We start from the raw sequence: 72,089 nt of genomic DNA on the forward strand, positions 1-72,089 counted from the left end.
TACCACTCCCTTGCTCCAAAATCCACTAAAATCATCTCCTACCCCCGAAAGGACTCCTGGTACCTCCCACTTCACAGAGAACTGAAACAGAAATGTCGCGCTTTGGAGCGCAAATGGAAAAAAATCTAAATCCCCTTCAGATAGACAGACCTGGAGGGTCAATATTAAACTTTACAATTCAACACTAAAAAAATCCAGGAAGAACTTCTTTGGAGATAAGATCTCCAGATCCAACAACCAGATCAGTGCTTTGTTTAACATTTGGTGCTCTTTAACTACAAAAAAGGACCCCACCTTGCTCCCCTCGTCTCTGTCAGCCGATGCCCCAGCAAAATTCTTCAATGAAAAGGTTACCACCCTAAGATGCTCCTTCCCACCTACAGTCTCCTACAACTCCCTGGCTTCTACTGACCTCAACCCTACCCTACCTGTCTCCAATCCCATTCCAGCCAGCAGATCCTGGACTGTCTTTGAGCTTGTTTCCGAATCACAAGTCTCCAAACTCTGCCTCAAACTAAAAACTTGCAAATGCACCTTGGATCCTTTCCCCTCCTACCTATTTGAGAAAATCTCTACACAGGCCATCGCTTCCCTCACCAAACTTATAAACTCTGCCCTAACATTGGGCCTTTTCTCCTCCGAAATGGGACACATTGCTCTGACCCCTCTACTGAAAAAGACCGACCTTGACCCCTCCATACCATCCAATTACCGTCCAATAGCAAATATCTCTCCCCTAACCAAGATGTTAGAATTTATCATATCCACTCAACTCTCATCCTATCTAGAAAGATTCTCTATTCTCCTACCCCACCAATTCGGCTTCAGACCCAACTTCAGCACCAAATCCCTATTGGCCTCACTAATCTCTAAGGTGCAACAACTCTATTCTCGCAACAAATTTGCTGTTCTTCTACAATTCGACCTCTCCGCAGCTTTCGACATCGTCCATCATGATATCCTAATTTTCCAACTCTCCGAAATAGGCATAAGCTCCACAGTCCTAGATTTGTTCTCGAAATTTCTACGCTCCCGCTCCTACACCATTAACATAAACGGTACCTCATCCTCCCCCTAGAAGCCGATATGTGGAGTCCCGCAAGGCTCACCCCTCTCTCCTATCCTTTTCAACATCTACATGTCCTCACTGAAACTCCTCCATCTATCCCCCCTAGAAACTCTCACCTATGCCGACGACATCCTTATCCTCCTCGAGACCGACTCGAACCTCACTAACCTCGCTGAGAACATATCCGTATGTATAATGAACCTCCAATCCTGGGCCCAATCTGTACAAATGAAACTGAATGAGTCCAAAATAAAATTACTTTGGCTCGGCCCAATATTAGATCATTTACCCACCTCCATCCCATTGTCTTCTGGCCCCACTCTTCAGCTTGAGTTTTCAATCAAAGTCCTGGGCATCATCATAGACTTCTTTTTCCTTCAATGACCACCTCAACTCCTTTGTAAAAAAAATGCTTCTTTAGCCTTCATATGCTGAGGAAAGTGAGATCCTGCTTTCATCAAACTTACTTTGCCATCCTTGTTCAATCCACCATCCTCTCTAGACTGGATTATTGCAACTCCATCTATATAAGCCTAACTAAGAAAAACCTCCATAGACTTCAGCTAATTCAGAATGCCGCGGCTAAGCTTATTTTCACAAAAGGCAAGTTCGACCATGTCTCTTCATTCCTGTCCAAGCTTCACTGGCTTCCAGTACCCTCCAGGGTCCTCTTTAAATGTGCCTGCTTAGCCTTCAAGATCCTACACGGCATCCTCCCTCCCGTTATTCCATTCTTTTGGAATTCCTCAAACCCTAATTCCACCAGATCCTCCCAAAAATTAAAACTATCATTCCCTTCTACAAAAGGCATATCCTGCGTAGGAAAACTAGGAACATCCCTCCCCTTTAGAACCACAGAACTGTGGAACAACCTCACATCCCCGCTCAGAAATTCAAGCTCCCTCCAACTTTTCCGCAAACACCTGAAAACTTGGCTCTTTTCAAAAATCTAACACCTCCCGCTCTCTGGTACCCTGGCCCCTCTCTACCCTCTTAGTTCCTTTCCTATAACCCTTCATTGGAGTTCCTTTCTATCCTAACTCTGTAAACCGTGCGGAGCTCTACGCTTGCTGAGATGGCGCGGTATACAAACCTAAGGTTTAGTTTAGTTTAGTCTCCTGCCATTGTGGCCAAACACCCGTGCCTCATACTGGAGGCAGAGCTCCACTAGGGACTCAGTCTCCCCTAGGGAGTAGTTAGGCTCCCTTCGCTCCACCATCACACCCGCACGCACTCACAGAAGCTCTCACACATACACTCACACACCCTCTCCCACACTCACCCTGGTGGCCACACACTCTTCCTGGCACACCCTTCCTCACTACACGATCTCTCACTCCCACAATCGCTCATACTGTCTCTCTTGTCTGTCACTCTTGCACTCTCTCTCACTTGCTCTCACAGACACACTCACAGAAATACTCTCCAATCACTCGATCCCACTCAGTAATCAATATAAATTAGCCTATCCTCCACCAAACTCCAAACACTCTCCTGGCTCCTCACTCAACGCCTACTACACCCACAAGGGTCGCACTTCCACGTGGTGATTTATATATGGGCATGCAGGACGTTGTTGGGGACAGTGTGACATCAGTGGGACATGTGCCAGGACAACTAATAGATAAGGAGTGCTATACGACTAGCAAGTCGTCCAGCGGATCGTGGCGTCAATAGTTATATGTCTTGTTTGGACGGGCCTCATTTCGGAAGGAAAATTTGGACGCATCAGTATAGCATATGTGGACGTGTTTATGCTGGACGTCTTTCGTGCCGATAATCGATTGACTTGGACATCTTTCCATTATCGACACATTTCCCTGGACGTCTTACGCCGCCGACGCATAGAGCATTTATATGACCTATCGATTATGCCCTTCTATTTGTTTCCTAGAGTTCAGAAAATCGCAAAACTGCAGTGTTCTACGAGTGCACTTTAAGATAATTAATTTTTTTAGCTACAAGAGGGGTGTTCCCATAATACTTGCTAGCAATTAATGTCTGTCCATTTTTCAGCACTACAGTCCTTTATGTTACCTTGAGTCATTATCTGTTGTATTATGTCATTATCTGTTGTATTGTGTCATACGTCAAATTCAATGTTTTTGGAAATACGAGTGGATTTCCATTTATGAGTACTCAATATAATTAACAATATAAAAGATAGATTAATTTCCTTTACTTACCATAATAGTTCTGTACTTCTAAGAGTCCTCTTTTCTCTGCCTTTTCTTGAAACTTGTAAAAAGAAATGTTACTTCCTCTTTTTTTCTAACACAATGCGACTTTATTTAAAAAACATTTCTAACTTGGCTTGAGAACTTCTCAAGTTGCTGGAAAAAATGTTCAGTTTTATCGATTGAAAGAATATTAGTGAAAGGTTTTTTTTCCGAATGTACCACACACCGAAGCAAAAGTAACTAACTTCTGATTTTTTTCATCTCCTCTGTCACAGATGTTTCAACAGAGATATGCACTATACTGTTAACCTATTATAGGCTATGCACTATTTGTGGATAGAAAAATTGTCTAGTTTTAAGCAATATGTATTATTTTATTTGTTTTCTTAGTGAAATATATTATGAACCAAACAAAATTATACCCATAATTTTGCCAGAACTCCATGGGAAGGACATTTCTCCCATGAATCTCATCTCCTTTTAATTTTTAGGTTTTATCATCTTTACTTTAGCATGTTTCAATATAACTTATGTGTTAATATGATACATATATTAGACCTTAGCCTATTTGAATTAAAGCAGATAAGTTTTTGTTTTGTTTTCTTTTGTATTTCATCTTTTTAATGCTATACCTATCCTGTTAGTAATATTACTCAGGTATTGTTGGAAACAAGTTAAATGATATATACAGTACAAATATGTCTGCCTTATTAATTTGCACGATTATGGACTAATGCTATTTGAAATATCATCGCTGAGAATCTCCATCCGTATGAAACCCTAATGATGGATGAACCCCAGTGGAAGGACCTTGTTACCAGAGAAGGAATCCCTAAAGACTTACCAGCGAAGACTTCTTGACTGTTGCAACTAAGGACAGGATGACCTTCATGACCTTAAACTTCTACAGCTTTAATTGTGGACTCATTAATTTGCACTTTAACTCTTTTATGGACTCATGCAGTTTTAGTGTGTATATATATATTTTTTTTTTTCATGTGTTGGTAATTATTTGCAAAATTCATGTGTTTTACTTGATTGGGACTTTTATGCATTTTCCTCCTGTTTTTGATTCCCATAATCGCTCCCTAGCTATTTTTCATTTCAATTGGATTCTTTCCATCCTCTTTCTTGCTGCTAAGTTGAGGAAAAGTGCAGTGAAGAAGAAGTAACGAGCCCAGCTGAAGGATGATGATGTAAGAAGATTTGATGTGGTTACCTGGACTTTCACTCTGGCCTTAATCATAACTGTCTGGACCCAGCCGAGTCTGCACTGATCCCAGCTATTTTGGAAGGGCATGGAAATAATCTAACTGGTTAATTTATCCCTTTATCCCTTTTGGATATAGTATGCTCATGACAAGATGAAGCCATAAAAGAAAGGTATATTAAAATATTAGCAACCCATATTTACTGTGAACTTGCTCCACATCCTGAATATCAGATCAAATTATGAACCCCCGCAGATGCTTAGTTACCCGAACTATCTCAAATGTTGAAATCGGGACTCCCTACACCTATAATATGCCCCATCAGATCAGGATATGAGAGGTTATTAAGAGTCATTATAAGTATAGCCCCCTTATTTGCTTGAACAAACTGTAAATTAATAATCTATCACCATTATTCTTTTATAATAATAATTGCATATATGATGGCCTCATAGAATTGCTGAGTTATACTGTGACACATCTATGCCTCTATAGGTTGTTAGTGGGGATGGGTTGGTTTATATGTCCTCTTAATCCCATATCAAGCCTACTTATTGAGTATCAGGGCCTTATGCTTGAGCTCTGTGACCAAGTATCAACATGACCTTCAACCACATCCTGACCTTGAGATTTTGAAGATTTCTCAATCTTCGAAGAGGGGAATGAAGAAGGGAAGAGAAGTTCTGTGTAGGAAAAGCCCAGGTGAAGACCCCTGAGAATTCCCCAATATAGCAGAAATAGGCCAACAGCTAAACCTAAAATGGTTGCTGAAAGAGTAAAATGGCTGAAAACATACTCTTACTAAAAACTGTCAGCTCTGAAAAGACACTTCTGCTTTCCTGAGAGGAGCAAGGTCAAACAGAAGGCATAGCTGGAGAGAAAAACAATTCTAGTGAAAAAGGGATCTTACCCCTAAGTTAGCAAGGCCAATTGATAGAAGTTTCACAAGAATAAGGATGCTGATGAAAGGCCTCACCAAGATGCTGAGGGATGACTTTGCAAGAATAAGAGATGAGAGCTAACCACAGAGCTAAAAAGCCGTTAGGCCCAGGTGTTCAAGAAGAGGATCTTGGTATATTAACAGGACATTTACTGGGAAATAGAGTAGGTATTACTCTAGACCAATGCCTAACAATGAAGGAACAAGTGGATTCCCTATTCAGAAAGGGTTTTCTTACCCTATGGAAACTCAGAACCATTAAATCATACTTCGATACATCGACATTCAGAATCCTTGTGCAATCCCTCATATTGAGTCAACTTGACTACTGTAACATCGCCTATCTAGCAATCTCATCAAAGGATATGAGACGTCTCCAAATAATGCAAAATGCTGCGGTCAGACTTATTTTCGGGCTGAAGAAATTCGACCACGTGACACCCTACTATCGGCAGCTACACTGGTTGCCAAAGGAAGCACGAATAAGGTTTAAATTTGCCTGCCTCTGCTTCAAAGTACTATACAGCCTTACCCCCAAGTACATAACGGACTTTTTCTCATTTTCTAATAACAAACACAAGAGAAACACACACTCAAAATTCATTTCCCCTCCTGTTAGAGGCTGCAAAATGAAAAAACACCACAAACACCTTCTCTCTCACCAAGCAGCCCTATGGGGCAAAGACCTTGACCAACTGCTCTCACCCACTACCTATGGGGAATTTAGGAAACGCCTAAAAACATACCTGTTCCAGAAATACCTAAACAACTGACCGCTCCCCCCTCTCCCCCTCCCCTTAATCCACCTGAATTTACTGCACTGTTATAAATATAATATGTTATCTTCATCCTGTCGTATATATATGTTATCTTCATCTTGTCGTAATTTTCGCTGCCAGTTATTCCAAACAGGTCCTATCGGAAATCATCTACTAAAATGTACACCTTATATTCTACTCAGCAAATAGTAATTCTCTACTAATGCCTCTTAAGGTCTCTGCTCTCTGTATTTCCTCTGAATATCTGCATATTGTTTTTCGCTGCATGTCCAGCACTCCTGATTGTAAACCGCCTAGAAGTCGCAAGATTGTGGCGGTATAGAAGAATAAAGTTATTATTATTATTATATAAAAATAGAAAAGGCATGACACACAGTATCACTCAAAAATGTTGACCAATCAATAGATTAATAAATGAGATAAGGAATATGATTAACCAATGAAAATGTAAAATGTAACATGCACCAATGTGGGCCAGAGCTGTCAGAATCATATAAAAGAAAGCTCCTTGGACCATAGTTTCAGAACTCATTGGAAGTTCTCCATCAGTCTGGCCAGCCTGGTGTATGCTCTATTACTCTGTATGCTGTGTGATTTGTTCCTGTAAGCTATTGCTGTTTGATTATTAAATTAATATTATTTGAACCAGCATAAAGAGAGTCAAGTGGTCTATCAGTGGAGGTCGCAACAGCCGGCTTTTCACCACCTCTGCCCTTACTTTCCTCCCACATCCGCCTCTATCTCCTCCTTCACAGCTACTGTCCCCTGTTACTCGCTGTGGAATCTGTTCCCTACAGTTCTATTGTGTGCTCTGGTGTCAGTATCCTCTGTGTATCAAAACCTTGTGAGATATTTAACTGCACATGCCAATCCTGAAATTTCAATGCATGCATGGTTGCTGGGAAGAAAGCAATGGGAAGTGGAGGGTAGGCTCTCACTGTTCTTCCTTCTACTAGCACCGAAACTGTTTCTATAATAGATTTTGATAATTTGGGAATTCTTTTGGTATAGATTTCACTGCACTGACTGAAAAATTCAGCGAGAAAGGATATGGAGCTGAACTCTTATCGAGTACCCTAAATCAGTACATTGCAAGTCACTCTACATAGTAACAAAGTAGATGACGGCAGATAAAGACCCGAATGGTCCATCCAGTCTGCCCAATCTGATTCAATTTAAATTATTATTATTTTTTTTTTTTCTTCTTAGCTATTTCTGGGCGAGAATCCAAAGCTTTACCCGGTACTGTGCTTGGGTTCCAACTGCCGAAATCTCTGTTAAGACTTACTCCAGCCCATCTACACCCTCCCAGCCATTGAAGCCCTCCCCTGCCCATCCTCCTCCAAACGGCCATGCACAAACACAGACCGTACAAGTCTGCCCAGTAACTGGCCTAGTTCAATCTTTAATATTATTTTCTGATTCTAAATCTTCTGTGTTCATCCCACGCTTCTTTGAACTCAGTCACAGTTTTACTCTCCACCACCTCTCTCGGGAGCGCATTCCAGGCATCCACCACCCTCTCCGTAAAGTAGAATTTCCTAACATTGCCCCTGAATCTACCACCCCTCAACCTCAAATTATGTCCTCTGGTTTTACCATTTTCCTTTCTCTGGAAAAGATTTTGTTCTACGTTAATACCCTTTAAGTATTTGAACGTCTGAATCATATCTCCCCTGTCTCTCCTTTCCTCTAGGGTATACATATTCAGGGCTTCCAGTCTCTCCTCATACGTCTTCTGGTGCAAGCCTCCTATCATTTTCATCGCCCTCCTCTGGACCGCCTCAAGTCTTCTTACGTCTTTCGCCAGATACGGTCTCCAAAACTGAACACAATACTCCAGGTGGGGCCTCACCAATGACCTGTACAGGGGCATCAACACCTTCTTCCTTCTACTGACTACGCCTCTCTTTATACAGCCCAGAATCCTTCTGGCAGCAGCCACTGCCTTGTCACACTGTTTTTTCGCCTTTAGATCTTCGGACACTATCACCCCAAGGTCCCTCTCCCCGTCCGTGCATATCAGCTTCTCTCCTCCCAGCATATACGGTTCCTTCCTATTATTAATCCCCAAATGCATTACTCTGCATTTCTTTGCATTGAATTTTAGTTGCCAGGCATTAGACCATTCCTCTAACATTTGCAGATCCTTTTTCATATTTTCCACCCCTCTTCGGTGTCTACTCTGTTACAAATCTTGGTATCATCTGCAAAAAGGCACACTTTTCCTTCTAACCCTTCAGCAATGTCACTTACATACATATTGAACAGGATTGGCCCCAGCACCGAACCCTGAGGGACTCCACTAGTCACCTTTCCTTCCTTCGAGCGACTTCCATTAACCACCACCCTCTGGCGTCTGTCCGACAGCCAGTTTCTGACCCAGTTCACCACTTTGGGTCCTAACTTCAGCCCTTCAAGTTTGTTCAACAGCCTCTTATGAGGAACTGTATCAAAGGCTTTGCTGAAATCCAAGTAAATTACATCTAGCATATGTCCTCGATCCAGCTCTCTGGTCACCCAATCAAAAAATTCAATCAGGTTCGTTTGGCACGATTTACCTTTTGTAAAGCCATGTTGCCTCGGATCCTGTAACCCATTAGATTCAAGGAAATACACTATCCTTTCTTTCAGCAACACTTCCATTATTTTTCCAACAACTGAAGTGAGGCTCACCGGCCCGTAGTTTCCTGCTTCATCCCTGTGACCACTTTTATGAATAGGGACCACATCCGCTCTCCTCCAATCCCCAGGAATCACTCCCGTCTCCAGAGATTTGTTGAACAAGTCTTTAATAGGACTCGCCAGAACCTCTCTGAGCTCCCTTAGTATCCTGGGATGGATCCCGTCTGGTCCCATCGCTTTGTCCACCTTCAGTTTTTCAAGTTGCTCATAAACACCCTCCTCCGTGAACGGCGCAGAATCTACTCCATTTTCTCGTGTAACTTTGCCAGACAATCTCGGTCCTTCTCCAGGATTTTCTTCTGTGAACACAGAACAGAAGTATTTGTTTAGCACATTTGCTTTCTCCTCATCACTCTCCACATATTTGTTCCCAGCATCTTTCAGACTAGCAATTCCATTTTTTATCTTCCTCCTTTCACTAATATATCTGAAAAAAATTTTTATCTCCCTTTTTTACATTTTTAGCCATTTGTTCTTCCGCCTGTGCCTTCGCCAAACGTATCTCTCTCTTGGCTTCTTTCAGTTTCACCCTGTAGTCCTTTCTGCTCTCCTCTTCTTGGGTTTTTTTATATTTCATGAACGCCAACTCTTTCGCCTTTATTTTCTCAGCCACTAGGTTGGAGAACCATATCGGCTTCCTTTTTCTCTTGTTTTTATTGATTTTCTTCACATAAAGGTCCGTAGCCATTTTTATCGCTCCTTTCAGCTTAGACCACTGTCTTTCCACTTCTCTTATGTCCTCCCATCCTAAAAGCTCTTTCTTCAGGTACTTTCCCATTGCATTAAAGTCCGTACGTTTGAAATCTAGGACTTTAAGTATCGTGTGGCCGTTCTCCACTTTAGCCGTTATATCAAACCAAACCGTTTGATGATCGCTACTACCCAGGTGAGCACCCACTCGAACATTAGAGATACTCTCTCCATTTGTGAGGACCAGATCCAATATCGCTTTTTCCCTTGTGGGTTCCGTCACCATTTGTCTGAGCAGAGCCTCTTGAAAGGCATCCACAATCTCCCTACTTCTTTCCGATTCCGCAGACGGAACATTCCAGTCCGCATCTGGCAGGTTGAAATCTCCCAACAGCAGAACCTCCTCTTTCCTTCCAAACTTTTGGATATCCACAATCAGATCCTTATCAATTTGCTGAGATTGAGTCGGAGGTCTGTAGACTACACCCACGTAGACAGAAGTTCCATCTTCTCTTTTCAGAGCAATCCATATCGCTTCTTCCTCTCCCCAGGTCCCTTGCATTTCGGTCGCTTGGATATTGATCTTTACATAGAGAGCTACTCCTCCACCTTTATGACCATCTCTGTCCTTCCTAAAAAGATTATATCCCAGTATGTTTGCATCCCATCCATGTGATTCACTGAACCATGTCTCTGTGATAGCGACAATATCTAGATCTGCCTCTAATATCAGGGCTTGCAGATCATGAATCAGGACTTGCAGATCATGAATCAGGGCTTGCAGATCTGTCTCCCAAAATTATGCCATGGTTATACTCACCTATTAACCAGCTTAGGTAACCTGAATATCAGACCACTGAATATCACCCTCCTTTACTAAGCCACAGTAGAAATTTTACTGCAGCCTGCATCGCTAAATGCTCCAAAGCTGCTCATAGAATTCCTGTGAACATCGCACTGGCTTCGTAACACTTAGCATCTGGGCCGCAGTAGAAACCTTAGTTTTCATGTATTTTTTTTCTTGATTTCCTTCTGTTGAATTTCACCACATTTATCTTTTTGGATATATTTAACTCCAACTGTGTACTGTTTCTATAATAGATTTTGATAATTTGGGAATTCTTTTGGTATAGGTTTCACTGCACTGACTTAAAAATTCAGCGATTAAAGATATGGAGCTGAACTCTTAACGAGTACCCTAAACCACAGTTCTTCAACCGCCTGTCCGCAGAAAATTCCTGCCGGTCCGCACAGGACCGGCGAGATCAACTTCTTCAATTTCCTGTCAGTCCGCGCAGGACCGGCAAGATCGAGGAGCTATCCTTCGCGCAGGGCCGGAGAGATTATAGGGAGCCTCACACTGTGCTTTCTCCCCTCCCAGCGGCTCTCCTTACAAATGCAGCAATTGAAGAAGGAAGCCTTGGAGCTTTTGCTGAGTCGGGCCGCCTCTGATGATGCAACTTCCGCTTTCCTCAGAGGCGGTGCGACCCAACAAAGGACCCGAGGCTGCCTTACTGAATCGCAGCGCTGGCAAGTAAGGAGAGTTGCTGGGAGGGGAGAAAGCTGTTGGGCATGGTGAAAAAAAAAAGGGACAACTGCTACTGGACCTGGATAGGGAGAAGGAGAGATGCTGCTGGGAGGGGGGAGGGAAAGGAGTCTGGTAAGCTGCTGGGCAAGGGAAAAAAAGGGACAGCTGCTACTGGAGAGGGAGAAGGAGAGATGCTACTGGGAGGGGAGGAAGGGAAGAGAGTTACTGCTGGACAGGAGGAGGAGGGAAGGGAGAATGAAAAAAGGAAGGAAACAGCTGGCAGAGAGATTAGAGGAGGGGAAGGGGAGACACAGGCATGAGAAAGTAGAGAGACTGATGATAGGAAGGGGTCAGCAGAAAAATAAGCAGAGAGGGACAACGATGATAGATCTGGTGTAGGAGAGATAAAAATGAAGAGAGCAGTGAAGCTGGAATGAATCATGTAAAAAGGAGATAGGGGGTACAAGTTGGATGGAAAAGGGAGAGGGGCATAGAAAGAAGACAGACACCATATGGAAGGGGGAGAGGACAGACAGTGGATGGAAGGGGCAGATGCTGGATTGAAGAGTCAGAGAGGGCAGACGCTGGAAGGAAGAGAGTGAAAAGAAGATTGAAAGCAGAAACCAGAGATGACAAAAGGTAGAAAAAAATAATTTTATTTCTATTTTGTGATTAGAATATATCAGATTTGAAATATATATCCTGCTAGAGCTGGTGTTAGACATAACTGGGGACTGCAAAACCCAGGCAGTGCTTCTTTAGCTTCCAGCTGGCTTAGGGCGCTCTCTGACCAGGGGGCAGTTGCCCTAGTTGCACTCCCCTAAAACTATTCCTGTCATGTGTGACTGCAGTATTCTGTTAGCATGATATTTCTGTGTAGCATTCTGTAATAATTTGGCTTGTTCAGTTTTCTTGATAGTAGAGGGGATATAATAGTCTCTACTATTCAAGAAATTCACCCAAATGTCCTAATCCCTTCCTTTCCCCCTTTCTCCCCCTCTTAGAACCCACTCATCAAAATTGCTTTAGACCTTACGCCTTAATTGTAATTTGTATTTCTCTTCCTGGAAATGTCCAGTTATCGTTCTGATGTAATCCGCTTAGAACTGAAAGGTACAGGCGGTTGATCCTTGCTCTGAATTATTTGTATTTATAAAATGATAATTGTACAGAATATTGTTTCTTTTTATACTTTAATAAAATACATTCATTATAAAATCATAACTGAGGCTTGTGTGGATGGGTTCAGATGATTTGTGGGGACTGAGCTCGCAGAGATGGGGCGGAAACGGGGTTTTTAAATTTTAGTCCTAGTAGTTTGCCGGTCCACAAAATAATTATTTTTTTTCTGCCGGTCCATGGGTGTAAAAAGGTTGAAGAACACTGCCCTAAACCATTGCTGATCGTAAGTACTCCGATATCTTCAGAGTTTGATAAAGTCACTCTGTCTCCCAAAATTATACCATGGTTATATTCAGCTATTAACCAGCTTAAGTAACCTGAATATCAGACCACTGAATATCACCCTCCTTTACTAAGCCACAGTAGAGATTTTACTGCAGCCTGCATCGCTAAATTCTCCAAAGCTGTTCATAGAATTCCTGTGAGCATCGCACTGGCTTCGTAGCACTTAGCACCTGGGCCGCAGTAGAAACCTAAGTTTTCATGTATTTTTTTTCTTGATTTCCTTCTGTTGAATTTCACACATTTATCTTTTTGGATATATTTAACTCCAACTGTGTACTGTTTCTATAACAGATTTTGATAATTTTGGAATTCTTTTGGTATAGGTTTCACTGCACTGACTGAAAAATCCAGCGAGAAAGGATATGGAGCTGAAATATTAACGAATACCCTAAACCAGTACATTGAAAGCATATGGGAAAAGCCACTGGCATCAATAGTGTGAAATTTTGCTGTTTTGTGGGTTTCGACCTGGTGCTTGTGATATTGTAGAAACAGGATACTGGGCTAGGTGGGAGAGGGGAGATATGATAAAGATGTTTAAGTCACAAAAAATGCTATCAGCCAGAGGTGGGCTGGCTTGGAGAGATAACAATTAATACAAAAGTGGAGAAAAAGCCTCAAATATCAAATATACGGACAGTAGTCCAAAAGAATTTCAAGTTGCCATACTGCTTGTCATTGGCATAAAAAACTCCACCCAATTACATATCATATCTCAAAACAGGCAACCACCTACCACCGTGCACAGATGGAAAAGAAAAATATAACTTAGCTGAAGAGGCAGAATGGTCGCACTATTCACCAGCATTGAAGTTGTTCAAAAAGAATACAAGCGTTTCTGCCTCCAAGAGCCTTGTTTTACCATTAACTGGCTGCCTCAGGTGCACAAACGGCAAAGACAGCACCGCTATTTAAACGGAAGTGAAGCAGGAGGCTTCCAGGGAGCCATTGCAACACAGGAATCAATCACAGGGCGACTATCGTTACATCACCAGTTTGCCAAAATTGTTCAGAACATCATACGAAACTGAGAAAGACAGACAGAGTCCAAGGCGAGAGAGACAAAGAAAAAAAACAGACAGACAGACAGACATCTACTCTAGCACCCGTTAATGTAACTAGTGTATATATATATATATTTCATAGATAACTTCATTTCCAAAAGGTTAAGAATAGAAAAAAGAGATACAGACCTCACCATGGCTTCTAGTTCAGAGTAAATGGACGTCTCCAGCTGCACAATAGTGACCTCATTGTGAGATCATCAAGGTGCACCTGGAAGGTAGACTGCCACTAATAAAATAGGAATATATGGTGGGGGAAGCTACCATATTTGGGATTCAAACCCATGATCTTTGGAAGATAAGAACAGGGCTTTTACCCATTGAGCCACAGCAGCTTCCATTCAGGTACATCTTCCTGACATGTAATATGATACCTGAGGAGATCATACCTTAGGAGATCCCTAAGGTATCATATCACCTGTCACACTAGAGGCTGAACCCCAAGTTGTAGTAAGAAGGCACACTGAAGGAAGGAGTACAAGGATGGAGGCAGTTTATATAACAACTTCTCTTAATTATGCCATGGTTATATTGTGTTTCTGTTAGTCATTTTTATTTTTTTTAATTTATTTATAAATTTTCAAATATATTCACAAGAATACCTGTTACATGAAATACAGGGCAAGCAAAAGAAATTTTACAATAGAAACAATAGGAAATAAAAAATTTTTCCTCACATACATTTTCACCCCCTTCTTAGACCACAATAAAAAAAGGGGGGAGGCCATACAAGATTATTGAAGATAATTAAAGAAACATTCTCATTATAAGAAAAGGCGTGGAGTGGCATAATCAAAAAAAAGTCTAAGTCCCCTTTTGGCCTAAGGCCTTAAACGTTGAAAGTAGAAGCAGGGAAAATTGTCCATTATCAAAAAAAAAGTCCAAAAGGAGGTTTGTTGTTTTTTTTTTTATAATGGCCTGCCTCTACGTTCAGCTGTTTAAACTCCCAGACCACCACTACGTCTAAACTTATACCATATAATCAACCTAAAAAAAGCCTAAGCACCAAACGTCCAAAACAAGGGCTTTTAGGCGAAGGAGGAGCCAGTCCTTCGCCTAAAAGCTGGATTCTGTAACTGGTGTCTGTCAAAAACAACACCGGTTACAGAATCCACCCCAACTACCCCCCCCCCCCCCACGACATCAGGGCAAGAGGGAGCCCAAGCCCTCTTGCTCCGCAGCACCCCCGAACTCCCCGACGACATCGGGGCAGGAGGGAGCCCAAGCCCTCCTGCCCAGGTGGACCCCCTACCCCCCACCCCCTCTAAAATATGGGCAGGAGGGATCCCTCCTGCCCTCGAATTGACCCCCCCCCACAACTGCCCCCTCCCCCGAACCCCCGATCGCCCTGCCAACCCCTACGACCCCCCCACCCCCATACCTTGTAAACGTTGGATGGATGGACAGGTGCCAAGCCCGCCCGTCCAGCAGGCCAGCTCCTGTGGGCAGGGCCTTAAGCACATCCTCTCTCCTTTTCTTTTCAAACAGTACAAAGTAATCATGAGGAAACTGGATCCATCCCAAATTTCTATCCTTTGAAGACAGAATTTTTCTCTCTTAATTTCTAACCTTTGAAAAAAGACATTTCCCATTCTCCAAGCTTCTAGCCTTTAGGACAGACCTTTCTCCTCTGTCCAGAATGCCCCATAAAACTTTTTACTCCATCTTTGACTTTCCAAATTTGAAGATACTAAGAATGAGATTTCTCAACTGCTTTCTCGGCACAGGAACGAGATTCACACCTTGAGGGATCGCTTGAGGAAATATCAGAAGCGGGAGAGGACCACTGTGGCAAAGCTGAAGGACACAGAAGACGAGCTATACCGGACAAAGAACATTTTACATTGTGCTAAGTGAAATTAACTCTCTCTAGAGTAAATCCTAGGCCCAGGTGAGGCCTAGCTGCAGGAAGCTGTGCCAAACTTGCGAAGGCACAGGGACTTTTTATATCCTGATATTGCTGACCAGGATTTTTGCTTTTGGGGTCACCTGCCCTTTTTCCCTTTGTTCAGTGTTAATATATATAGTTTTTAAAAAGTTAATATTTTATACTTTTATTAAAATAAGTTGCTGTCCCACCCCAGGAGCAGCCCGACCAGCCTCAGGAGGGGGCAGGCAGACAGAGAGACTCCCTCTCTATCCTCTTTGATGAGGTGCAGTCATTGAGAAGGTGCATGGAGAGGCTGGAGCATGCCCTCTATAGTCTGGTAGCTGAACGAGGGCATGGTTCCAGCAGCCATGAGTCCTCTCAATGACTGCACCTCCTTCTCCTTCTCCTGAAGTAGCTCAAGCTACTCTTGGGGTCACCTGCCCTTTTCCCCAGTTCAGGCAGGAGAAAGTCCTAAATAAATTTGAAGACACTAAGAATGAGATTTCTCAACTGCTTTCTGGGCACTGAAACGAGATTCAGACCTTGAGGGATTGCTTGAAGAAATATCAGGAGTGGGAGAGGACCACTGCAGCAAAGCTGAAGGACACAGAAGAACAAAGAACATTTTACACTGTGCTAAGTGAAATTAACTCTCTCTAGAGTAAATCCTAGGCCCAGGTGAGGCCTAGCTGCAGGAAGCTGTGCCAAACTTGCGAAGGCACAGGGACTTTGTATATCCTGATATTGCTGATCAGAATTTTTGCTTTTGGGGTCAACTGCCCTTTTTCCCTTTGTTCAGTGTTAATATATATAGTTCTTAAAAAGTTTATATTTTTATGTTTAGTTTTTAAAAAGTTAATATTTTTATACTTTTATTAAAATAAGTTGCTGTCCCATCCCAGGCAACATGGCTTTACTAAAGGTAAATCTTGTCAAACTAACTTGATTTAATTTTTTTGATTGGGTGACCAGACAGCTGGATCGAGGACATATGCTAGAAGTAATTTACTTAGATTTCAGCAAAGCCTTTGATACGGTTCCTCATAGGAGGCTCTTGAACAAACTTGAAGGGCTGAAGTTAGGTCCCAAAGTGGTGAACTGGGTTAGAAATTGGCTGTTGGACAGACACCAGAGGGTGGTGGTTAATGGAAGTCGCTCAGAGGAAGGAAAGGTGAGTAGTGAAGTACCTCAGGGTTCGGTGCTGGGGCCGATCCTGTTCAATATGTTTGTGATGATACCAAGATTTGTAACAGAGTAGACACCGAAGAGGGAGCGAAAAATATGAAAAATGATCTGCAAAAGTTAGAGGAATGGTCTGTCTGGCAACTAAAATTCAATGCGAAGAAATGCAGAGTAATGCATTTGGGGATTAATAATCGGAAGGAACCATATATGCTGGAAGGTGAGAGGCTGATATGCATGGACGTGGAGAGGGACCTTGGGGTGTTAGTGTCCGAAGACACTAATAAACAGTGTGACAAAGCGGTGGCTGCTGCCGGAAGGATGCTGGGCTGTATAAAGAAAGGCATAGCCAGTAAAAGGAAGAAGACATTGATGCCCCTGTACAGGTCGTTGGTGAGGCCCCATTTAGAGTATTGTGTTCAGTTTTGGAGACCATATCTGGCGAAGGACGTAAGAAGACTTGAAGTGGTCCAGAGGAGGGTGACGAAAATGATAGGAGGTTTGTGCCAGAAGACCTATGAGGAAAGACTGGATGCCCTGAATATGTATACCCTAGAGGAAAGGAGGGACAGGGGAGATTCAGACATTCAAATACTTGAAGGGTATTAACGTAGAACAAAATCTTTTCCAGAGACAGGAAAATGGTAAAACCAGAGGACATAATTTGAGGTTGAGGAGTGGTAAATTCAAGAACAATGTTAGGAAATTCTACTTTATGGAGAGGGTGGTGGATGCCTGGAATGCACTCCCGAGAGAGGTGGTGGAGAGGAAAATGGTGACGGAGTTCAAAGAAACATAGGATGAACACAGAACATCTGGAATCAGAAAATAATAGTAAATATTGAACTAAGGCCAGTACTGGGCAGACTTGCACGGTATGTGTCTGTATATAGCCTTTTGATTGAGGATGGGCTGGGAAGATTTCAGTGGCTGAGCGGGTGTAGATAGGCTAGAGTGAGATTTGATGGAGACTTCAACAGTTGGAACCCAAGCACAGAACTGGGTAGAGCTTTGGATTCTTGCCCAGAAATAGCTAAGAAGAAAAAATTTAAATTGAATCAGTTTGGGCAGACTGGATGGACCATTCAGGTCTTTATCTGCCGTCATCTACTATCTACTATAATAAAACACTAAGCGCGCATGCGCACTCCTACCTGCGTGTTCCATATGTCCGTGGCAGGCAGGAGTGCACATGCGTGCTTTCGGTTCTATGAGCTTGAGAGGAAAAACGGCACCACACTCGCAGACCGCAAGGATGTTCTCACCGAAGTAATTTTTAAGTTCAGCGGTAAGTTAGAAGTTATTTTTAAGTTCAAAGCTGCTGCCGCGGCTCTTCTCACCTGCGTCGGAGAAGGCTTTCGACACAGGCGGGGATTGTGAGAGGAACTGCAGCGGCAGCTTTAAACTTAAAAATATCTCCGGCACATAACTAAATGGTCTGCAACAGAACGTCGGGCTCCTCACACCCACTAGCCCGCAAAACAGCTTCCCACGCACCCGAGCACCCTCTAAGCGTGGGCCTCCCTGCTCTTCAGCTCCTCCAGGCAGCGGCAGACCTATCCACAGCCAGGGAGCACTGTAAGGCCCTCTGCTGCTCTTCTGTCTGCCCTCCTCTTCTAAACAGCCAGATGCAGTACAGGAGGAGCAGAAAAGAAGTACTGCTGCACAGGGGGGAGGTAACAGGCAGGGAGGCCTACTGCTGGACAGGGGGAGCAGGGAAGAGGTACTGTTAGACAGGGGGGGAGGTAACAGGCAGGGAGGCCTACTGCTGGACAGGGGGAGCAGGCAAAGGGTGGTGGTGGACAGCTGAGGAAAGAGAGAGACAGAAAGAAAGAAAGCAGCCAAGGAGAGAAAAAGAAAAAAAGAAATACAGAGACACACATCTATTTTAGCACCCGATAATCTAACGGGCTTAAAGGCTAGTGTTACTATATATTACAGAAGCCTTTGACAGCTGCACTGCGCAGGTCCAAAAAAGCAACAGGGCAGCTAATCTGCAAGATCCAATGTGGTAAAAAAATGAAGCAGATCCGTTGGAAAAGTCCATTAAATAAATATTTATTAAGGAACTACACATTCACATGGAAGCTTGTTCCCACAGGTAGTACCTGAGCAGGAAATTTTACAACTGTCAGGGCCGCTGATTATGTACAATGTAGATCAGTGGAAATCTCACCAAAAAGCAATATAAATTTATCCCAGGTAGGTGGGCAATCCCAGAATTCTAGCCCAATGCTGTAGCCTCCACACTTGTCTTCTGCAGTTTCAATGCCATGTTTAACTGCCCAAGCCTCTCAGTTCTAAATTTTCTGCTCAAGGGCCTTCAAGGCCTTCAAGGGGGAGACAAGCCTTTAAGGGGGGAGGCAGGCCTTCAAAGGGGGGGACAGGAAGGCCTTTAAGGGGTGGGATGCAGACCTTTAAGGGGGAGACAAGCCTTCAAGGGGGAAACAGGCCTTCAGGGATGGTGGCACAGGTCTTTAGGGGTGGGGTGCAGGCCTTCAAGGGGGGTACAGACCTTCAAGGGGTGACAGACCTATAGGGGAGGGGGCCCTGGTATAGAAGTACACGGAGGGAGGGAAGGGGGGGTTCAAAGAGATGTGCATATGCCGGGTATGAAAAGTGGCCCATGAATTCCCTAAGTAGAAATTTCTTCAGAGCAAATCCCCAGTTGGAGCATGCTGACTCGGAGGAAGACTGTTCCATAGTTTACTGGATTTAGTAACAGTGCTTAACTCCTGAGCTGACAGAGATGCAGCCCACTACATTGCTGTAGCATAAGTGTTCTCAGGTGGCTATGTCACCAACAGCAATAGCAGGTGAAACACCAACTGCTTAGGCCAAAGTCGTAATCAACTTATTGTACAGAATAAGCATCCCACATGACTACTTGTTCTTACATGAACTGTAGTTGAGAGTAGTGCTGCCCGATTCACGATTCAAATCGGTTCACCGATTCACTTCGGGTTAATCGATTTGAATCGGTTCAAAACAAAAAAAAACTGGCTTCCCGATTCACCTGACCCTCCCCCCTCGCCCCCTAAAGCAGGAGCCAGCTGCCGCACCTGCTTTAGAGGACAAGTAGGGAGGTCAGTTGGGAAGTGCTGCTGTTGGCTTTCCCCCCCCCCCCCGGCTTCCGGCTTCCACTCCCCTGGCCTTCCGCTTCCCCCCTGGCCTCCCCGCACTGTTTACCTTCCAGGAACAGCCTGCAAACCAGATTGCGGTGCTAGCGATCTTAGTACCGCTTCGGAGCTGTTTCCTCCGTTGCGGACCCACCCCTCCTCTGACGTCAGGGGGGAGAGTGAGCAGTCCTTCGGGGTGGGACAGGCAGGCAGGCCTTCAAAGGGGGGGGCCAGGTCTTCAAAGGGGGGGACAGGCCTTTAGGGGGGACAGGCAGGCCTTCAGGGGTGGGATAGGCCTTCAAGGGGGGACAAGCCTTCAAGGGGGGGAGGCAGGCCTTCAAAGGGGGGGCAGGTCTTCAAGGGGGGGACAGGCAGGCCTTCAGGGGTGGGATAGGCCTTCAAGGGGGAGACAAGCCTTTAAGGGGAGAGGCAGGCCTTCAAAGGGGGGGACAGGAAGGCCTTTAAGGGGTGGGATGCAGACCTTTAAGGAGACAAGCCTTCAAGGGGGAAACAGGCCTTCAGGGATGGTGGCACAGGCCTTTAGGGGTGGGGTGCAGGCCTTCAGGGGGGTACAGACCTTCAAGGGGTGACAGACCTTCAGGGGAGGGGGGCCCTGGTATAGAAGTACACGGAGGGAGGGAAGAGGGGGGTTCAAAGAGATGTGCATATGCCGGACTTTGGGGAGGAAGAAATGGGTCTGAAAATAGAGGAGAGGGAGAGAAATGATGGACAATGGGATTTAGGGAGGGAAGGAACAGAAAGGGAGAGAAGTTGGACCCAAGGAATGGTGTGGAGGGGGGGATAGAGATACTGGATAGGAGGGTAGTTGGGAAAAGAAAGGAAGAGATGGTGGACCCTGAGTTGGTGGGGAAGGAAGAAGAGATGCTGGATAAAAGGGTAGTTAGGAAAAGGTGGATCTGTGGAGGGAGGCGAAAAAAAGGAAAGATGCCAGACCGGGAAGAGAATTGGAAGGGGAGGACAGAGATGGAAGATGGATGGTTAGCAGGGACAAAGAAGGAGACCCTGGCAAGCAAGTTATCAGAAGACAACCAGAGCCTGAGACCAACAAAATTTGAATAATGACCAGACAACAAAAGGTAGAAAAACTAATTTTATTTTCCATTTTGTAATTACAATATGTCAGATTTGAAACGTGTATTCTGCCAGAGCTGGTGTTAGATCGCAAACATGAGCTAGGATTTAACAGAGAGAGGAAAAGTCTTTTTTGTTTGTTTATTTTGTTTACACCACAGCGCCAGTGTGGTTAGGAGAAGGCAAAGGTGGTGAAGAGGCTGTAATATAAACCCACCAGGATGTTTGAAAAAAAAAAAAACAACAACACCCAATTGGGCAGGAAAATCGAATAGAATCGAAAAACCAATTCAATAGGCTGAATCGAATCAAATCAAAATTTTTTTTCCTGAATCGGGTAGCACTAGTTGAGAGCCCAAGCTCTTGGGATCAGCCACGTCAACAGGCTCCTTCCACATATGCCAAGCCCATGCAAGGCATTCTCTGGAGCCCATATAGAAAAAAATATTTTTTAAATTTGAAAGAAAGAAAGCTTAAAATGCACCATCCAACAGCAAAAGCTTGAATAAGGGAATGGAGGAAGGATAGGAATTCAGACTACTCCGAGTTGTCCCCTCAGCTCAATTTTAAAATTGTCTTCTTCCCTGCTGTGGTTTTTTCCTCTCTGAGCTGTAACTCAGTCAAAATCCTGCCTCAGATGGTATAAGCCAGAGGTGAGCAACGAGGGCCGCAATCCAGTCGGGTTTCAGGATTTCCCCAATGAATATGCATGAGATCTATTTGCATGCACTGTCTGCCATTGTATGCAAATGGATCTCGTGCATATTCATTGGGGAACTCCTAAAAACCCAACTGGATTGCGGTCCTCATTGCCCACCCCTGGTCTAAGCTCTTTGTGAATATTTTTTTCAGCACTTACCACAGTTGGGTGATATAATCCAATAGAGCCCCAGCACAGATGCTATCCAGCATTGCCACTAACGATACAACCAGGTACCCCTGTAAACATGTCAAAAGTGACTTTGTGGCTCTGGGAGAGAAGGTGAAGCAGTCAGGTATGCAGGTGGTTTTCTCGTCCATCCTCCCTGTCGAGGGTAAAGGCCAGGGCAGAGAAGCTCGCAACCTGGAGATGAATGAGTGGCTACATGGATGGTGTCATCAACAGTGTTTTGGCTTCCTGGACCATGGGATGATTTTTCAAGGGTTGCTGAGCAGGGATGGTGTGCATCTATCAAAGAAGGGAAGAAATGTCTTTGCCGGCAGGCTGGCTAATCTACTGAAGAGGGCTTTAAACTAGAAGCAATGGGTCTAGGTGATCAAAGCTCCCGGGTGAGTATAAGCCCTGACATAAGTAAATCACAGAATACCTCTACACCAGCGGTCTCAAACTCACAGCCCTCATTGTCTACTCCACAAGTGTCCAGCGGTCACATCCAGTGGTCGCTGTAACCTCACACAAGCGCTTTCCTGCGTCTGTAAGTGATTGTTAGGTGAAGTCCAATCACATGTAGACACAGGAAAGCGCTTGCATAAGATTATAGCAGCGTTCCAGAATGTGCAGCTTGGAGCAATGGTTGGAGGCAGTGCCGCTTGTGCGTGTGTCTGGTGCTGGAGGAAGTGAGAGCTGTTGATACTTTTTCACTTTCTGCATGTTGCACTGCTTTCAGCTGTGTATAGCTGAAATGATCAGAAGCAATTAAGGAAAGATTTATAAATCTTTCCTTAATTGCTTCTGATAATACACATTTTGGATTTGTAAGTACCTGGAGGGCCACAGAAAAAATAGTTAGGGGTCCTTTTACTAAGGCACGCTAGCCAATTTAGCACGCGCTAAACGCTAAAGCGTCCATAGAATCTAACGGATGCGTTAGCATTTAGCATGCGCTAAATTGGCTAGCACGCCTTAGTTAAAGGACATCTAACTATTTTTTCTGCGGCCCTCCAAGTACCTACAAATCCAAAATGTGGCCCTGCAAAGGGTTTGAGTTTGAGACCACTGCTCTACACAGATGGGGAAAAGGAGCAGTGTCTGGAAAGCAGCATATACTAATGCTCGAAGTATGGGAAACAAGATTCTGGATCTAGAAGCTGTGATTGAAGAAGAGGAGTTGGCTATAGTGGCGATCACGGAGAACCATGATTGGGATGTAATTATACCGAGCTATAATCTGTTCAGGAAAGACAGGGTAGGAAGAAAAGGAGGAGGAGTAGCGTTATATATTAAAGAACATATTAAAGCCACAGAATTGCAGGATATGCAGGGCAAGGAAGAGGCACTGTGGATCAATTTGGAAAGAGGAAATGGTGAATATATTTACATTGGTATGATATACAGGCCTCCTTCACAGACGGAAGAAGTAGATAGAGATTTAACAGTAGATATTCAGAATATATCTAAAAAAGGGGAAGTCTTGCTAATAGGTGATTTTAACATGCCGGATGTTGATTGGAGCATCTCTATTGCGGGGTCTTCTAGAAGTAAGGAAATCCTGGATTCTCTACAAGGAGAACTGTTCCAGCAGTTGGTAATGGAACTCATGTGGGATGGGATCATACTGGACTTAGTGCTTACAAACGGGGAAAGTGTTTCTGATGTTACAGTGGGTGATCTGGCATCCAGTGATCACTGCATGGTAAGGTTTAATATTAAGATGGGTATAGAGAAGGCTCATTCAAAAGCAAAGGTTCTAACTTAAAAAAAAACTAACTTTGTTCTGATTGGGGTTTACGTTAAGGAATTGTCTGTGTAGGAACATCTAGAAGGAGTGGAAATGCGGTGGACTAAACTGAAAGGAGCGATTGTAAGGGCGACAAATCTTTTTGTAAGGCAAGTAAGTAAAAGTAAGAGGAAAAGAAGGCCGCTTTGGATCTCAAAAGTAGTAGCTGAGAAGGTAAGGAATAAGAGGTTAGCTTTCATACACTACAAAAGATTGCAGAAAGAGGAAGACAGGCAAAAATATCTGGAAAAGATAAGAGAGGCTGATCGTATATTCAGGAAAGCAAAGATGCAAATGGAAGAAAAAATAGCTGACACGGTAAAACTGGGAGACAAGACATTTTTTAGATATATTAGTGATAGGAAGAAATGCAAAAGTGGTATTGTGAGACTCAAAGGTGAAGGGGAGGAATATGTAGAAGCTGATAAAGAAAAGACCAAATTGCTTAACAAATATTTCTGTTCTGTGTTCATGGCTGAAGCGCCAGGAGCGGAACCGCAGAAGACAAACGTGAATAGGGATGGAGGAGTAATAGACTGATCAATTTTCAGAGGGTTGTGTTCGTGAGGAGCTACCTAAAATAAAGGTAGACAAAGCAATGGGGCCGGATGGTGTACATCCAAAGGGAAGTTCTGGTAGCTCCGCTGATTGTCCTTTTTAATGAGTCTCAATCACGTCGGGCAGACGGCAATCCGCACATGCACGAATGCCACTCAGTGATGTAGATTGACTCCTGCCCGACCAAAGCAGGCAGCAGGAGGCAGAGCTAGGGCGGGACTGGGGCGGAGATGGGTAGGCCTGGGGGGCGGGTCTAGGATGTCCGGATTTTACAGGGTCACTCACTTCCACTCTGAGTGTGGGAGTACTGATAGGAAAGGGGAGGGGATGACATTTGGGGGAGCTGGAAGGAATAGGGTGAGATTGCAGGAAGTAGCAGCAGGGCACAGAGATAGAGGGAGGAAGGAAGGGGGCAGGCAGTAGTCTTCTCCCCATTCTGTTCACCATTTTCTATTTTTATTTTTGCAGATATTGGTCTGGAGCCCTGACGCAGCTTGAGGGTGAAACGGCAGCTAGCTGGACTTCGGCAAGGACTGGTGGGGATGCAGTGACATTCTTGAATCATTAATGAACCCTGCCCTGCAGCTAAGTAGCTAAGTAGCTTGATTTTCAGTAACGTTTGGAGATTATTCAGTTCAAAAGATTTTTTGAAGTAATCAAGTGCTGTTACAGCAGGACAGGAGAGGGATTCAGAGCCGGTGAAGAATCATTCCCTTTCCAATGCAGGCATACAATTTACTAATGCATAGGGATCTGAGGCTCTCCCCTTTATACAGTTTAAGGTGCTTCAATGATTCTGTGACATTTTTTAAGAAGATGTTTTGAGAAGGGTGTTATACGTGATTGTTTCTTTCTCATTCCTGTAAACAATTTTTGGCCAATAGTCTTCTCTCCCCATTCTGTGCACCATCTCTGGGGCTTCAGGCATGGGATTGCTCTTGCTTCTGTTCTGCAGTCCAGCAATACCGAGAAGCCACCATCCACTGCTGAAGAGGAACCACCCACCATCGAGGACTGGAAATCGAATAAGTCGCAGGATCCTGAAGCAGAGGTTGGAGCTCAGTAGAATGACAGTAAGATGTGGGCAGGTTCCAAAGGGACCTTTTTTGTTCTAAGCAAGTTCCTTTAAGATGTTCCTCTCCTCCTCCTCTCCTCCCCCAGTTCAGGGAAAATTAGGTTTGTAACCTCTATTTCCTCACAAGCGGAGGGGGGGAGAAGAGGGGGGCTGCAAGCCGCACATAGATTCATAATTGGTCTCCCCTTTTTCTTGTCCGAAGGCATTGCTTCCCATTATGCCAACTCCTGGGAGCAGTGCGGGAGGTTTTCTGATAGAAGAAGGGCCACACCTCTGCAGGAAGGACCTGCTGGGGAGCCCTGAAAAGCAGGATCATTCAGAGGATCAAGATGTGAAGGATCCTCGGACAGAAGGTACATGTCACTTGCCTGGCTCCAGCGGTCAATGAAACAAAAAGGTGCTGTTAAGCAGATATCTTACTTATTTAATTTGATCCAGATTTTCAGCAGTGTGCTCTGCACTGTTGAAGCTTACTGAAATGCACAATTTTTGGCCAGTGAACAACTTACATTGCTAAAAATTAAGCAATCCCTGGGCTAGCATTTTTGTTCCATAGCCCTTAAGGAGTCACACCTGCTGCTGACAGCATAGAGAATGATGCGACCCTGCAGGAAATCAATTTCTCTGTCCCATCCCCGTGAGTTTTGTCGCTGTTCCTGCCCCTTTCCTGTAAGCTCTGCCTTAACTGCACAAGCCTCGGACACTTATGATTTTAAAGTGTTTGAGGCTTGTGCAGATGAGGACGGAGTTTGCAGGAATGGGGCAGGGACAGGAAAAGAACTTGCCAGTACGGGAAAATGAGTTCCCACGGCGACGGGGAAAAATTTGTCCTTGTGTCATTCTCTATTCAGCACTGAACTTTGTGACTATTCCCAGCTTTCCATGAAATGCTAGACTGCTGTCAGTATTTAAAAAGTTGGCAGTGTGTAAAGCAGTGCATTAATCTACATACCAAGGTCTTTAAAGAGGGTTTAAAGAGCTCAAGAAGAGACTCGATAGTTAATTTTACTCACATTAGCAAACTGATGTGGTTTTTGGCTTTTTTTTTCCTCCAGACTGCTGCTCACATGACTCTCTACTCAGCGGCGATGAGGAAAAATGATATTCAATGGATTAATGGTATTGTATGTTGTGCTAGAATTTGTCTGGCATTTTTTCTCCCCTCTTCTACTTTCAATTTTGCTCCTTGTTTTCTTTTCTATCTGTTCTTGTTTTCCTGTCTGTAAATCTTCTGTAATCTTCCACTTGCTGTGAGGAAGTGATGGCTGGCAGTGTAGAATCTGAATAGGACCAGAGAAAAACACCCTGGGATGGCGGTAGAAGCTGGGGGACTGAAGGAGATCAGGGAAGGAGGGGGGAGTAAGTTAGAGGATGCAGTGGGAGGATGAGATCAAAGAAGATTGAAGAGTAAGTCAGAGGCTCATTCAGGGACAGGGTGAGGGGAGCTCGCTTGTTGCCTGTAATCTTTCTGTGATTGCTCAGCACTGAGTGATGTGTTAGTAAATTCCTCTCTTCAATTGTATTTGCAAATGTGTGTGTCTGATGAGGGCGGTGGATCAGTAGTTCATTTTGTTGGAAATTAGTTTTTTCATGTCACGTAAAGCCTACAAATATGGTGAAGAACCTGAATTCTTCAATTTTTGGTTCCCTTAATGCCTCATATTGGCTTGTGAGGTTTACATTCTGGTTGTAGGCCAGGAACAATTGGGGCTGGCAGACTACAGAATGTTCTGAGAATGAAACTTGGGGTTAAGTGAAGCATTAGAGAGAGGGAAGGTGTGTATCGGAGACCTACAGATGACTAGTCCAACTATTACAGACCAGTAACCAAACATCTTGAGCATTCTGGGAGTAGAGAGTTGCATGGGGTCAGAAATTTACCCGTGTCCATGAAATCTAACCCATACCCACCTTTACTTGCTAAGATCCATTCCATCCCCACCTGTACTCACAGGAGTTCATACTATTATCTACTTGCTCGCAGCCCTCTGTTTCTCCAACTTACTCAGTGCATTCTAGGCATCATTCTGGAGTCACTTGAGATTTTGACTACACTTCCACGGGAATACCATGACAACTATTTCCATACCCACGGGAATCCCCATTTCCATGCAGCTCTCTGTCTGGGAGGCCTTTGCTCATACTGCTGTGTTTGACAAATTTGGGTATCCCCTCCCCCCCAAATACACACACATGTTCTCTCTTGTAAATATTGGAATTGAGGTGCTGTCCCAGTCTGTCAAATATGCTCAATCCTGGCTCCCACAGCTCTTTGAAATTCAGCTAGAAAGCTTTACGTTCTCCCTCGCTTTCTCTTTTCAGGAATGTTGTGACTGTTTTAAAAGCCATGGATTTTAATCTGGTGATCTAAGTTTACACAATAACACTGTTGAGCACTTTTGAGCACTGGAACGTTTTGCAGCTGTGGTTATCGAATTCCCAACTCGTCAGAGATTTCAGATAAGTTGTTTTTTCATTATCTAGTAATTTATGGGTTGGGTTATGCAATGATGGTCCCTATAATAACCACAGTTAGGTGTTATCATCTAATTAAAGGTTATATGGTCTGAGCACTTCACTATAAAGACATAGGATTACATAAATAAAGTGATTAGTTATAAGAAGAGCTGTGATTGATTGGAAATACTCTTGTTTTAAAAGCGAAACACAAGAAAGAACATTGCACTGGAACAACTTGCCAAATTTCCTGTTTTCAACTTGTTCTCAACATGTTTTGATTTGTTTCGAGATATGGTTTTGAGATGTTCTCTTCACTTATTTGAGTTTGGGAGCATTCACAATGACAGATTTAAATCAGGCACCCTATGTTAGATCGAGGCTCTTAACTTGTTAATCAGCTGGAAACGCGCTGAACGTAAGTGATGTCAGAAGTCACTTAAGCGGGAGCTGCTTCATCTGCAGCTATCTCTGCCAAGTGAGCAAGCAAAGCAGCACGCCACAGTAAGTTATGGGATTATTTGAATGTCCTTCTGCCTCAAGTTACGTTCCCTGCCATTTTCTATTTTTAGTTTTGCAGATATTGATCCGGAGCCCTGACACAGCTTGAGGGTGAAACGGCAGCTAGCTGGACATCAGCAAGGACTGGTGGGGATGCAGTGACATTCTTGAATCATTAATGAACCCTACCCTGTAGCTAAGTAGCTTGATTTTCAGTAGCGTTTGGAGATTATTCAGTTCAATAGATTTTTTGAAGTAATCAAGTGGTGTTACAGCAGGACAGGAGAGGGATTCAGAGCCGGTGAGGAATCATTCCCTTTCCAGTGTAGGCGTACAATTTACTAATGCACGGGGATCTGGGGCTCTCCCCTTTATACAGTTTAAGGTGCTTTAAACGAGTAGGAAGACATTCTTCAATGATTCTGTGACATTTTTTAAGAAGTAAGAAGTTTGGAGAAGACTATTGGCCACAGATCCACTTTCTTGTATGTAGCTCCTTCTACAATCACAGTCGCAACATTCACTGATTCTGTGACATTTTTTAAGAAGTTTTGAGAAGGGTGTTAGACTGGATACGTGATTGTTTCTTTCTCATTCCTGTATACAATTTTTGGCCAATAGTCTTCTCTCCCCATTCTGTGCACCATCTCTGGGGCTTCAAGCATGGGATGGGGCTTGATCGTGCCATTGTTCTTCTTGCTTCTGTTCTGCAGTCCAGCAATACCGAGGAGCCAGCATTCACTGCTGAGGAGGAACCACCCACCACCGAGGACTGGAAATCGAATGAGTCGCAGGATCCTGAAGCTCTAGCAGTCTATAAAAGCCCTCTCCAGCAGCCCAAGTAAATCTCTCTATTAACATCCCCTAGTACGTGGAAAGCGTTCTGCTCATGGACACATTATTACGGTATCTGTCCCCTTGCAAAAGTTATCAGCAGAAAGGTGAACCTGGCTGCACGTTTAATGATGAGTTACCCTGGGATCGAGTCATGTGATGCGGACCCTTATAGGGATAGTAAACTGCCTCCCTATTTTTTTCAGTGATCTTCCTGAAAAAGTCATGAAAGCAGTGGCTCATCCTGACACGATTTACCAATATTTGGGCAACAAAGCGAAAACGTGAGTGCTAGATTAAGTGCATAAGGACCCTATGAGAGTTCTGGTCTCTATTTTGGAACTTGATGGGAGTTCCTCTGGTATGTGGAGCCTGTGAGATTTGGGTTATACATGTAGTCAAACTCCTGGTTAGACATGTTGTATCTGGCTCAGGCAGCAAAAGAGAAAGTACCAAGCCTCAGGTTAGAACAGAACAATGAAAGGGTGGCAAGTCAAATGCGCGCAAGACAAACACACATGGACAAATGCGCGAAGACAAGTCAGTGCATAACAATTGAGCGAAAAGACAAGTGAGTACAAAGACAAATGAGCGCAAGATAATTGCGCCAAGACAATCGAGCGCAGACAAAATCACGCGGACAAATGAGCGCGATTTCAAGTGAGCGCAAAGACAAATGAGAGCAGACAAATGAGCGCAAAGATAACAGAGCAACATAACTGCGCCAAGAATGTGCTCGTAAGAGCCCGCCCTCCCTTCGCTAGCGTCTTTTGCGTCTTTCTGATTGGATTCCCTTCACTAGCATCTTTCTGATTGGTTTCCCTTCGCTAGCATCTTTCTGAGAGCCCTCCCTCCCTTCGCTAGCATCTTTCTGATTGGTTTCCCTTCGCTAGCGTCTTTGTGAGAGCTCGCCCTCCCTTCGCTAGCATCTTTCTGATTGGTTTCCCTTCGCTAGCGTCTTTGTGAGAGCTCGCCCTCCCTTCGCTAGCGTCTTTCTGATTGGTTTCTCTTCCCTAGTGTCTTTTTGATTGGTTATGTTTGCTCCTTTTATACTTGCTCAGAACAGTCCACCATTCTTTCGCTGCCTGACTGTGCCTGTTATATAACTTGCTATATAACTGGTATTTCTCTTGCGCGGATTTCACTCGCCTTTGGTGAGAGCAACACTACTTTTGCGTGAATTTCACTTGCCTTTGGTGAGAGCGACATTACTTCAAATTTTCATTAGCAAGGTATGTTTATATTTTCATTTGCTAACTTTTTATATAACATTGCGCGCAAGTTTTGCTCAAAGTTTCGGTAGGCCGCTGTAAGAAAATGCTGTGTAGCTCAAGTTTCGCTCAAAGTTTCGGTAGACCACTGTATAAAAGCGCTAATGAATCCCTGAACACATGCTTATTTATATGTAATTAAGATGTGTAACAATGATAGTTCGCAGATCTAATTTTCGACGTTAGTGCACCCGCATAATTTCTACTCCCTTGTGGTGCTTGTAAGATGCGCGCTACTGAATTGAGCTTTAGAAAAGTGCAGATTTTGGATGGGTAAGGGGGAAGAGGCGAGGGAATGTGGAGGGGTGGGAGTTGTTTTTTATCTTTTTTGAATTTTTTCTATGAGGGTGAAGAAAAGGGGGAGGAGGGGAGGTTTCAGGAGTGAACTGCCATAGACATGGAAGTAATAACTTCATAGCATGGGAAAGAGCACTGGGTTCATGAAGGACATCGTTATCGTCGTGATCGAGTTATGGCAGACGGTTCCACATCCTGGAGGTGTGTGCGTTGTGACTGTGTAGGCAGAAGAAAAAGGCACATGGATGGATCTTCTGTCGAGATAACGGCGCATGTGCATGCACCCAACAATGCAAGAATAGCTGCTGAAAGAATGATGGGAGAAGTACGTGAAAGGGCTATGACCACAGTTGAAAAGCCCCGACAGATCATTCTGGGGACAACAGCGGGTTCCACCTTAGAAGTATCTACCTTATTGCCTGCATACACGTCCATGCAGAGAACAATCAATCGAAAAAGAAAAGCAGGACATCTAGCAATGGGTAATCCCAGGTCACTAAGAGAGATACAAGTTCCTGAGTAGCTGCAAAGAACCACGCGTGGTGAACAATTGCTTTTGTGGAATTCTGGTGAAAATGATGAAAGACGCATTTTCATTTTCACAACCCCAGCCAATCTTGAGGTGTTGGAGCAACATGGCCATTGGTTCATGGATGGGACATTTAAAGTTGCCCCCCATTTGTTTGTACAAGTATTTATCATCCATGCATTTGTAGACAATCGTGCACTTCCCATGGTATATGTGTTGTTGAATAGTAAAACGGAGGATGACTATGAACGTGTACTAAAAAAACTGGTAGAAACCAGAAACATGTTGACACCATTGACTATTCTGATGGACTTTGAGAGAGCATGCCTGCAAGCTGCCAGCACAGTATTTCCAAATGCTGCAGTTTCTGGCTGTCTTTTACATCTGGGGCTATCGTTGTGGCATAAAATTCAAGATGAGGGATTGACCGCTAACTACAGGGATGATGACAGCATAAGATTGTACACCAAAATGCTGTTAGCATTAAATTTTGTTCCTGTTCAAGATGCTAGTGAGTGTTTTGAGTCATTGATGGACAGCCGACCAGATGAACTGTGCACGGTGTATGAATATTGGGAAGACAATTACATCGGTAGATGGTGGCGGAATCGGAGAGGTCCCCCAAATTTTGCTATTTCTCTATGGAATATGTGCTCACGTGTTGAAGATGGACTACCTCTGACCAACAATTCGGTGGAGGGTTGGCACCATGCATTTCAATCTTGGGTTTCATGTCATCATCCAACCGTCTTTAAACTCATTGAGCATATACAGCGTGAGCAAGATCACACTGAACAGCTGATTGCTTGTTTCCATGCAGGTAACCGTGCAACATCCAGCAGTAAGAGCGTTTATGTGAGAGTGACTCAAAGACTAACAGCGCTGCTGCCAACATATGGACAGAGACCTCTTTTTCAATATCTGAGAGGTATAGCATATAATCTGGAACTTTAGAGTTTGATATTGAAGTTCAGGTTATACTGTTGATATGCTAACATCCACTGCTCTCTCCTTCTCCTCACACCCATTGCTCTTTGTCCTCCCTTGTGGTTCTGCTCCTTCTCCTGAAAGAATTTATTGTGTTGATCCGACGATATCGGGGCAGGAGGGAACCCAACCCCTCCTGCCCAGGCGGACCCCCTACCCCCCACTACAATACGGGCAGGAGGGATCCCAGGCCCTCAACACAACCCCCCCAATGACTGCCCTCCCGAACCCCCGATTGGCCCCCCCTCGCTGACCCCACGACCCCCCCACCCCCATAACTGTTAAATGTTGGCCGGACAGACGGGTGCCAAGCCCGCCCATCCGGCAGGCCAGCCGGTTCCGGAATGGGGCCGGATTGGCCCAGGCGGCTGAAACCCCGCCCACAGGTGGGGCCTAAGGCACCTGGGTCAACCAGAATAGGACTGGGAGTCTTAGGCCCCTCCTGTGGGCATCTCTCCTGCCGCGGGTCACGGCAGTTCGGGTAGAGGAGTGATGGCATCGCGGTAGGGGAGATGAGGCATCTCTCCTGCCGCGATCATTGCTGTAGGGGATAGATAGGTTGCTGGGGCTGCTGAGCTGATCGCAGCAGCCATGATCAGCTCAGCAGCCCCTTTTTCAGCACTTATACCTGTTTTGACTTCGTCTAAGTCAAAACGTATAAGTGCCGACTAGGCAACCTGCCTAAGCTTTTGGTTATACCTGCTGCAAGCCTAGGTGTAGATCGTCCCACCTCCCACCCACCGCCCGCCCTTTCCCCTCCTCTAAAAACACCTCTTTTCTCTCTGTGCGTTTAGAGGCAGGGGAAAGGCCTAAGCTGGTTTTAGATATGTCTAAAACCAGCTTTGATTATGGGTACTTGGACGATCAGGCTTTTTGATCGCCCAAGTTGCCATTTAGGCCAGTTTTTAGACTTTTTTTTTATTATTATGAACCCCATAGTGTATAAAAGCATTTCTTCACCTGTAAGTTTGTGTGGTCAGTCATGGTTAAATGTATGTATGATACCCAGTATTTTCATGGTTTTGGAGATTGGGTATTCGTGGTCGTTTAATTTTAACGATGTTCTGGTTATTCTGTCCTTGGGGCTTGCCAAGAAGACTTTTGTCTTTTCTGTGTTTGAAGTTGGTTGTCCATTTTTCGATTTCTATCATTATGTGGGAGAGGTTATCTATAATTTCTTTTGTTATGTCGTTTAAGGGGATTAAGATGGATATATCATCTGCGTATATATATAATGCTTTAAGTTTAATTTTTGTAGTAGATGACCTAAGGATGCGATGTAGATGTTGAACAGTGTGGGTGATAGTGGGGAACCTTGGAGCACTCCCGAGGAGTTTTTCCATGGGTTGGAGTAATTTCCATTGCTGGCTACTTGGTAGAATCTGTTTGTTAGGAATTCTTGGAACAATTTCATTACCTTTCCTGAGAGCCCCATTGCATCTAGGCATAGTAGCATGATTTTGTGGTCTACTAGGTCGAACGCACTGCTAAGGTATAGTTGCAGAATCGGAGCGCTTTTGCCTTTGCTGAAGAGATCATAGAGGTGGTTTAATATGGAAGCTATAACTGTTTCTATGCTGTATCCTTTTCTGAAACCTGATTGGTGTTCACTGAGGATATTAAATTTGTCTAGGTAGTTCACTAGCTGTAGGTTGACCAATCCTTCCTGTAGTTTTGTGAATAGGGGGATGCGCACTATAGGCTGGTAGTTGGATGTCAGTGCTGTTGAGTTTTCTGGGGCAACTGTCATGATTTTAGAGGGACATTCGTCAAGTAGGCAGTTTGACTTGGTGTATTTATTGAATAAAGTTAAGAATTGATACCAGTTTGGGAACTCAAAGTGTTCCCAGGTCATGTCTGCTCTGGATTCCTATTCGTGGAGTCCAAAGTAGAAAATTGTGTTGGTTTTGGGCATAGGTATAGTTGCTCTTAGGTTTGTGATTTTATTTTTAAAGAAATTGGCTAGGGTTTGAGCGGATAGAGTGCTCTCGTTGTCCTTTTTCAGGATTCGAGTTGTGTCTGTTAACATTTTTACTAGTTTGAACAATTCTTTACTGTTTATTTTTGTTGTACCTATTTTCTGTGCGTAGTGCTTTGTGTGTTTTTCTTTGATCAGAGTTTTGTATATTTTCATTTTTTGTTTCCAGTTTGTCTTGTCTGTTTCTTTGTTCGTTTTCTTCCAGATTCTCTCCAGTTTTCTTAGTTCCTGTTTTTTGGTTAGTAGTTCTGAATCGAACCATTCATTTAGTGCTCTTTCTTTCTTTTTGTATGTTTGGTATGGAGCCAATTGGTCTAATAGTTCTTTGCTGAACTTTCCCCATCTTGTTGGGAAATCCTGTATTTCGTCGGTTATGGGTCGTAACTCGTAGTGAGTCCAGAATTCGGTTGGGTTTATAATACCACGACTGGTTATCGTTTTTGTGTTTTCGCTTTTGTATTTTGGTTGTGATCGCGTCTTTTGCCAGCTTAGGTCGAATTTGCCTATATAGTGGTCTGACCAAATGCATTTTTCCCAGGCCCCTGTATAGTATTGTATCTTTGGATCGAGGGTGTCTTTTTGAGAAAAGGTAACTATGTCTAGTTTTGTGTCCCTTCTCATGTGCTATCTCTGTGTCTAGCATTAGGAAATCGAGTGACGTTAGGAAGGTGTTAATTTCGGTTACTTCTGGCTTTCCCATTTGTTCTAGGTGTATGTTTATGTCTCCCAGAAGTAGGTTGTACGATCCTTTTAGGATGTTTATGGTTAGGAATTCAAAGAATTCTTCTCTGGCGTTTGACCATTTTTTTGGGAGGGATATAAAATAGTGTAAGTAATGACTCTTCTAAGTGGGTGTTTGTGACTTTGCAAGTTAGTATTTCTAGGTTTTCTGAAGATTTGGAGTCTATCTTGTTGTAGTCAAAGGATTCTTTTAGTATAATCTCTAGGCCACCCCCTTTTTTCCAGCTTCTTGATAGTAGGAGTATTTTGTATCCCTGTGGTAGAATTTCTTTCATGATAGTGTCGGAGACCATCCATGTTTCTGTCAGAAACAGGAAGTCTGGCTTTGTTTGCATTATCCAATCGTTTATTATGTGTGCTTTGTTTCTCACGGAATGGGTTGGGGTGGGAGTTTCAGTAAACATTAGCTTTTTTAGGTTTCCGTTATTGGTCCTATTTCTGTATGGTTTGCAAGGTTTAAGGGTGGTGTTTATCACTGGGATTTGAAGTGGACCTTGTTCTGGATAGTTTTGTAGAAGTTGGTGGGAGCTTGTTGATTTGGTCAGTTTGGCTGGTCTGTGCCAAGAGGGGTAGGTATGAATTTGTTAAGGGGATTTATCATCTTTGCCCCAGCATCTGGAGCAGATTAGGTACAGTATCCCTAAAAGCAGTTGGTGTTTGTTAAAAATTGCCATGTTGTTTGGAAGCTTAATATAAGTAGTATCAGGTAGTGACCCCCTCCACAGCTTTACAAACTGTTCCCAGCAGGCCTGGGATGGGCAGAGCAGGCTCTCGCGCTCGGTGGGGCTGGATCGAGGCTTACAGGCTAAACTTGCAGGCTATATTTATAGGCTATATTTGCAGGTTATACAGTAGACAGTTGTTGGCTATACTTACAGGCTAAACTTGCAGGTTGTACTTACAGGCTATATTTATAGGTTGTGCAGGGGGCAGCAACAGGCTATGCTTGTGGTCTATATATGCAATACAGGCTAAACATGCAGGTTTTTAGCATGGGATATTAGTTTCAGGTTATACATGCGGTAACAGGCTAAGCATACAGGCTATACATAGGCTATACATGCAAGTTATACGTGCAGTAACAGGCTACACATGCAGGTTATTCATGTAGACTATACATGCAGCAGCTGGCTATCCTTTTAATGGTAGTAGGGTGTACTTATCGTGCGGTCTGGGTCTCAGTCGTTTCACACAGTCGCTTCGCAAAGGCGCATGCTAAGGTGCACGCACCTTTGCCGTGTACCTTAGCTGGCGCGCCGAACGGCTATGCGCTGTTCACCTCCGCGGCTTTAAAAACTGTTCCCGGCAGGCCTGGGATGGGTGGAACAGGCTCTCGCGCTCGGTGGGGCTGGATCGAGGCTTGGAGGCAGGCTGGGTTGGTGGCAGCGTAAGAATGTCGGTTTCCCCCCCTTTGATCAGGTTCCGATATTGAGCTGATCCCACGGTTGCCGTCACTGTGTCTTCTATCTCATAAGTCATTCATTGTGGCCCGCAACTCCTGGGAGAGTCTTGCATTATTTTCTGCAACACTGATGCTGGAGAAAGACACACTGTTAACTTCAGGTGCTCTTCCATTTATCATTTTTAAAAGTTCACTGCTCCATCTTTTAATCGTGAAGTCTTTGGGGCCCCTATATTAAAGTGCGTTAAAATTTAACGTGGGATTTTACTGCATGATAACCGCAAACTGTACCTCGTATTTTTTGAGAATTTTCCCACTTGTGAACTAATGTTACTATTATCGTGCTATAAGTGCAGAGAGTTAATGCAGGAGCAGTGGCATACCAAGGGGGGGGGGGCGGTCCGCCCAGGTGCACGCTCCAAGGGGGTGAACAGTTGGCCGGATCTGGAACCTCCCGCGCTGCTTCAAACCGCGCTTCAGCGTGGCTGCCCTACTTAGAGCATAATCGGCAGCGGCGCTGAAGTGAAGAAGGCCCCGCGATGACTGGGTAGAGGTCAGTGATGTCGGGGGGGGGGGGGGGGAGACCGGCAGCTGCAGTCATCACGGGATCTTGCCACAACTAACTGCGTCTGCCTGCCAAGCCCCCTCCGACGTCACTTACCTCTTCCATCGGAGCAAAAGCAGTCATCGCGGGTTCTTTGGGACGGAAAAAGAAAGGAGGTCAGGGTGGCATGAAAGGGTGTAGAGGGTGACATAGGGGGGTCAGGATGCTATGGAAACATGGTGAAGGGTGACAAAGGGGGGTCAGGGTGCTATGGAAACATGGTAAAGGGTGACAAAGGGGGGTCAGGGTGCTATGGAAACATGGTGAAGGGTGACAAAAGGGGGTCAGGGTGCTATGGAAACATGGTAAAGGGTGACAAAGGGGGGTCAGGGTGCTATGGAAACATGGTGAAGGGTGACAAAGTGGGGTCAAGGTGCTATGGAAACATGGTAAAGGGTGACAAAGGGGGGTCAGGGTGCTATGGAAACATGGTAAAGGGTGACAAAGGGGGGTCAGGGTGCTATGGAAACATGGTAAAGGGTAACAAAGGGGGGTCAGGGTGATATGGATGCATGGGGGAGGGAGAGAAAGGGGCAGATGCTGAAGGAATTGCAGGGAAAGAGTCATAAGGGGGAACGATACTGCATGGAATTGGGTTGTAGGGAGCGAAAGGGGCAGATGCTGATGGAAGTGGGGGGAAAGAGAGAGAAGGGGCAGATGATGGAAGTGGGAGAGAGAAGAGGGCAGATGATGGAAGGAGGGGATAAATAAAAGGAGAGCACTTGATGGGGGAAAAGGATTGAGTTAGGGAAATACTGGAGGGGTGAGGGAAAGAGGTGGCGAGCTGTAGGTAGATAGTAAATAAGGAAATTGATGAGAGGGTAATAAGAACGTAATCTAGATGGATGCAGAAAATAAATTGAAAAGGAAAATGAGGGAAGAAAGGGATTGCAGAAGAGAGGTGTGGGAGAGGGAAGGAGAGGAGAGAGATGCCAGACCAATGGGGGTGAAAGGAGAGATGGAAGGGGGAGGCATACAGTTTCTGGAAGGGGCATTGAAGGAGAGAAGATGCCATATAGGGGCAGAGAGATGGCAGACAGTGGATGGAAGGAAGAAAGTAACAAGAAGATGAAGAATGCCGAAACCAGAGAAGACAAAGGTAGAACAAAAATTTCTATTTATTTATTGCTTTAGAAGACATGTGTCACTGTTTCTGTGGTGTTGCATTGTATGCAGAGTCCAGCTTCTTTCTGGTTCAATTTAACCTTTGTCTATGTATTTCTATTTTATCCCCCCTTTTACAAAACTGTGGAGCGTTTTTTAGCGCCAGCCGTGGTGGTAGCAGCTCCGATGCCCAGAATTCTATGAACGTCAGAGCTGTTACCACTGTGGTTAAAATCCACACTACAGTTTTGTAAAAGGGGGAGGGGTTAGTTTGTGATTACATATTCCATACTAGGCGAAGGTGTTTTCTGTGTGTTCAAAAGGCATGGTTTTCTGTTAGGATTGATCTGTACTAGTCTGGCTTGTTTAGTTTTACAATGGGTGTATTGATGTTGTACTGCTCACTGCATATGTAAGATGCTGCCTTTTCCTAGGTACTCATGTGTGACGTGTGGATTGTTACTAAAAATCATGTTTTTCGTACAGATGGGGGGGGGTGCCAAAAATGATGGGTCCCTGGTATCACATATGCTAGGTACGCCACTGTGCAGGAGGACTTTATGCCTCCAATTTAAGAGATGCTTGGTGCTGATGTGTTAGCTATGCATTAGCCCTAGGCAAATGGACACTGATTGAGGGGGCTGAAAGGGAGAGAGAGAGTGCAAGCTAGTGACAGTAGGATGGAATGGCAACTGAACTAAGCCCTATTAGTCCATGGGGAGATACTAAATGATTTTCATGCCTTTTATCTCCCTACAGCTGTTAGAAATTCTGGAACATTCTGCTGAGTCAATGCCAATGGAAGATGAGGATGACCTTCCCAGCTTGTTGGAATCATTATCTCCCATCTGGACAGTAAGTACACTTAACCTCTCTTTCACATTACAGACAGCTCTGATCTGTACACATGCTGGTTTTACGCAAAAGCTTTAGTATACGTAACCTTGCATAATATCTCACATCAGCTGCTGTACGAGAAGAGTTGTCTACATATTCCTCCACTGTAGGGTTATCCCTTTGGGGACGGATGGGAAAACTTACTACTACTACTATTTATTTCAATAGCGCTACCAGAGATATGCAGCGCTGTACAGAGTCACAAAGAAGACAGTCCCTGCTCGAAAGAGCTTACAATCTAAACAGACAAGACAGATAAACAGGATGTCATGGATACAGTTAGGGGGCATGGTTAATCTGAGGGAGCACCAGCCAGTCAGGCTATAGGATACCCACAAGGAATTTACATGGACACACATTTGCATACACAGCCTCCACTGCATGCAAATGGGTTTCATGCATATTCATTGTGGATATCCTGACCAGCCGGTACTCCTCTGTGACAGATTTGAGAACTACTGTCCTACAGCTCTATTTCCCAAGCTAGTCCTGGAGTACCTCCTTGCTAGTTAGGTTTTCACGATGTCCATAATAAATATGTATTTAACCTAAAAATATATGTCTTAGAGATGTTCTACTAAATTCAATAGCTGCCTGTTGAATATTGCAATAATTAAATCAGCTATTCTTTATTAAATCAATTTTTCTTTTAATTATTCCAATTATATAAGTGCCATAAACCATCCTATACTCATAAGAATTATAAATAGTACATACAATTTCATAAATATCATTTATAAATATTGCACATTTGGCATCCTGAGGAGCTGTGCTTACAAGATCCACCATCCACAACGATCTCCGGTAAAACTAACGACCTCATGCAGTAACCCAGGGTTCGACACAAGTCCGGTATCAGCTGCATAGTTTGAATCTCCCGGTGAATGGTGTGTTTCTTGTTGATCATGTGATACCGGACTTGTGTCGAACCCTGGGTTCCTGCTTGAGGTTGTTAGTTTTACCGGAGAGCGTTGTGGATGGTGAATCTTATAAGCACAGCTCCTGAAGACGCCAAATGTGCAATATTTATAAATGATATTTATGAAATTGTATGTATTATTTATAATTCTTATGAGTATAGGATGGTTTATGGCACTTATATAATTGGAATAATTAAAAGTAAAATTGATTTAATAAAAAATAGCTGATTTAATTATTGTAATAAATATGTATGAGATAAATTTGCTTATGCTGGGTGCCCAATGTATGCTAATTGACTGTGAATATCTTGAAAAGCTGACTAGCTGTGAGGTCCCTAGGTTAGGTTTAGGAAGCCTTGGCCCACACCACTTGATATTTCCAGGTGGTCACTTGTTCAAACACTTGTCAGGTAGGGGTTATGCTGTGAGATTGGCAGTCTATGGGTGGAAAGTGAGAACATCATGCATCAGGCTGTAATACTGGGCTTTCTTCCATTACAGAACAAAGTGCTAGCGATGAGGAGAAAGTTGAGGCGCAGGTCTGTCAAAGAAGAGGTCGAAGAAATGCCCTTCTTGTTTTCATTGGGATAAGTAAGTGCATGCCATGGCGCAAGCAGTGGCTTAGCAGGGGGAGCAGCACCTTGGGCATAGGCGAACCTCTCCCGCCCTCTTCCCTTCACCTTGTTATCTTCAGTGCAAGCAGCTACTTTGTGGCTGCTCGCACCAACTTCTGCGCTCTCTCTGATGTCACTTCCTAGGTGCGGGTCCCGGAAGTGGCATCCGAGAGAGCGCCGGAGCCAATGCAAGCAGCAACTTCATGGCTGCTCATGACGAAGTTAAAGAGGTATGGGGAAGGGAAGATGCACGTGCCTGGCAGGGAAGGAGTGGAAAAGGGAGGTTGGAAGCAGGAGGGGTGCCAGTGCCCTGAGGAAGATGGAGTCCAGGGCGGACCCCCATCCACATCCCCTTGCTACGCCTCTGGGTGGAAGCCTTTTCTTGAAGCACCTTCAGGCTTCTTAAGATTCTGGGCTGATCAGTCCCATGGATTTGCCCCATTGTGGGCAGTTTTTTATTGCCTCCTTTATTAGAAGAGAATGAGGTCTGAATCAGGACAGTTTCAGCTGGGCGGAAGGGAATTCGATAAGTGGCTTTGATTGATACAGGGGCTGGATGCAGTTTTACAGATAGAGCGCCTCCTACTGGAGATCAGAAAAATGTAAAAGTTTTTGAAATTCAGAATATAAATGACACAGCTTCAAAGTGTGTGTCTATCCCTGTAGAAAAGAAACACATGAAGGACATTGTAGAAACTACTGCCAGCATACAGACAATAGTTGATATGGCAGGACACAGGAATTCCAGATGTTTCTAAAACTTTGGTTCCTGTGCAGTTAGCCACACAGTGCAGCATGCCAGAGCAGCAGCACGATCTTAGTAGAACTCGCTCAAAGGTTACAGATGTTTCAATTTGGGCACACTGAAATTTTGTTAGAGGGTAAGGATCCTCCACCACAAACACAGCACCCAGTACTTCACACAGCAACAGAACCGATGAAGAGGGGTCTGATCGCCCCTCTCTCTTCAACATGTGGCACTCCAGCCTGGTCATTTGCTAAACCAGGGGCTCTGTTAGGCTAAAGGTTTCAAAGTCTGTGGCAGCCTCTGACTCTGAAATGATGTTTCCATTTAACCCCAAATGTGCATTTTCCTCCATCTTAGACAAATTTAACAACTTTTGGAATCTGCCCCTTGCCTCTGAATGCCAGGACAAAAGAAGACACATCTAGCCTGGACCTGACCTCTCCACAGCAGTGGGACCCAGGTGGCAGACATGTGGTCTAAGTCGGCCTGAATGGAACATGACAAATTTTACTCTAAGTGATCTTGATGATGTTGATTTCAAATATTTCTTCCTCTTTTCTTAGCAGTTAAAATACATACATAGCCATCCCAGACCAATTTTGGCACAGAGATATTTTTAATGTACTCCATGGATCCTCTTTGTCGCTGCAGAGATAGAGATGCTCCAAGGAGACATTAGCTTTATGCCTTTTCTGATCATGAAATGGTTGTGCTAAGCATTATTTGTACATATACTTTGCTCAAGTGTGCACACAAGTATGTCTAGTGCTATATTTTTGTTTTTTTGTATAACAGTGTATTTATTTGCGGATTTAAGTTCAGCCCTGAATCCTTGACAGATGGAAGAACAGTTTTAAGCCTAAAGCCAAACTGGAAGTCTCAGGCGTGTCAGATGAGACATTTGAATGACTGGTTTAGGGGCACTGGACATTTCTCAGCCACCAAGCATGAACTGTTCCTCTGTGATCCTTACCACTTTAGTTATTTGCTCCATGCTCCTCATTTGCCAAGAAAGACTTCCTCAGCACGGGATCTCTTCTTGCTGCCTTTGCGACGCCTCTGGAAATTGCTATGTCATCAACTTCGGATCCAGCCTCAGGTGACTCCTTATTTACCTTTGAGGGGCAACGGGGCATTCTCAGCGGGCCTGGACCCGGTGTCCACTGGGGTGTGGAAATCGCGATCTAATCAATACATCTTTCAACTGGTCCACAAGTCTGGTGCCTTGAAAACGTTTGAGGAACTACAGCGTGATAATGGATGGAAACCCACTGACTGGCTTTCTTACCTCCAATTATCTTCTTACATGACCACATTGCCGAGAATATCCCTCACTGATCGATGCATGGAGTCCCTCTCCGAAGCGCTGAGCTTATCGGCTCAGGCACATATCCCATTGAGATTTCATCATCGTCACCTACAGGAGCAATTGGGGGAACCTGACTACGAATCAATTGCTTTACGATGGTCTCAGGATCTCCCTTGTGTGGTGACTGCAACTATGATTCGCAGGGGGACTTTTCGGACAGCCCGTGTGACCCATAATGTTATCTTGTTTGAACTTAATTACAAATTTTTACACAGGCTTTACAGATCCACTGCATATCAGTTTCGAGCTAAAATGTGTGCGACTGACCAATGTCTCAAATGTTCTCATTCGCCCTCTACATTGGGGCATCAGTTCTGGACCTGTACTCGGATTGCTGCATTTTGGCATCAGCTTAATATACATATTCAAACTCTGTGGAATTACAACTTTGTCCTGGATCCGGTGATGCTGTTTGCATTGGATCATGTTCCCTTGTCAGCTCCAAAGGGATTTCGCAGCTTTCTGTCAAGAGCGGTGTTACTGGGGAAGAAAGCAATTTTGCTGTGCTGGATTTCCACGGATTCCCCGACACTTTCCTGTTGGAGAACATTGATGATTCACCAAGCATCGATGGAGAGGCTCTGTTTTCCTTCATTGGACTCTGTGCAGGGACGGTTATTTAGTCTGTGCTGGACACCTTTTTGGGAAACTTTAACGCCAAGGGCACGTAGCCATTTATTGAATGTTTGAGTGTTTTTGCTGTGATAACACTGGATTGGAATTTGTGTTTTTATGGTATAGCCAAGGGATCGGGAGTGGGTAGGGATGGGGGGGAAGGGAGGGGTAGACCTGATGCGGGGTGAAGTTGGGAAGTGTATTGGTACATGCTATCTTGTGTTGTACATCTTGCATTTTGGAATGTTTCACTTATTTGAAAAATTTAATAAAATACATTTTGGAAAAAAAAAAAAAAAAAAGCCAAACTGGAAAAGGGATACTAGGCTCTGTGGCAGCATCAGGAAAATTCATGTTTATATTTTAAAATGGCAAAGACAAACATTGCATATGTTGGCACATACACATTTATGTGCTGGTTTTCAATCTTGACATTTTCAACATTAATATTTCTAAAACGGACATGTGTGCATTGCATATGGGCAGCATAAACATCCTCTTGTCCTGTATTGCAGAACCAGCTTTATGTCTGTAGATTCAATTCTGAAATATATTCTGACTTGGCCGTCTCCATTCTGACTTCTAATGGTGTTGCAGATAATACCACTACCACTACTTATCACTTGTATAGTGCTGAAGGGCGTACACAGTGCTATACATTTTGACAAGACCTCCTCATCACTGTGCCCATGACATCAGTTCTTCCAGCGCCTTATCCCTGTGGTTCTCCTACAATAGCAATGCTTCCTTCACGTCTTCTTGCCGAAAGCCCATTTCATTCAACTGCAGTACCAGGCACAGGAACTCAGCTGCTTGTCCCAGGGCAAAGAGCAGAAGGGAAGTGGCGTACTCTGTGACAATTTACAAAAGAGCAAGACAAGAACAAAAAAGAGGGACTACAAAACTGGCTAATCTGTCAAAATGAAGTCCAGGTTGGATTAGGAACGGGAAGCTCCTGGATCCATATCTCCAAAGCAAACTGTACTCTCCTCCATTCCACTGCCTTAAACCGTGCTGGCTGTTCTCATTGGCATCCATCCCTACAGCTGTTTTGTTACTGAACTTTTAGGCATTAAGGGTTTTGGTTCTGCAACAATGTCTTGTAGAAAGTGAACTGGCCAATTCTTTCGTTATTTATTTTAAGGGTGCTGGCAGCAGGGTGGTCTGGGGCTGAAGGAAATGATCCGGTTATGGAGCAACATTGGAGCCTTTTTATCTCCTGCAGACATGTGCCGTGCATTTGTTGTGGAAAGAGATGAAAGGTTCACTTTACAGTTACCTCAGCTTCAGGCTGTTCTCACTGGGCAAGTCGTCCAAAGTTAAAAAGAGCCTAAGACACATTTTCGAAAGATACGTCCAACATTTTTGTACTTTCAAAAATCGTCTAATTATACGTCCTGACGATCTGATCGTCCAAGCCACTAAATCGTCTATCTTTATACCACATTTCCGTCCAACCTTCCGTCCAAGTCCAAAACACCTAGAACAAGCCCTGTTGGACGTGGGAGGGGTCTGCACACCCCGACATGCCACCTAAATAGTGGGGTACCTTACAGGGCACTGCTGTGAGCTTCACAAAAAGAGTGCCATGGCTTCTCCTCACTACAGCTCCCTTATAGGTCACGGTGAGCCCCCCAAACCGCCTCCAGAATCCCCTAGACCCACTTATCTACCATCCCAATAGCCATTATGGCTGCAGGAGCCACTTATATGCCAGTAAAAAAGGGTTTTGGGGGTATATAGGGCAGTGCACATGTTTCAGTATCAATGCAGTGATTACAGGGGCTTATCGGCATGGGTCCTCCTCTCTATGGGTCCCTAACCCACCCCCAAGATGACTTAAGCTGCCTCTGGGCTGGACAACTAGGCTTTCCTATGCCAGGCGGCCAGGTGATGATGGTCTGGAGGCTGAAATTTAAAGTTGTGAATAAAATTTTTATGGGGGGGTTGGTGATCACTGGGTAGTGTGTGGGGGATCTGTGCTATGTGTTTTCAGTGCTTATCTGGTGAGTTTAGGTGGGTTTTTGTGACTTAGACCATGTTTTACATGGTCTAAGTCGCAACGTCCAAGTTCCATCTAGGCTCTGTTGTTAAACTTTCGGTTATACATGCTGTACGACTAAGTCTAACCCGGCCCACATCCAGCCCAACTCCCGCCCTCGACACGCCTCCCGAAATGCCCCATTTAGCTTTGGACGTTGAGCAGCACTATGAAGGCCTAGGTCGTTTAGAAATACGTCCAAAACCCGTTTTTAGTATCGGCACTTGGACGTTTTTGAGAAATGTTCGTCCAAGTGCCGACTTAGGCCGGTTTTTGGACGTTTTTCTCTTTCGATTATGAGCCCCATAGGTTATTAGGAGCAGTAGTTATTTATTTATTCATTCATTCAATTTTCTATACCATTCTCCAAGGGAAGCTCAGAATGATTTACATGAATTTATTCAGGTACTCAAGCATTTTTCCCTGTCTGTCCTAGTGGGCTCACAATATTTATAATGTACCTGGCGCAATGGGAGGAGTGTGGTTCAGTGGTTAGAGTTACAACCTGAGCACCCTGAGGCTGTGGGTTCAAACCTCCAGGGATGACTTAAAAGTTCCCTTTGTCTTCAATATTGCACCAAATCCCCATGTTGGCAGCCTCTGGAGATGGGATCACCAAGCTAGGGATCCACAGAGCCTATTTCTCTTTACAGAGGATATCGGGTCCAAGGCAACAGTGGAGGGGTTCCCACAAATAAGGCACCCTTGTTAGACCAATAATATCTGGTCCCAGAGAAACATCTCATGGCATCCTGATGCTGTAATTTTCCACTGTCATTGATCTGATCACCCAAACTTCCTCCTCTCAAGATCTGCAAATGCTGCCTTCAACAGAATCCCCAACCTGAAGAGCAGAAGCCAAGTCCAAGAATAACTTTCATTCCCTCTGTTTTGCAGAGCAATGTCACTACAACATCATGCTACTTATTAAATTCGTTTTATTGTTGGCAGAACCCCTTCCTCCACTATGCTTATCCTAGTTCTACATGATGGGAAAAGAGAGAGAAAGACAGTTAGTAATCAGGGAAGGTAACTTTGTTCCTCAGTCTCACCTTCTTCTCAGAATTCTGGAACATCTCTAAGGCTTCTTCCACCAGACTCTCATCATAGCCCTGTTCACAGAGCCTGTCACAAGCACCAAGTTGTGAGCTCTAATACCAGTACAATATGTGGTTTGAGGGCAGGGCAGGGCTAATGAGATTTCTCAGAGATATGAGGTCATTGCAAATAGTCTGTTCAGAACCAGGACTGCTTTAACCATTTATGGGAACTTTTATTTATTTAAAAGTGCCCCTTCCCAAATCATGAATCCAGTAAATGCTAAATCACCTTCCAAAACTCATCTTTCTAGATTTTACTTTATCTTATCAGGCATCTTGAGAGTTTCAGAAGAGCTAGCCTAAAGGTATCAAACAGCCATTTTCATTAGTTTTCCATGTTGCTTACAGGATTTTAAAACTTTTTTGTTGTTGTTTTTGGAGGCAATGTCATCAATTTAAAGTGCCCTGCTTCTGCCAGAGATGGAGCCCGCTATTCAGGCAGCTTGTTCATACAGTACAGCAAGGTAGAAGGAATGGAGTCTGGAGTTGACTGAGGAAGAAAGGCACAGATAGGAGGGACTTACCAGCTGAGCTGAGCTCACTGTGGGGGGAACATATGGGGAGATGAGTGAGTGCATTTGTAGGTCAGTAAGAGGAGTTTGAATTGTATTCGGAAACGGTTAGAAGTGGCGTACCTAGCATGTGTGACACCCGGGGTCCATCATTTTTTGGCACCCCCCCCCCATCTGTACGAAAAACATGACTTTTAGTAACAAGCCACACGTCACACATGAGTACCTAGGAAAAGGCAGCATCTTACATACTGTAGTGAGCAGTACAACATCAATACACCCATTGTAAAACTAAACAAGCCAGACTAGTACAGATCAATCCTGCAGTCAATCCTAACAGAAAACCATGTCTTTCGAACACACAGAACACAGAAAACACCTTCGCCTAGTATGGAATGTCATCACAAACTTACCCCTCCCCCTTTTACAAAACTGTAGTATGAATTTTAGCCACGGTGGTAACAGCTCTGACACTCATAGAATTCTGAGTATCAGAGCTGCTACCACCACGGCTGGCGCTAAAAAACGCTCCACAGTTTTGTAAAAGGGGGATAAAATAGAAATACATAGGCAAAGGTTAAATTGAACCAGCAAGAAGCTGGACTCTGCATACAATGCAATACCACAGAAACAGTGACACATGTCTCCTAAAGCAATAAATAAATAGAAAATTTTGTTCTACCTTTGTCTTCTCTGGTTTCTGCTTTCCTCATCTTCTTGCTACTGTCTTCCTTCCATCTACTGTCTGCCATCTCTCTGCCCCTATATGGCATCTTCTCTCCTTCTATGCCCCTTCCAGAAACTGTATGCCTCCCCCTTCCATCTCTCCTTTCACCCCCATTGGTCTGGTATCTGTCTCCTCTCCTTCCCCCCTGCTCTGGCATCTCTCTCTCTGCTCCCTTCCTCCTGTTCTTCCCTGGTCTTCCTTCTCAATTTATTTTCTGCCTCTGTCTTAATTCTTTTTAATTCAGTCCTCAATTTCCCTCTTTCACTGTGTCTATCTATAGCTTGCCACCTCTTTCCCTCACCCCTTCCAGTAACTAACTCTATCCTCTTCCCTCAATCCTGCATGTGCCTTTTTTCTTTCTCCTCCCCACTTCTTTCCAGCATCTGCTCCCCCTTTCCCTCACACTTCCATTCAGCAGCTGTCCTTCCTCTCCTCCACACTTCTATTCAGTGTCTGTTTCCCTCTCTCTACCCCTTCCATCTACTGTTCACGCTCTATCTCGTCCCTTCCATTCACTGCCCTCTGTGCTCTTTCTATCCAGTGTGCACCCTTTCTCTCTCTCTTGCATATGGCATCTTCCCTCTTTCTATGCTCCTTCCATAAACTATCTATCCTGTGCCCCTTCTCTCCTTTGTACATGATTGATTTCACCTCTTGTCACCTCCATTTTTCTCTCTCTGTCACTACACCCTCCCCTATGCTCTGGCATCTCTCTCGTCTCCTTTCTTTCCTTCCCACCTCACGGAATGGCATCATCCCTTCCCTGATTCCCGGCATCTCTCTCCTTTCCTTTTCTTCCATCTCTCCCTCCCACTCCATGCTCTGACATCTCCTCCTTCCTTTCCCCCTTACTTTTCCCTTGATCTGGCATACCTTCCTCCTTCCCTTCATGCCCTGGCGTCTCTTCTTCCCTCTAAGCCCTGGCATCTCCATTCATTCCCTCCAGTTGGGTACAGCAACACTCTCCCCAATTCTCTCCCCCTCTGCTCCCTTTCTTCCTTCTGTCACCCAAGACCTGGTGTCCTGAACTTCATCGGGCAGCAGCAGCATTCACAATTCACTGCTGTTGCCGGCTTCAGGCCTTCCTCTCTGTCGGGTCCTGTCTTCATGAAAACAGGAAGTAGGCAGGACCCAGCAGAGAGGAAGGCCTGAAGCTGGCAACAGCAGCGAATTGTAAAAGCTGCTGCTGCCCGAAGAGGGTAATGGTGCCAGGCCTTGGAGCTCCAAGGCAGACCACTTCTCCCCCCTCCCAGCCGAACCCCCGCTGATCTTCCTATCTCTCCCCCCCAAGTGAACCTTTCTGACCCTCCCAGCGAGAGCAGCAAACCTCCCTCCAGTAGCGTCGGCTGCTTTGCGGCTTTCTCCTGCCGGTGAAGCATCACTGATGATGTCATCAGTGACGCGGCAGAGGGAGGAGAAAGCCGCGAAGCAGCCGACACTACTGGAAGGAGGTTTGCTGCTCTCGCTGGGAGGGTGGGAGCGTGATAGGGATCGGGCCGGCTGTGCACCCCCCTAAGGCTGCACCCGGGGTGGATGTCCCCCGCCTCCCCCTTGGTACGCCACTGCAGATAGGAATTCAATGAATTGACTTTTGGAGAGGGGTAATGTAAGTATAGCAGCTCTCCTGGAATATGAGGAGTCTGGAGTTGGACAGACCACCTCTTCCTCTCAACACATTGACACGCTGCCACCACCACCACCATTAGGAACACCTCACCGGGTAGGCCAGCAATGCTTATAAACTTTATAAAACACATTATTATATTTTCTTATAAAGCACATATTTTAACTGAACTCTCTGACATCCTCAGCCTTGCCATTCACAAAAATAGAAGGAAGAAAAGTTCCCGTTTCCTGCTGTCTCATGTCCCCGGCCTATACAATATTTTTCTTCTGCAGACCCTTCAAAAGTCTGACCAAATCCTCGTTTCACTTGCATTATAAAGTACTGAAGTTGCCATCTTTCCCCAATCCCAGGTCCTAAAGTCTAAGACTGTAGCGTAAACTAGTGCTGCCCGATTCAAGAAAAAAAAAAAAATTTTGATTCGATTCAGCCTATTGAATTGGTTTTTCGATTCAACTTTCCTGCCCAATTGGATGTTTTTGGGTTGTTGTTTTTTCAAACATCCTGGTGGATTTATTTTATACCTTTTTCACCCCCCTTTGGCTTCTCCTAACCACACTGGCGCTGTGGTATAAGTAAAATAAAGAAACAAAAAGGACTTTTCCTCTCTCTGTTAAATCCTAGCTCACGTTTGCGGTCTAACACCAGCTCTGGCAGGATACACATTTCAAATCTGACATATTGTAATCACAAAACAGAAAACAAAATTTTCTACCTTTTGTTGTCTGGTTATTTTTCAAATCTTGTTGGTCCAAGGCTCTGGTTTTCTTCTGATAACTTGCTTGCCAGGGTCTCCTTCTTTCTGCATGCTAACCATCCATCTGCCAACTCTGTCCTCCCTTTCCATTTCCCTTCCCTTCCCAGGAAGTCTGGTATCTTTCCTTTTTTTCATCTCCCTCCACAGATCCATCTTTTCTTAACTACCCTTTCATCCAGCATCTCTCCCTCCTTCCCCACCACCCCAGGGTCCACCATCTCTCCCTTTCTTTTCCCAACTACCCTCCTATCCAGTATTTCTATCCCCCCTCCACACCATCCCTTGTGTCCAACTTCTCTCCCTTTCTGTTCTTTCCCTCTCTAAAAACCATGGTCCATCATCTCTCTCCCTCTTCTCTATTTTCAGACCCATTATTTCTTCCCACCCAAAAGCAGGCATATGCATGTCTCTTTGAACCCCCCCATTCCCTCCTTGTATTTCTACACCAGGGCCCCCCTCCCTGAAGGCCTGTCCCCCCCCCCCTTAAAGGTCTGCATCCCACCCCTGAAGGCCTGCACCCCCCGAAGGCCTGTACTCCTCCTGAAGGCTTGCACCCCCCGAAAGCCTGCCTGCCTTCCTTTCCCCCCCTTGAAGGCCTGATCCCCTTGAAGGCCTGTCCCCCCCCCCTTGAAGGCCTGCACCCCCCAAAGGCCTGTCCCCCCCTTGAAGGCCTGTCCCTCCCTTGAAAGCCTGCCTACCTGTCGTCCCCCCTTGAAGGCCTGTCCCCCCTTTGAAGGCCTGCCTGCCTGTCCCCCCTTTGAAGGCCTGTCCCCCCCTTGAAGGCCTGCCTGCCTGTCACCCCCCCTGGCCTCCCTGCACCACCTGCGAAGCAGCCCGCAGCGGGATTGCGATGCCAGCGATCCCTGCGCTGCTTCGGAGCTGCTTCCTCCGCCGCGGGTCCGCCCCTCCTCTGATGTCAGAGGAGGGGCGGGACCACAGCAGAGGAAGCAGCGTTGAAGCAGCGCAGGGTGGTGCGGGGAGCCCAGGGGGGGCAAGCGGTCCTTCGGGGGGGGAATGAACGCCAAGGCCGGGAGCACCCCATCAGGGCTTGCACCTGTGGCGGACCGCCGCCCCCCCTTGGTACGCTACTGCAGATAAACCATCCCATCAATGGTAAGCAGGGAGAAAATAAGGAGGGAGTCAGAGCACTGATTCATGGCAGGAGGTACATAAGATATCCATTACCTGCAGGTACTGTGACTGGGGGATATTCATTACCTGAAGATACTGTGATTGGGAGGAATAGTGCTGGGGGAATATTTATCACCTGCAAATACTGTGACTGGGAGATATCCATCACCTGTGGGATGCTGCAGGGCTCAGTACTTGGACTCGTGCTCTTCAATATCTTTATAAACGATCTGGACATAGGTACAATGAGCGAGGTGATTAAATTTGTGGATGATATGAAGTTATTCAGAGTGGTGAGGGGGATTGCAAAGATCTGCAACGTGACATAATCAGGCTCGAGGAATGGGCATCGACATGGCAGATGAGGTTCAACGTGGATAAGTGTAAAGTGATATATGTCGGTAATAAAAATCTCATTCATGTATACAGGATGTCCGGGGCAGTACTTGGAGAGACCTCCCAGTAAAGAGACTTGGAACTTCTGATCAATAAGTCGATGAAACCGTCCACACAATGTGCGGCGGCAGCAAAAAGGGCGAACAGAATGCTAGGAATGATAAAAAAGGGAATCACAAATAGATCGGAGAAGGTTATCATGCCGCTGTACCGGGCCATGGTGTGCCCTCACCTGGAGTACTGCGTCCAGCACTGGTCGACGTACATGAAGAAGGACACGGTACTACTCGAAAGGATCCAGAGAAGAGCGACTAAGATGGTTAAGGGGCTGAAGGTGTTGCCATACAGTGAAAGATTAGAGAAACTGGGCCTCTTCTCCCTCGAGCAGAGGAGATTGAGAACGTACGCAGGTGGGGCTAGTCTCAGTTAGGGCACTGGTCTTTGACTGGAGGGCCGCCGCGTGAGCGGACTGCTGGGCATGATGGACCGCTGGTCTGACCCAGCAGCGGCAATTCTTATGTTCTTACTAGGAGGAACTGGACTGAGGGTTATCCATCATCTAAAGACACTGTGATGGGAGATATCCATACTTGTAAATACTATGACTGTGAAGGATTGAACTGGGTGATATTCATAACCTGTAGATACTGTGATTGGGAGGGACTGAGGGATATCCATTACCTGTAAATGCTGTAACTGTGAAGAACTGGACTAGGGAATATCCATCATCTGCACATACTGACTGGAAAGTACTATCACCTGTTACTGGGAGAGACAAGACTGGGGGGCTGTCTATTATCTGCAGATACTGGGACTGGAAGATATCCATCACCTGTAAATACTGTGACTGGGAGGAACTAGACTGGGAGATATCTATCATCTGCAGATACTATGACTGGGAGGGACTGGGGATATCCATCATCTACAGCTACTGTGACTGGAAAAGACTGGGGTATATCCATCACCTGCAGATACTGACTGGAAAGTACTGGACTGGGAAATATCTATCACCTGTTACTGGGAGAGACTAGACTGGGGGGTTATCTATTATCTGCAGATACTGGGACTGGAAGATATCCATCACCTGTAAATACTGTGACTGGGAGGAAATGGACTGGGAGATATCCATCATCTGCAGATACTATGACTAGGAGGGACTGGGGGATATCCATCATCTACAGCTACTGTGACTGGGAGAGACTAGGGTATATCCATCACCTGCAGATACTGTGACTAGGAAAGACTGTACTGGGTGTATCCATTATCTGCAGATACTGACTGGAAAGTATATATCACCTGCAGATATTGTTAATGGGAGAGACAGGACTGTGTGTATGGGGGGAGGTAATCCATTATTTGCAGATACTGGGACAGGGAGATATCCATCACCCGTAAATACTGTAACTGGGAGGAACTGGACTGAGGGATATCCATCACCCGCAGATATTGTGACTGTGTATGGGGGGAGGTAATCCATTATTTGCAGATATTGGGACAGGAAGATATCCATCACCCGTAAATACTGTAACTGGGAGGAACTGGACTGAGGGATATCCATCACCCGCAGATATTGTGACTGGGAAGGACTGGACCGGGAGATATCCATCACCTGCAGACCTGGGTTAGACTGGAGGTACATAACAGCTCTGAGTGCTGCAGTGGGTGGATGGAAATGAGGAGAGGTCTAAGGATCTCACAGTTTTGAACATCTCTCTTGCTATAATGTAGCAGCTGATGGTCCGGCAGGCAGGATGGGGGAAGTTGTCCGGGGTCTCACAGTTACAAACATTTCTCCTGCTTGCTGTAGTGGTCGAATTGATTCTTCCAGTGTATTATATAGGCGCTCAAACAATGGAACTCCTGCTTCCACTGTCGTTCTGCTTCATTGATGTTGTCTAGGAAAAGAGAGAAAAGGGGAGGCTACATCAAGAAAGAGCCAAAGGGAGGAGGCGACCACTGGATGGCAGCGATTGTCATTGGATGAAGGATACCCTGCTAATCTAATTACAGCAGAAATGTTTCTTATTTCCTTCATCCCTTCCTGATCTCTGGACTAATTTCTAGATTATCCTTTTGGGGGTAATATATTTTCTAGTGCAATAGGTGTGTCATTCTGAACAGTAGGGTATTCTCCACATGCTCACAAGCCGTGCAGAAGGAATCCACTCCAGTTTTTCAACTCTTCCTCCTTCTCCTTCTGCTGCCCCTTTCAATTTTTTTTTCTGCATGTGAGTCGGAAGGTGTCTTTCTGATCAACCGCATAAGTGTTCGAGGCTTGTGCAGAGGAGGATGGAGCTTGCAGGAATGGGGCAGGGACAGGATGGGACAATGTCCCCGTGTTATTCTCTAGTTGCAAGTTCAATCCCAGCCTGCTCCTTGTGACTCTGGGCAAGTCACTTAATTTGCCATTGACCCACATTCAGTTAGATTGTGAGCCTGCCAGGACAGAGAGGGGAACATACCCGATTACTAGAAACGGACTGATAGTGCGGAATAGAAATCCTATAGATCAATGATTCATCTTATTTTCTAATTTTGTCGATTGTTTGCTTTACCACAGTGATGTGGAAGTACCATGCGTCCATCAGCGAGTCCACTGTCTGTCCCTGCTCGGGAAGATCTACAGTATGAACTCGTCTCCGAGCACACTGCGAGCTACAATTGCTGTCACCATACAGGTCAACATGGCGGAAAAATCCAGGAATGAAGCCACGGTGGGCAACCTAATAACACTGTATTTCAACAACTTTATAGCCACTTTGTATAAACTACAAATGGAAGATGGAAGGCAGACCATGGATTGTATAACCCACAATAGAAATTTAATTTAATTTTCAGTGCTGGTATGTCCAAGGGCCATTGCTGCCACTGCTCCCATGCCAAAAACCTTTAACATTTGGCCCTACTTAAGGCCACTTTTGCAACATAAAAGCATACTAATGCAAAAGCAAACATGATACCTTAGCCACCTGAATCAGATGGACTCCCCAGTCATTAGGAGCGGTATAGAAGCTTCCATGTCAGAGTTAGGAAAAGGCGCCTGTTTTAAATGACATGAGTTTCCCCTGTTTCACTTCCCACTGGTCTTTTTCTAGATTACCCTCTCCTATATGGACTACATCAAGTACTGCCAGAGTCTGGGGAGTTGGTAACACTACAGACACTTTGAGGAGAATGCCATTCAGCGCAGCGCTCACCTCCCTGTCACCAAAGAAGGTGTCTTTGCTCTTTTCCAGCTCTCGTTAGCTATAGTCAGCAGGAAGCTGTCTTCAGGGAACCTGAGTGAATCCATCCATTTTGGTGAGTATGAACAAAGTGCTGCTCTGTCTTGGGAATCATGGATAAGAGCTGCTCATAACTGCTTCTTCCTTTGGCTTTTCAGCATATTGCTCTTATCACCTGGCTTCACTGTTGAATCAACCAAGTCTAGAGTGTGCGGTGCTGCCTCTCAATTGTACAGTTTTGCTCATGAGTAACAGGTACCGTTTCTGTGTCTCATAAATCATTCACTGTGGCCCGCAGCTCCTGGGAGAGTCTTGCATTATTTTCTGCTACACTGATGCTGGAGAATGACACACTGTTAGCTTCATGTACTCTTCCATTTATCATTTTTTTAAAGTTCACTGCTCCATCTTTCAGTCGTGAAGTCTTTGGGGCCCCTATACTAAAGTGCGTTAAAATTTAACGTGGGATTTTACTGCATGATAACTGCAAACTGTATCTGGCATTTTTTGAGAATTTTCCCACTTGTGAACTAATGTTACTATTAACTGTAAGTGCTGTAAGTGCATAGAGTTAATGTAGGAGGACTTTCTGCCTCCAATTTAGGAGATGCTCAGTGCTGATATGTTAGCTCTGCATTAGCCCTAGGCAAATGGACACTGTTTGAGGGGGCTGAAAGGGAGAGAGAGAGAGTGCAAGCTAGTGACAGTAGGATGGAATGGCAACTGAACTGAGCCCTATTAGTCCATGGGGAGATACTAAACGATTTTCATGCCTTTTATCTTCCTACAGCTGTTAGAAATTCTGGAACATTCTGCTGAACCAATGCCGATGGAAGATGAGGATGACCTTCCCAGCTTGTTGGAATCATTATCTCCCATCTGGACAGTAAGTACACTTAACCTCTCTTTCACATTACAGACAGCTCTGATCTGTACACATGCTGGTTTTATGCAAAAGCTTTAGTATACGTAACCCTGCATAATATCTCACATCAGCTGCTATACAGAAGATTTGTCTGCATATTCTTCCACTGTAGGGTTATCCCTTTGGGGGCGGATGAGAAAACTTACTACTACTACTATTAATTATTTCTATAGTGCTAGCAGAGGTACACAGCGCTGTACAGAGTCACAAAGAAGACAGTCCCTGCTCGAAAGAGCTTACAATCTAAACAGACAAGACAGATAAACAGGATGTCATGGATAAAGTTAGGGGGCAAGGTTAATCTGAGGGAGCACCAGGGATAGAGGGGTATAGATAGAGGATTACTGCACAGGTCCTGGACCTGTTGGGCTGCCGCGTGAGCGGACTGCTGGGCACGATGGACCTCAGGTCTGACCCAGCAGAGGCATTGCTTATGTTCTTATGTTCATACACAGCCTCCACTAAATGCAAATGGACTCATGCATATTCATTGTGGGTATCCTGACTGGCTCCTCCGTGACAGATTTGAGAACTACTGTCCTACAGCTCTATTTCCCAAGTTAGTCCGGTATCAGCTGCATAGTTTGAATCTCCCAGTGAATGGTGTGTTTCCTGTTGATCATCTGATACCGGACTTGTGTCGAACCTTGGGTTCCTACTTGAGGTCGTTAGTTTTACCGGAGAGCATTGTGGATGGTGGATCGATCTTGTAAGCACAGCTCCTGAAGATGCCAAATGTGCAATATTTATAAATTATATTTATGAAATTGTATGTACTATTTATAATTCTTATGAATATAGGATGGTTTATGGCACTTATATAATTGGAATAATTAAAAGAAAAATTGATTTAATAAAGACCACCTGATTTAATTATTGTAATAAATATTTATGAGATAAATTTGCATATGCTGGGTGCCCAATATATGCAAATTGACTGTGAATATCCTGAAAAGCTGACTAGCTGTGAGGTCCCTAGGTTAGGTTTAGGAAGCCTTGGCCCACACCACTTGATATTTCCAGGTGGTCACTTGTTCAAACACTTGTCAGGTGGGGACTATGCTGTGATATTGGCAGTCTATGGGTGGAAAGTGAGAACGTCATGCAGCAGGATGTAATACTGGGCTTTCTTCCATCACAGAACAAAATGCTAGCAATGAGGAGAAAGTCGAGGTGCAGGTCTGTCGAAGAAGAGGACGAAGAAAGACCCTTCTTGTTTTCATTGGGATAAGTAAGTGCGTACCTATGCAGTACTCTTCAGTACTCTTCAAATTGTAATTTCTCTATCTGTCTTTATAGATTACTAGTGTTTTAGCACATTACATTTGTTACAGTAACGGGTGCTAGAATAACCCCACCTATACCCTGACTCTGACCCCACCCATGCCCCGCCTCTATCATGCCCGGACCCTGCCTCCCACTGATCCCAGTCCCACCACCTCACCTTTCACCATTTCCTTTGTACCCTTTTGGCCCTCATAGATTCTCCATTGCATTTGTCACCCAACAGGGTCTTTACTTACCTGAGGCGGCAGCAGTAGTCCTGACATACCAACCTTTCCTCCCTCAGTGCCCCAAAGCAGCAGTGGTCCTACCATTTCCATCTCTCCCTTTCCCCCTTTCACACCCTCTACCATCTCTCTCTGAGCCTGTTTCACCCCTTTTGCCATCTTTCCCTTTCCTGTACCCCTCTGTCCTTCCCAAAGACCATCTCTCTCTCCTGCCCCCTCCACACTCCCTGAAGTCTATCTCTCCCTATCCCCTACCATCTCTCCTGGTCCCCCTAGTAGCCCCTCTGTCCTTCTCATCCATCTGTCTCTGTCTCTCTCTCCTTTCCTCACTTGAGTCTAACATCTCTCCCTTTTCCCACTCCCTCCCCTGGAAATCCACTGCTTTATTTTAAGCAGCATAAATTTGTTCTACTCTTTGGGACCTGTGGTCTGTCTCAGTATGGTAGCTCTTATGCTTCTATGGCTTACTTCCCTCTCTTTACCCCTCCTATGGTCTGGTATCTTTATCCTCTTTCCAGTCAGGCATCTCTCTCCCCTCTTTCTCTTCCCCCCCTTTTTGGTCTGGCCTTGCCTTAGTCTGGAACCTCTTCCCCCTCCTTCCTTTCCCTGATCTGACATATCTCTCTTCTCTCTCTCTCTCCCCCACCCCCACCCCCTTTCCCATCCAGTAGTCTTAACATCCCCTTTTTCTTCCTCTTCCTCCCATGGTCTGGCATCTCTATCTGCCCCTTCCCTTTCTTCCCTAGCAGGTCTGGCCCTTTACTTTATTTTTCTCCCCATCCCTGAGGTCCAGCATCTCTTCCTCCCCATCCCTCACTGCTTGCTCACCGATCTCCTTGCGGTGCTGCTCTAACTCTTTGGTCGTAGGCAGCATGAGTGAAGTAAACACGCTGCCTCTGGTGACCTGGAAGCTTTCTTTCTGCTACTGCTTTCCGCCTATGTGGGGGCAGGAAGTAGTAGCAGAGGAAAAGCTTCTGGGTCACCGAAGGCAGTTTGATTACTTCACTCATGTTGCCTATGGCCGAAGAGTTAAAGCAGCAGCACTGCGAGAACGGTGAGCAAGCACTTGATTTTGTGAGGGGGGGTCAGCAGCAGGGGATTCCAGATAGGTGCGTTGGCCTTGCAGTAGGGTGGGTGGGCAGGGGACCTATAGCCGCCGCCAGCCTGCAGCTGCCAACAGCCGCCGTGGCCTACAGCTACCGCGGATGGCAGCCGCCGACAGCCGCAGTGGCCGACATCTCTCTCAGGGGAGAGAGAGAGAGAGAACAAAAAGATTTGTGCATGGAAAATGGGAGCACACAGGTGGGAGTGCGCATGCGCGGTTTAGGGTTTTATTATATTAGATATTTTAAAATTTCTCAACTGGCTAATGTAGCTTTAATTCTAAGATCGATACCCAGAAAAAAATAATCTGTCCAAATCTGTCCAAATAGATTTGCCCAAATCTAATTTTTGCCGTACAGTGACACATTAGAGAAACTGGGCCTCTTCTCCCTCGAACAGAGGAGTTTGAGAGGGGACATGATCGAAACATTCAAGATACTGAAGGGGATAGACTAAGTAGATAAGAACAGGTTGTTCACCCTCTCCAAAGTAGGGAGAACGAGAGGGAACTCTTTAAAGTTGAAAAGGGATAGATTCCTTACAAACGTAAGGAAGTTCTTCTTCACCCAGAGAGTGGTGGAAAATTGGAACGCTCTCCCGGAGGCTGTCATAGGGGAAAACACCCTCCAGGGATTCAAGACAAAGTTAGACAAGTTCCTACTGAACAAGGACATACGCTGGTAAGGCTAGTCTCAGTTAGGGCACTGGTCTTTGACCAAATGAGCCGCCGCGTGAGTGGACTGCTGGGTGCGATGGACCACTGGTCTGACCCAGCAGCGGCATTTCTTATGCTCTTATGTTCTTACATTAACATACATATACACAACGGCACGAGCTCTAATGCTGTAACGTTATAACTCACATATATGCAAGCATCATACAAAAACAGATTATACTATCATTTCATGAAACCATGTGACGCTATGAGCGAGTGAGGACAGTTTCCTGCTTGCTCCGGGGCAACTCCGCTAACTTTTCTAAATTTACTGGACTCATTATCTCGGGGATTGCGCTGCTTTGTTTGAAGGCTTCCCAATTTATGGACAGGTACATCACCCGATCCCAGGACTCTATGACATCTAAAACCGCCAGGAAAGATTGCGAACGTGTGCAGCCTACTGAGGGCAAGATGGCGGCTAGTCCCATGGCGGCGGTGTCGCACCTTACGGAGGCAGCCTTGAGTGATATCAAAGAGGCGATTGCACAAGTCCTGGGTCCGAAAATGGAGCAACTCTCTTCCCAGATAACTCACTTAGAGAGCATCCTGTCCGCGACAACAGCGCATACTGCAGAGCTGGAACAGCGCGTGTCGACGCTTGAAGATTCCTCATCGACACACGCGATTGACCTGATGACGCTTCAAACTCAGTTGCACGCCCAATTGGAGAAACTTAAAGATTTAGAAAATCGATCGCTACGCTCTAACTTGCGCATCATGGGCATACCTGAAACTATCTCAGATCGGCTCTTGTTGGATACTATGGAGCGTTGGTTGCAAGACAAATTGCCGCTACCCTCGTCTCTGGGCCCTCTGAGATTGGAACGGGTGCACCGCTTGGGGTCTCGAGCGGGCCTGGAGACCCGCCCGCGGATAGTTATTCCAAAACTTCTTAACTTTCGCCACAAGGTGGAAATCCTACAACAATATCGGGCTAAGCGGGATGTGCTGCAGTACAATGGAACGCCCGTTCGAATCAGTCAAGATTTCTCTGTGGCACTACAGGAAAAGCGGAAGCTTTGTGCACCAAGCTAGTGGAACTCAAACAGCGGTTCCAGTTTAATTATCCAGCTCTTCTCCGGGTTCACCATAATGGTGTCTGGAAATCGTTCCAGACACCGGAGGCTGCTGGGGACTTTATTAAGACCCTTAGTGGTGCTTCCTCTGGGGAAGTATGACTGTTCTTTGGTTTTTGGACTTCTGTGGTTTTTGCACACTGTTTGCTTGTTGGGTCTTATTGCATTAGTGCACTATTAGCCTCATTGTTCATTAGAGACTAATATTCACTGTTGGCCGGGGTAGCCCCTTTGTTTAGCGTCATATCATGACTTGTTCATATCCTTCATGGTAAGGATATCTGGGGATCTTTGTTGGGGTTGGGGGGGAATTGCTCTTGGGGAATGGCAGCGGCATTATTGTTGTCTGGTATGTTGGCTTTAGCTTTGGTGGGACCTGAGTGTATTCTTGTGTGTGCATGCGTGAGGTTGAATAGGTACTGTATGCTTGGATTCTATACACTGAGTCATGGGGCGAAGCTGGGTGCCCGGAGACTACTGTTTCCTTGATGATGGATTGCTCTTGGTTTCTTAGTGGAGTGCCATATGGGTGACCGACCGATTCAAATAATTTCTTGGAATGTGTCTGGTGTTACGTCCCTTGTTAAGCGCACCAAAATCTTGTCTCAATTGAAACACCATTGTGCTGATATTGCTTGTCTCCAGGAGACTCAGCTCACTGACCAGGAGCATAAAAAATTACAACGGAGTTGGGTGGGTGACCTGTATTATGCCTCCTCCCCGGGGAAAAAGGTGGGGGTTGCCATTCTCGTTAGAAAGGGCCTGGCGTGTGAAATACAGGTACAACGGCGAGACCCTCAGGGTAGATATATACTGGTGAAAGTAGTGGGACCCAGCAGGCCTTTTCGATTACTGGTGGTGTACGGCCCCAATGTGTATAAGCATGCTTATTTTCAAAACTTGGTCAATCTCTGTATACAAGATCTTGATTGCTCCCTACTTCTAGTTGGCGACCTAAACCAGGTGATGGATCCCACACTTGATAGATCGAATCCTCCTGGGGTGTATTCTTCCAAGCAGATGAAAGGGATACCATACTTATGTTGTACTCTGGGATTGGTGGACCCTTGGCAGTTGCTCCATCCCACAGAGAGGGATTATACTCACCAGTCCAGGGCACATAAGTCATTTTCCCAGATTGATTATACATTGATTTCGGAATTCTTTGTTCCTCGGGTTACAGAGGCAACCATTGGCCCCTTGGAAGTGTCGGATCATAATATGATCTGGGTAGATGTTGGGGTGGGGGGCCCAGTGGGTCCGCGAGTGGGTTGGCGATTCCCATCATACTTGCACCATGATACACATTTTCAACGGTTTCTGTTGGACAAATGGGAGGAATATTTTCAATTTAACTCACAACATCTAGAGAAGCCTACTTCACGGGTTAATCATAGCTTATGTTGCCAAATGTGCTAGATGCATAGCGAGTCATATCATTGTTTTAGAACAACAGTTGGCCTCCTTGAAAAGAGCCTTATTACACTACCCTACGGTCGCTAACAGAGAGACCTATCAGACAGTGTTGGCAGCCCTTAATTCTCTAATACACAGTTCTTCAACCGCCGGTCTGCGGACCGATGCCGGTCCACAGAAAATTTCTGCCGGTCCGCGCAGGGCCAGCGAGATCAAGTCGGCAGTTAAATTTCCTGCCGACTGCGATTCCTGCTGATTAATGTTCCTCCAAGCCTCAGGCGATCAAGATAGGCTGCCAACGTCAGGGCCTTCCCTCTCTGAGTCTCGCCTGTTCGGAAACAGGAAGTTGAAACAAAATAGGCGGGACTCAGAGAGTGAAGGTCCCGACGTCGGCAGCGTGTCTTGATCCTGCCGAGCTGCTGAAGAGGGCCGCGGGGATGTTGCGATTATACCGGAGAGAGCTGCAGATTCAGGTGCAGGTGGAGGGAGATGGTCAGCATGTGCGAACAAGATCCTGGGGAGCCTTCACAGTGGCTGTCTCCCCTCCCACCAGCTCTCCAATTTGCCAGGGCAGTGATTTACCGGCAACTTCCTGCAGACAAGTACCGAGAGCTGCTGGAAGGGGAGGAAGCCACTGTAGGAGGCTGGGAAGGTCTGGAAAAGGGAGAGCTGTTACTGGACTTGAAGGGAGTTAGAAGGAGAGATGCTGCTGGGAGGGGAGGAGGGAAAGGGATGGGAAGAGAGTTACTGTTGGATAGAGGGAGGAGGGAAGGGAGAAGAAGGAGAGATGCTGCTGGGAGGGGAGGAGGGAAAGGGATGGGAAGAAAGTTAATGTTGGATAGAGGGAGGAGGGAAGGGAGAAGAAAGAGATGCTGCTGGGAGGGGAGGAGGTAAAGGGATGGGAAGAGAGTTAATGTTGGATAGAGGGAGGAGGGAAGGGAGAAGGAAAAAAAGGAAGGAGGGAAGGGAGAAAGAAAAAAGGAAGGAAACAGCTGGCAGGGAGATTACAGGAGGGGAAGGTGGTTAGGGTGGAATGGAGAGATCAGATGAGAGAAAGGGAAGAGAGAGGAATGAGAAAGTAGAGAGACATTGATGCTGGAAAGGGGGTCAGCAGAGAAATGAGAGAGGGATAAAGATGCTAGATCTGGTGTAGGAGAGATAAAAATGAAGAAGGCAGTGAAGCTGGAATGAATGATGTAAAAAGGAGAGAGGAGGATGGACAAGGAAAAGGGGCATAGAAAGAAGTCAGATACATATGGAAGGGGGAGAGGGCAGACATTGGATGGAACGGGCAGATGATGGAAGGAAAAGAGTGAAAAGAAGATGAAAGCAGAAACCAGAGACAACAAAAGGTAGAAAAAAATAATTTTATTTCTATTTTGTCATTAGAATATATCAGATTTGAATTATATATCCTGCTAGAGACATAACTGGGTACATAACTGTTAGCATGATATTTCTATGGCTTGTTCAGTTTTCTTGATAGTAGAGGGGATATATGTGAAGGGGAGGGGAGGGGAAACAGGGGTTTTGTTGGTCCTTGCTCTGTATATTTATATTTATAAAATCACAATTGTTCAGAATATTGTTTCTTTTTATACTTTAATAAAATACATTCAATATAAAATCATAATTGCGGCTTGTGCAGATGGGATCAGATGGTTTGCGGGGACCGAGCTCGCGGAGATGGGGCGTAAACGGGGTTTTTAAATTTTAGTCCTAGTAGTTTGCCGGTCCACAAAATAATTATTTTATTTCTGCCGGTCCACGGGTGCAAAAAGGTTGAAGAACACTGCTCTAATACATGAACGTACAAAACAACTATTGTTTTATCATAAATTTAAATTTTACAAATATGGCAACAGGGCAGGGAAGCTGTTGGCATCCATTACCAAGAGCTGGAAGGGATCCCGATACATATCTGGACCTAAGTAGCGCCTTTGACCTAGTAGATCACACCATTCTTTTGAACTGCCTAGAAACCACAGGCATCACAGGCTACGCTCACAATTGGTTCCAGGGATTCCTCAGGAACAGATCCTACCAGGTATTCAAAGATGACAAACTTTCCCATAACTGGAATAACAACTGCGGATTACCTCAGGGTTCCCTCCCTATCCCCAACCCTCTTTAATATCTACCTCAGCTCATTAGGAAATCTGCTACAAAGCCTAGGGCTCACCTTCTACATCTACGCAGATGACATTACTTTAGTGATTCCGCTAACCGCCCTAACGTCACAATTCTCCAACTCCTTAACCAACATCCTAAATCAAATAGAGCGCTGTATGATGGCCTTCAAACTGAAACTCAACACAGAAAAAAACAAATTCTTCCTGGCATCACCCAACGAAAAGATAAAAGAAAATTCAATTCACCTACAGAGCCGAGAATACAAAATTGACCAAACCATAAAGATTCTGGGGGTAACACTTGACAAACACCTAACCCTGGAAAACCACACAAACCTACTGTTTAAAAAATGTATTTCGGTTCTCTGGAAACTTTGCCCTATTAAAAAATTCTTCGATGAAAAGTCTTTCCGTTTACTAGTACAATCATCCATCTTAAGCACCCTAGATTACTATAACATCATATACCTAGGAGCTTATAAAAAGAACCTCAACAAGCTGAGATTAATTCAGAACACTGCGATCCGACTAACCCACGGTTTAAAAAAATGGGAACACATTTCCCCTTATTATCAGAAACTCCACTGGTTACCCACAGAATCCAGAGTCCTCTTCAAGTTTGCTTGTTTTTGCTACAAAGCTGTCTTTGGGATTCTTCCAACTTACCTAATCTCCCAGTTCTCCCCCAACGAGTTCAACAAGAGCACTCGCAGAACAAACCTATTTAATTACCCCTCCTTGAAATCTTACCAATACAAAAAGTTTCTAGATAGAATGTTATCATTCCAGGCAGCTAGGCTGAACACATGGCTTGGAAAGCCCATACTTGAGGCCACTACATACACAGACTTTAGAAAATCCCTGAAAACTCGACTGTTTAACAAATTCTAAATTCCCATACCCAACTCTTCCTCGACATGACCCTTCCACCTCACCCCTAATTCCAAGGCCCGAAACTAATTATACTTTCCACCTTGAATCTCATGTACTGACATAATGTATCTTTATTGTAACCCACCTGCACCCCATGTACTGACAAAACTTATCTTTATTGTAACCCATGTACTGACTAAATATATCTTTATGGTAACCCACCTGTATCCCTTACACGGACAAAATGCACCTTGATAGTAAACCACTTGTATTGTAACCCACTTGCATCCCATGTACTGACAAAATATATCTTTACTGTAACCCACTTGTATCCCATGTACTGACAAAATGAATCTTTAATGTAAACCACTTGCATCCCATGTACTGACTACATGTATCTTTATTGTAAACCGTTTCTATCCCATGTAACTTAAAATGTTTCCTTTTTAAAGATGCTTTTAACTAAAGTTTTATCATTCTTTTTTTTTAAGCTGATTTTAACTAAAGTTATTTTAGTCTTCTTTATTTCTATTAATTCCTGCCCTTTTGTGCTTACCTTTAATGTTTCTCTCATTTACTACAGCTATTGTATTTCTTCCCTTTTTCCTTCGTGTGTCTTCTGTTCGTTCGTCCTTAATTAACCTAGTATGTGTAGTAGTTTGTCTTATAGTTCTTTTTTTGAAAGTATGTTTTATTGTAAATTTTGTTTGTTGAAATGTTATTTTATTTAATGCTTTGTACAACGCTTTGCAGAATCGATAAAGCGTTTAATCAAAAAACTAATTAAACAATAAACAATAAACAATGTACTGACTACATGTATCTTTATTGTAAACCGCTTCGAACTTCACGGTATAGCGGTATATAAGAAATAAATTATTATTATTATTATTATATCCATGATACATGAGGGCCAGGGTAAGACTTTGACGTCTCCAGCTGCCATTTCTGATAGCTTTTACCGTTATTGTGCAGCTTTCTATGCAGCTCTGGACCCTTATTCAGGACCTGATGTCTTGGACTGTCTGGAAGAAGCAGGTATGCCCAAATTGACTGAATCTCAGATATCTCTCTTAAATTGGCCGTTGCAATTGAGGGAAGCCATAAAGAAACAGAGGTCTTGTACTGCTCCCGGGCCTGATGGCTATTCGCCTGAGTTTTATAAAATCCTATCTTTTTCTATTGGGGGTCCCCTCTTAGAGTATTATAAGACTATCCAGGTCCAACAAACGCTCTCTCACTATGCTAATGAAGCATTGATATCCTTAATACCTAAGCCTTCTAAGCCGCGTACGGAATTAGAATCTTATAGACCGATATTGTTGCTAAATGTAGAAATCAAAATTTTTGCTCGCATATTGGCTGATCAGTTGCCTGCTGTTATAGTACCTGAACAGGTGGGCTTTGTGAGGGCTCGTCACTCTGTTCTCAATGTACGGCAAGTTCTTCTGGCTTATTCTCGTATGCAGCGGATGCGGCTTCCAGGTCTCCTTGTGGGACTGGATGCCGCCAAAGCTTTCGATAAGGTCAATTAGCATTATTTGTTTCAGGTACTGCAGTATATGGGGTTCCAGTGCCTCCGTCCTGTGTCCTTAGTGCCCCCAGTGCCTCCGTCCTAAGTCCATAGTGCCCCCAGTGCATCCTTCCCATGTCCTTAGTGCCCCGTGTCTCTGTCCCATGTCAATAGTGCCCCCAGTGCCTCCTTCCCATGTTCTTAATGCCACCAGTGCCTCCGTCTTGTGTCCTTAGTGTCCCTAGTGCCTCCTTCCCATGTCCTTCGTGGCCCCATTGCCTCCGTCCTGTGTCCTTAGTGCCCCCAGTGCCTCCTTCCCATGTCCTTAGTGACCCCAGTGCCTCCATCCTGTGTCCATAGTGCCCCTGAGCCTCCTGTCCATGTCCTTAGTAACCCCAGTGCCTCCGTCTTGTGTCCATAGTGCCCCCAGTGCCTTCTTCCCATGGCTTTAGTGTCCCCAGTGCCTCTGTCCTGAGTCCATAGTGCCCCCAGTGCCTCCTTCCCATGTCCTAAGTGCCCCCAGTGCCTCCGTCCTGTGTCCTTAGTGCCCCCAATGCCTGCTTCCCATGTCCTTAGTGCCCCCCTCCATCCTGTGTTTATAGTGCCCCCAGTGCCTCCTTCCCATGCCCTTAGGGGTAAATTCTCTATTACTGCGTTTATTTTAGGCGTGCTTTAGGCGTCCGATGTAAGTGAATAATTACGGAGTTAAAGGTCTTAATTAATGTTAATTGGGAAATAAACGACACATAGACGTCCCTAAGACGTAGTTGACGAACTGACGTCTATAGAAAGCATAGTGCCGTCTCCAGCTCTGGACGTGAGCGTTCCGTGGGCATGCCAAATGGGGACGCTAGATGAGCGCTACCTGAGCGAGCAACTGCGTCTAAATATCGTGTATTATGTAGACGTAAGAAACCCTGGTCTAACTTGGATTTCAATGCCATTTCAACTATCGTAATTGCGGCTCTTTGTTAGACGCGAGGCAGATGTCCGCTGTGTTTTTTCATCAATAATTCCAATAGTGAGTTTGAATAGGTAATTTTCATCTTTTCTCTGTCCTAATAAATATAATGACACCATTACAATGGAACACATTATATTGCATGGATAACAAACCACATTTCTGCCCAAACAATAATATAATTTACACATGGCTTTTACAACCCCCTTTTTTTTCTCAACAAACAGCACTGCAATCGGCTCTCTTTTGAAAGCAAAGAAAAAACAGCACACATTATCAGCACTTAAAAAGAGAATAAACAGATACACACCTTAACATTCAAGCTTCCTTCATTGCAAAATGGAGGTCTTCAGTTGCACAAAACTGACCTCATTGTGACCTCATCAATCTGCACCTTCAAAGTAGTATGCCACAATTAAAAGATGTGCTGGGTGTAGAACTCACAACCTCTGGATGTTAGGAGCACAGGCTGGCGCCTAACACATAGAGCTACAGCTGCTTCTACTAAGTTCCATCTCACCACCTGTTCATATCATACTTGACTGAGCTGTCTATGCTCATTAGCTATCATATCAGGATGAACTCAAATAAGTTTAAGCAAAGGAATGCCTAAAGATTTGGAAGGTTTTCAAGTAGAAAACAAATATCAACTATGTATTAAAGAATTGCAGCACAAATGACGCTGATCGGTAAGGGCAAAAAAAACACCACTTTTCCGGTTTGACGCCTAAACGGAACAGATTACTTACAGTCATATATGCATTAGTACAGTGCTTAGAATGAAGATTAGCGTGTGAGAAAAATGGAGCTTCACCTCACATGCATTCAATCACACTTGGGAATATGGGTTTGGGGCTCAGTGAAAGCAGCGCTTTTAACCATTGAGCTACCACTCTTTTGTCTCAGCCTACTATGACATTATAGCTAAACTCCTTTTCCCTTAGCACTTCACTAAGATATGATATGACATGGGAGCCAGAGGCATTGGAGCTGTAGCTCAGTGAGAAAAGGCACTCTCTACCAATCTTCTGGGCTTTGAGGGTTCAAATCCCAGCCTGTATTTTACTTGTGGCATATCTACCTTCCAGGTGCACTTTGATGATGCTTTCCACTTCTTATAGGAGTTGAATATAACATTACTGTACAACTTTGCTGTGTAGCAGAAAAATAAACTTTTCCCCCTTCCATGCTAAGAATTTGAGTTCAACTCATCTTATATTTCTCCTTTTAAACATGGCATACTTTGTTAGTTTTTATCATGGTAAAGTGCACCTGGAAGGTAGATATGCCACAAGTAAAATAAAGGCTGGGATTTGAACCCTCAAAGGCCAGAAGATTGGTAGAGAGTGCCTTTCCTCACTGAGATACAGCAACTTTTGCTCCAATGTCTCTGGCTTCCTTGTCATATCATATCTTAGTGAAGTGCTAAGGGAAAAGGAGTTTAGCTATAATGTCATAGTAGGCTGAGACAAAAGAGTGGTAGCTCAATGGTTAAAAGCGCTGCTTTCACTGAGCCCCAAACCCATATTCCCAAGTGTGCTTGAATGCATGTGAGGTGAAGCTCCATTTTTCTCACATGCTAATCTTCATTCTAAGCACTGTACTAATGCATATATGACTGTAAGTAATCTGTTCCGTTTAGGCGTCATACCGGAATAGTGGTGTTTTTTTTGCCCTTACCGATCAGCGTCATTTGTGCTGCAATTCTTTAATACATAGTTGATATTTGTTTTCTACTTGAAAACCTTCCAAATCTTTAGGCATTCCTTTGCTTAAACTTATTTGAGTTCATCCTGATATGATAGCTAATGAGCATAGACAGCTCAGTCAAGTATGATATGAACGGGTGGTAAGATGGACCTTAGTAGAAGCAGCTGTAGCTCTATGTGTTAGGCGCCAGCCTGTGCTCCTAACATCCAGAGGTTGTGAGTTCTACACCCAGCACATCTTTTAATTGTGGCATACTACTTTGAAGGTGCAGATTGATGAGGTCACAATGAGGTCAGTTTTGTGCAACTGAAGACCTCCATTTTGCAATGAGGGAAGCTTGAATGTTAAGGTGTGTATCTGTTTATTCTCTTTTTAAGTGCTGATAATGTGTGCTGTTTTTTCTTTGCTTTCAAAAGAGAGCCGATTGCATTGCTGTTTGTTGTTCACTTTTGTTTCCTTGCATCCTAACAGTTCTCAGAAGTGGTGGAATTTGCTGTTTCTCCTCAGCATTCTGCAGCCACAGGTGCATGAGATACTTTCATTTACTCCTAACTAGAGAGCTGCACGGGAACGGGGACAACGGGAATCCGGCGGGACCCGCGGGCATCCCGCGGGTTCCCCCTTCGGGTCACGGGGATCCCGTGGGGACGCCCCTAGGGTCGCGGGGATCCCATGGGGACGCCCCCTAGGGTCACGGGGATCCCATGGGGACGCCTCCGAGGGTTGCGGGGTTCCTGCGGGGCTGGATGTACACAGTCGCGCGGCTCTTCTTCTCCCTACTTTCTCTGCTTGCAGCACAGAGCCGAACGGAAGTCTTCCCGACGTCAGCGCTGACGTCGGAGGGGAGGGAGGGCTTAAACAAAGCCCTCCCTAGCGCTGACGTCGGAGGGGAGGGAGGGCTTAAACAAAGCCCTCCCTCCCTCCGACGTCAGTGTTGACGTCGGGAAGATTTTCGTTTGGCTCTGTGCTGCAGGCAGTGCAGGTAAGGAGGAGAGTAGCCTCGCAGTTCGAGTGGCTACCAAGGGAGGGGGCGGTCCGCCCCGCCACACCACACCCCGCCCCGGTTGCAGCACAGCCGGCCAGGTTCCCTTACTTTTGTGGCACTTCCCCGACCGACCGACAACAGCCCCGGTCCGACAATCCTCCCTGCCCTGTAGCCGCAAATCTAAATTATCTTCTTACAGCAGCTGTAATAAGGTAATTTAGATTCGCGGTTAAGGGCAGGGAGGTTTGTCGGACCGGGGCTGTTGTCGGTCGGTCGGGGAAGTGCCACAAAAGGGGACCTGGCCGGCTGTGCTGCACCCGGGGCGGTAGAGAAGGAGGGGGGAGAAGGACGCTGAAAGGCCATGGGGAAGACGGGAGGGGGGGAAGGACTCTGAAAGCACTTGAAGACAGAGGAGGGAGAAGGACGCTGAAAGCACATGGGGAATACAAAGGGGTGGAGAAGGACGCTGAAAGGCCATGGGAAGGGCGGGGGGGGAAGGACTCTGAAAGCACTTGTGGAAGACAGAGGGGGGAGAAGGATGCTGAAAGCACATGGGGAAGACAAAGGGGTGGTGAAGGACGCTGAAAGGACATGGGGAAGACGGGGGGTGGAGAAGGACGCTGAAAGGCCATGGGGAAGACAGAGAGGGAGAAGGACGCTGAAAGGACATGGGGAAGACGGGGGGGGGTGGAGAAGGACACTGAAAGGCCATGGGGAAGTCAGAGAGGGAGAAGGACGCTGAAAGGACATGGGGAAGACAGAGGGGGGGAGAAGGACGCTGACAGGACATGGGGAAGATGGGGGGAGAAGGACGCTGAAAGGAAATGGGGAAGAGAGAGTAGGGAGAAGACGCTGGAAGGGAAGAAGACAGATGCCAGACTATGGGGGGAGCAGAGAGAAGAAGATGGGTGCCAGACCAATTTGGAAGGGGGAAGAAAGGGAGAAGCACAGTAACAGAGCAAATGGAAGATGCAGAAGGAAGAGAGACAGTGGATGGAAGGAATTGAATGAGAACATGAGGAAAGCAGAAACCAGGCAACAAAGGTAGGAAAAGAATTATATTTCTTTTTTTTTATTTTGCTTCAGGATAAAATAGTATATTAGTTGTGTTGATAAAAATTTATAAACATTAGAGGCTCTGGTAGAAACCCGTTTGCAAAGTATGTATTCTTCCCAATTAATATTTTCAAATTAATAAAGTCTTTTTGCTTATTTGTAAATGGGTTTCTACCAGAGCCTTTAATTCAGTAGCATAATTAAATGAAATAACTATTTCTGAAGTTTATAGGGACGGGCGGGGACGGAGGGGATTCCTCGCGGGGACGGGTGGGGACGGAGGGGATTCCTCGCGGGGACGGGTGGGGACGGAGGGATTCCTCACGGGGACGGGTGGGGATGGGTGGGATTCCTCACGGGGACGGGTGGGGACGGGTGGGACTTTGGCGGGGACGGGTGGGGACGGGTGGGATTTCTGTCCCCGCGCAACTCTCTACTCCTAACTACAAGCCATTCTAGTAGGAATGTGTTTCTTTTGATGCAATATAGGCATTGGCCAACAGCTATGAGTTAAATCAAACTTCAGAGGGCTTGGACAGGTGTTGAAGAATGATCTAGTTAGGGGGGGATGTTTTTGGTGGGGGAGGGTGTTCAGCATGAGAGAGAACAGGTTGCATTAAATATTAGACAATGGGCTGCACATAATAAAAGCTGAAGCAAAATATTGATATGTAAAGGCAAGGCTAAAGAGTTACCAGGTGTACTGGCTGAGAAATGAATATAACCTATTTGCTAACCTTACTCAAGACTTGAACCCCCTGATGTATGGAAGATGAAAAGCAATGCCTTAAGGCATAGAGCTATAGAGGTAACTTTGTTTAGAACATAGAGCTTCGTATCAAAGCTTAGAGATGTGAAGGAAATGACTACAACGTCACTACAGCTGTATATTGCAAAACGATATCCAATTAGATTTGAATCCTAACGGTTCCTATGACGTCAGACGCTAATTAGGCGTGCTTTAGTATATAGAAAGCTTTGGCACAGCCATTTTTCCTATGTAAGACCCCCTCATGTGAGTTGGTGTTTGTGGTGTTCCGTTTCCTCAATGATGAAACTTTGTGCTATGACTTGCCTGTTCTCCTTTATACTCCCTTCTGCCTTTGACACTCCTCCCCACCCCCATTAACTGTATTTCTTTAGTTTATGGATTTTTCTGGGTGTTGGTGTGAGGGATTGTTGAGGACTTAGGTTTTGTGTTAAGTGCGGAGGGGAATCAATTGTTAGGGAAAAGAAGGGGCCAGGTCAGTTACACACAGATGCCCACACCCACCACTCTCCCTGCTTTCATAATGTCATGGTCTGCCCCACCTCCATTTTCCATATCTGCAACTCTCCATGCAAGAAATTCGATTTCCGTTTTGGAGCCATGTTGTAAGGTGAAGACATCTTTTCAGGCTACTTGTAGAATATGTTCAAACACACCCACATAGGACAGCCAATGAGGTGTGATGGGCATGGTTAGGAAGCTGGCCAAGGAACCGCACCCGAACGGCGCCCAATAGGCATTGAGAAAGTTTTCCCGCCCTACTGACGTCAGACGCTACATAGGCGTGCATGGGT

At 45.1% G+C, this 72,089-nt stretch overlaps 1 protein-coding gene across 3 annotated transcripts; it reads left to right on the forward strand.

Moving 5' to 3' along the window:
• Nucleotides 1-25,907: 25,907 nt before the first annotated feature.
• Nucleotides 25,908-43,160, forward strand: LOC117350737. 3 transcript variants are annotated; one of them, XM_033925273.1, is made up of 5 exons: nt 25,908-25,953; nt 26,222-26,290; nt 38,631-38,726; nt 40,190-40,279; nt 41,408-43,160. In XM_033925273.1, exon 5 carries the CDS (start codon nt 41,943-41,945, stop codon nt 43,107-43,109), a length of 1,167 nt encoding a protein of 388 aa, XP_033781164.1. In that variant the 5' UTR covers nt 25,908-25,953; nt 26,222-26,290; nt 38,631-38,726; nt 40,190-40,279; nt 41,408-41,942; the 3' UTR covers nt 43,110-43,160. The 3 variants fall into 3 exon arrangements, with proteins under 3 accessions (XP_033781164.1, XP_033781163.1, XP_033781165.1); XM_033925272.1 differs by lacking the exon at nt 25,908-25,953 and adding an exon at nt 26,028-26,122; XM_033925274.1 differs by lacking the exons at nt 25,908-25,953; nt 41,408-43,160 and adding an exon at nt 26,034-26,122 and having other exon boundaries at nt 40,190-40,319.
• The last annotated feature ends 28,929 nt before the right edge of the window (nt 43,161-72,089 follow it).

Source organism: Geotrypetes seraphini, chromosome 16 (assembly GCF_902459505.1).
Source record: "Geotrypetes seraphini chromosome 16, aGeoSer1.1, whole genome shotgun sequence".
Classification (NCBI taxonomy): Eukaryota; Metazoa; Chordata; class Amphibia; order Gymnophiona; family Dermophiidae; genus Geotrypetes; species Geotrypetes seraphini.

Coding starts and splice junctions, on each gene's coding strand:
- LOC117350737 (XM_033925273.1), top strand. CDS start 41,943: ATGAGACATTTGAATGACTGGTTTAGGGGCACTGGACATTTCTCAGCC.